The sequence below is a fragment of the Engystomops pustulosus genome, chromosome 5, assembly GCF_040894005.1.
Source record: "Engystomops pustulosus chromosome 5, aEngPut4.maternal, whole genome shotgun sequence".
Classification (NCBI taxonomy): domain Eukaryota; kingdom Metazoa; phylum Chordata; class Amphibia; order Anura; family Leptodactylidae; genus Engystomops; species Engystomops pustulosus.
The window spans coordinates 36,970,292-37,042,380 of NC_092415.1; the positions used below are offsets into that span (position 1 = coordinate 36,970,292).

The following is a 72,089-nucleotide window of genomic DNA, read 5'->3' on the forward strand; positions in this document are numbered from 1 at the left end:
GGCCTGGGGTGGGCTTTAAAGAAACCCATATACTTACCTTTTCCGGCATCCATTCAGAGGGTTCTGACAACTGGCTGTGCAAATACCATCAATCTAATCTGAAACTATCTCTTATGGAAACCCTTACCCTAGAAACATGTCTCCTCCAATGTCCACAACTTGGAAATTAGAAGAAGTGACTTGTACAGATCCAAAGGAGGTGAATATAGCAGCAGAATCACCCAAAGCAGAACAGTGGGTACCAGCTATTCATATAGAGGGGACTATACCTAGGTATATGTGAATACTTAATTAATAACATTCGAAAGGGGAACTTTTTATGTGATTTAATGCTATATTAAGGTGAAGAAATGAAATTAAGGATATTACTATGGTCGTCTGCCTACTATTTTTATGCACCTTAAAGCAATGTGTACTGCTACACAGCTTCTCTCCTTTGCTGCAGTAGCTTCTGTTTGCTTACTCAGATAGGAGGGGCTGTGCAGCAGAACATTGAAGATATCTCACACACCAATGCTCCAGAGTGCTCTAAATTTAGCTACAATCTAGATGCAATTCTCAAATCTAGCTGTAGTCTAGCATGAATCCTCAAATCTAGCTTTAGTCTAGCCACCGTGCTCAAATCTAGCTACAATCTAGCTACAAACTAACAACACACACAATGGTATGTGCAACATCCCCCACCGGGGCCTAGCTTTTTCTTGGGGCCTGGAGTCAGCCGGGGCCCGCAGTACCTGAGTGTCTGGCGGTTGCGGCCTAGGCACGCTAGTGTCACGGTGCCTGGTATGGGGAACCGGAGGGCTGTCCTACAGCCTGGCAGGTCTCCAGCAGGGTGGTGTTGGCAAGAAATGATGAGGGAGAGGCTGCTATAGCGGATCTCCCTGGGGCAACCCTTTGGTGTCTAGAGTATGAGTCTCTGGGTGGTGGACAGGGTGCCCGTGATGGTGACAGCCGTAGTAGCAGGGACCAGACGGAGGCAGACGTTGAACAAAAATAACTTACAGTTCTTTATTGGAACCGACAGGAATAGAAGCAACGTGCCTTGACAGAATGGTAGAATGCTGGAGATGCAGTTGGAGGGAGCCACAGGATGGATCATCAGCCTGGATGCAAAGGGCAGGCTGGGAGGTAGCTGTGTCCTAGTAGGATGCTTCAGCTTTATCCTGGATTGCTTCAGGTATCACCCTTGAAGGTAGGATGATACCCCTTTCCTCACTATACTAGCTATTAGCTCCACTCTTCAGGCAGGGAGCTGGGCTCACCTGCTCTTGGTCTGGTGTGCTAACTGCACAGACCCCTCTGAGTTTCTAATCTGAGAGAGTGAACTCTCTCCTCACACTGCACTCTCTTCTGAGAGAGAACTGACTTCTAGAAGTTTCCTGAACAGGGGTTTTGTTACTCCCACTGGTCAGGTGGTGGCTACTCCTCCAATTACATCTCATCTCACAGGCATAAGGTGTAACACATGTGATTGGCTGACACATATGACATCACACAAAACACTTAACTCCTGCCTTACCAGGCAGGTTCTACCACTGCAGTGTTCCCCTGTGTTATCTAGGGACTATGTAGTGACATGCTGTGGGGCCGATCAGACCCTACACAGGCTGCAAGCTACATGGTGGGACGTATTCGCAAACACAGCTCTGCCTTGCATCGGCGAGGGTGTTGCATATGTTTACAGGGTCGGTTTCAGTAGTCCCCTGGGCAACAGATCCTCAGTGGGCCCCTTTGCAGTAAACTTACATGGTGGCCAAAAACGAAATCCGTCTCCTGTTACCTAAAATATATGTACAGGGCCAATACCTAACATTATCTGCAGCTTTAAATAGTCAAAACTGCCCATAGACTCCCTTTAAACGATTTTGTTGAAACATTTACATAAAACTGTCTTTTCACTTCTAAACATGATGCAAAAAAAGAAGTTTCTAGAAGTGCATATTGTGCACTTAAGTGCACATAAGTGCATATATAAGTGCATTTATGAGTGCATATATAAGAGCCTATCCCAGCTTGCCTTACTACATTTTCTAACGCTACATTTCATGTTATGTTGAAACAAACTACTAAAAGTGACAACATGTCAGTGACTACATCCAAGGACTCCAATCGGGTCAGCGAGTATCCAAGCAAGCTGCAAATTTGTCTCCACCTTATTGTGATAACTGATAGAGAAGAAACTAGTTTGTGGCATCTGAGAGGGTGATTGATTGTAAGTGTACCGGGCTGTGGCACCCGTTGGGGGATGCACTGGCCTCACACATGGGAGACAGAGACTTATTTGGAACCCAGACAAAAGATGATTTCATGTTCATTGTAATTATTGTCTTTTCAGACTGAATTATAATATTGGATAAGGTCTTTAGCACTGCAGCAGATGGATTAACATGGGTTACTGTGTAATTAAGTGCTTGTTATATAAAAATCTAATAACAATAAACTGTATATTTACATGAATGGGGGAAATATCCAGGATTATTCATAGTCTAATGAAAAAATGTTCGTTTAAAGACGCTCAAAAGCTTATGTTTCCGGAATTCCCTCTTTTATGTCAAAACTTACCTGTTTTAATAAAACTTTTATTAAAATAAAATGATAGGAGTCACTTTTTGTCTTAGGTGAGTTACTTTTTGAGGCTGGAGGGGGAGTGGTACTTCAGAATCCCATATCTTAGGCTCCATGGTACCACGAGCCATAATTTTGGTAATATATTAAAAATAAGAATCTTAACTTTAAAATGGCTGTTGAAGTGTGCTACAGATATAGAGATGCAGGCAGTTACAGACATTGTTGGGAATGTGAACTGCAGATAAACATTCATAATCCTGCATTTTTCAGCCTGTATCTTTAGTTTTGCAGCTCACACAATCACAAGACTGAATTTTAAAGCTGAGATTCATATATTTAATATGACACCTATAGAATTGTTCCAAAGGGCATCTGAAGAGCCAAGATAAAGGCATCTGTAGAGCCAAGATAAGGGCATCTTCAGTCTACAGGGGACTAGTAATTTAGTGGGGTAAAATGTGGTGAAAGTTTCCATAGAAAAAACACATGTTCATATATTTCCAGGATATCCACAACTTCATAATGAAGATAAATAGCATATGTTAATACATGAAAAGTAAGGACATACTAAATGCTGCACTCCGGGCAATATGTATTCGTGTTTCTGATTTCCATTGGTATCTGTCATAGCTGTAGCAAATCTATTTCCGGTTTAATTCACATTATTCACAATGTTATTTTAAAGAGCATGGCTAGTAAGTTCTTCCATAGACATCAATGACTGTCTCCAAACATGCTGATCAATGGGGGTCCAAATCACAGCAGGTTTATGTACCCTATATGCATAGAGTAGTAGGCTACCACTTCATTCCCCGTCTATGGGACTGCTATCATCTATGGACTAGAAGTAAGATTTCTCTTTATGGAGACTTTGCCAATTAAGGTACCTTGCAGGCGTATGGAGACTTAGAACCATTGTTGCTCCACTGGGGGATTCTGGGAAATATTCTAATATGTTTTCCAGAATGGAATAAAAAAAAAAAAACATTGCCTCTTAGCTACCCCCTTAACATGAAGTATTCAGGAAGCCTAATGACATGATGTGGGATTAAAGCCAAACCAGCAGAAGGAACAGATTCCTAACTGTAGACAGAGCTGTTTCGATGTGGTTGCGTCTCTTCAGTACAGTGTAGGGAATTGGTTTGGCTGATTGAGAGGCTTGTGACTAGGGTTAGCTGGGATGTATAGAATAAATACTATTCACTTCCTATTTTGGGGCTAGGCTACCCACTAGTCCCAATCACACAACAAATATGCAGATTTTATACAAAATCTTACAATAACACCCTGTTATATGCCACTGCTTGTTGTTGTGAAGCTACATTTATGAGAGGAGGACTCAGCAGGGAGGTTACTGCCTCAGGCGGAGGAATAGACAAGACAATCCATGCTGGCAGATCATTTCGGTATAGTCCATGAGCTGACAAAATCTTACCCTCCTGATGAAACTGATATATGTTGGTGCCTAGATCCTTACAAAGAAGGAAAGACCAAAACTGTCCATCATCCAAATGAACACTGAGAGCAGCATTTGGCAGCACAGTCAGGAGGAGAAAATCTACAGTGAAACCCCAGAGAGCTCTGCATAAGAAAAGAAGACTCAAAGTGTCAAACATAAAAAAATCCGAAATCAAAAGTGGCACAGATTTATCCAAAGTGAGGCAAACCGCACCAGATTATATTGAACACTGGCGCACAGTCTTCAATTATCAGGCGCCCCCTGCACTGCTCGGGAAGTGTGCACCAATTCGGTTGAGTCGCTGTGTTAAATGTGTCACCAACTCCAAATAAGCACTTACCTGCCACTGTAGGTGCACATTTTTTCTGTCTTGTCGGCACAAAACTGTCACAGACACTTCTTAAAGGAAATCTACCACTTTGTATACCTCAATTGTAACCAGACATAACTGCAGATGATGTTGTCCTTTACGGGTTTTTTTTCGCAGAATTGTTGCAGATCATTTATAATGAGATTGCTCCAGAAATTACAGATGTTTCCGACTATCCCAACTCCTCCCTCTTTTTTTGGTGCAAGTGGGCGTGGTCTAACGTTTCCACATTATCTGTCACATTTATGTGTAGTTTTAGGCGCAAATTTTGTCGCACAATAGACCAGGAAAAAATGGTCAGAGAGCAAAATTAAGGCGCAGTCCATGTAAGCTTTTGGCGCACATCTAATTGATGTCTGCATTTTTATGGCGCACAACTGATTAGTTCCGTCTACCTATTAATTACTAAGAGCACCCACTTTTATACATCCGGCTGTGCTTTCCAGAGACTGATCTCCGATACTGACAGTTGTGCTTGCGCCATAATTAGTAAATCCCCCCCCATAGTATCATAGTATATAAGGCTGGAAAAGACACAAGTCCATCAAGTTCAACCTTTAAGAATTAAATAAATGTTTTTTCCCCATAACTTGCTGGAGGCGTGCATAATAAGGAGAGAGGGGAGTTCACAGTGCGACATGCATAGGAGTGCCCGAGCCTCATTACCATAACTGTAAAAGTGGATTTTTGTCTAAATTTGCTTGGTTTTATGCCTACAATAGAGAAGATCCTGTGTCCGCAGCTTTACATCATTCTGCAGGTATGTCTGGTTTAAAATGATGTCTACAAAGTGGTAGATTTCCTAAATACATGTATATGTTCTTTAAATACATGTACAAGCTCCAAAGACCTTCTTTTCAGTGCAAAGCAGGACAGAAAACTGGTGCGGCCAGAATAATAGATCTGGCCCGGTATCTGTGCAGAGTAATTAGGACAGCTTTTTGGGATAAGGCTGTTTTTTGTATTTGTACAACATAAATACCTTTATGAATAGACCTGTACCGTGAGATGACTGTGTGTAATAAGAGAGTGCCCCCTAGTGGTCAACATAATAATAGCATTTCAGTCTGTAATATTTTGTGTAATGTGGAAACTACATGATAAGTTCTTTTTCCAGCTAAATTATACTCAATTCCTCCAGGGGATAAATCCACCCAATATGAACCTAATTTCACATCTCTGTTAAAGTGCGATCACCCTATTACCATCAGGTGTTACACTCCATCGAGCTTTCTTAATATTGCGTCATGTGAAAGAATCTGTTTTTTTCTGTTTGTTTCCGGTGCAAGAAAATGAAAAAATCAATAAAAATTTGAAAACAAAACAAATCCACCCATTTAATTTATCTCATTTACATTTTTATCTTGTGCTTTAGAATAAATAAGCTTATTTTACTCATGTTAGGATAGATTCACATAAGACTATAAAATTACCTTGACATTTAGGAAATAGTGTGTGGTTCTCTAATTTTGATCTCCAGTGACTCCATGAATTTGGTGGCTCCATGAACCAGACCCATTGACCAGATGCATCTTTTGCAATAAACCAGGATCTAGTTTTTGACCCATATTTACTTTGCACGTTCTTTTAGGTGTAAACTGTTTGCACGGGTATTTAAGAAGTGTCGGCACCACAGTTGTGTTACATGTGACCCTTTTGTGGCACGACTGCACTAGGCATCATGCAACACAAATTAGGGGGCGTTCTGGTGCTCAGTCGGACCGTGCGCTAGATTGTGTCACACTCCCCATGTTAAAGGTGCATCCAAAAAAATTTGGCGCACTCAGTCAAGGCAGTGCAGAGGGCGCCAGATTCATGAAGAATGGGCACAAGAAATCCTGAATGTGGCGCCCCCTGCACACTACACCGGTAACTGAATTTAGTGCAGTTTGCACTACTCTTAGTAAATGTGCCCCAATGTTCTTTTCACCGTTACTAGAGGTTAGAGGGGTTTTGTGGGAAAACATGTTACTGTGTGGGGGTTATAAGCTACAGGAACCTGTCATTGGGTCCCTAGGTGAAACCTGATGACAGGTTCCCTTTAATTGCCAGACATACAGAAACCTTGAGTATTGTAGAAAGGCTTCATAATGAGATGGAAAGAGGGAGCTGAGATCATCTGCTCAATATATGTGATTGTTAGATCACCATCATTAGTGTTATTGTATTTTCCGCTGATGCCTGACACTAGGAATCAATACTGGTTCTCAAGACTTTCTTTTACTGAAAGAGCACAGGGCACCAGGGACCAGGGTGACATCACATAATGGTCTAATATCCACCTGCACAGAGCTGATGAATTGACAGATCGTTCCACACTCCTTGTGCTGGGGGCTCTTAATTAAGAAGCCTCCAGGATCTGAAACACTCTTGTTTCCAAGCCATTAGAATGAATGGTATTTACCGATAACGGCAGCACTGAAGGGGATTTCTGGTTTGGTTGTTTGGTATCTGGAAATGCAGAAGAACTCAACTTGTGACACATTGGTCCAGATTTATTAAAGTGTTTGCGCCAGTTTTTGTCTGACTTTGAACTGTAAAGAACCTGCAAACTGCTGCACATGTATTTATGAAGTGTCCATGACACATTTGTGTCGCACAGGACTCATTATAATTATAATAATAATAACTTTTTATTCATATAGCGCACACAAATTATGCAGCGCTGCACACAATGGGGCTCACAATCTATTTAACCTTCAAGTATATTCTGGAGTGTGGGAGGAAACCGGTGGACCCGGAGGAAACCCACACAAACACGGAGAGAACACATAAACTCTTTGCAGATGTTGACTCATTTGTGTTGCTGCACAATTCCCGACGTGACTCAAAATTCTGCACATAAAGGAGTGTGGCGATGCACGACTCAGACTACGACACATCTATCATGCAGTGTCCGACTAAATTGTGTTGCACGCCCAATGTTAAAGGTGCACCAAAAAAAAAGTTGGTGCATTCTGTCGGTGCAGTGCAGAGGGCACCATATTCATACAGACCGTGCAACATTTCATGAATCTGGCGCCCTCTGAACACTACACAGGCAAACTGCACCCTCTACAGGAAAACTGCACATAGTGCAGATAACACTGGGGAAACAACTTCATGTTCATGTCCTTTGGAATAACATTTTGATTAAAGTAAACTTTACAAAGGTGTTTTCAATATGGATTAAATGTATAATTGTGGTCCACTGTGTGTGGCAACCAAAAAAAAGCTGTGCTCGGGACCTCTGGCGCTGGTAGAAAGATCCAATGGGGCACATTTACTTACCCGTCTGGAGGAGTTCCCCGAAAGTGCATTGTCCGCCAATTATGCCCACTGCCGCGATTCACTAAGATTGTGCGCCCTATATCCTGCATGTGTCGCTTCCCCGCTCTGGTCCGCCGGAGTTCACCTTCTTCTTCCTGGTGTATGTAAGGGCATTGTCTTGCGACACAATTTGGATCCGCATTGTCCGAATCAGTCGGATTGTCCGACGGCCATCCCCCAATTTATGCCGCATGGAAGCAGCGCAGCTGCGCCAAAATCCGATCGCTTGTGACACAATCCCAGCGCAAACCCGTTAAATACCTGTCAAAGCTGCACAAATCCCAAAAACCGTGAACAGACCGACAAAAGTGCGATCTGCAACCCTTAGTAAATAAGCCCCATTCACTCACTTAGGCCAATGACCATGGGGCACCATTTCAACTGCCCATGGGATATCCAGGAATAGCAGAATTCATTACATTCACTGTAAAAATGTAAACAAAAGCAGAACGTAGGGTCATTCCTATTCTCATAGACACTTTTAATAAATCCAAGGGAAGAAATTTGCTCCTCCAGCACACAAAAACATGGTAAAAAATCTTGGTTCCTTTATTTAATCCATACTGGTACAATAATGGCATAAAATGTAGGCAAACTTACGCGTCTCAGGTCTTTACATGTGACATACTCATGGTCTTACTCCTGACCATGACTAAGGGTCACATGTAAAGGCCTGAAACGCGTAGGTACCAATATGAATAAATAAAGGAACCAAGGAACCATATTTTTTTGTGTGCTGGAGGAGCAAATTTCTTCCCGTGGATCATATTCACAATGCTGGCTGATGCGGTTTCCTCCCTCCTTCTCCTTTCCTCCATGCATCGGTTTCAAGGACTTCATAGGTGGTTTTCAGTACATCATAAGCATAAGGTGAGCCGACATATATATTTGACCCTATTTTTGGTTGCACTTCTAATGAATCTTCCTCATTGTTTATAATGGCAAGCTAAAAATAAAAAAAACTGAAATAATTAGTCAAATAATTAGTGGTACCTCTGTAATGGGCTTACTTGTGGCACATTACATAAGATGAAACTAGGTCTAAGGGTCTAGGTCTAATTAAAAGGGCCAGCGCACCATTAATTGGCGCTGGCCATTCTCCCAGAAGGCTATTTAAACCTGCCTCTCCCATCACACCCTGCCGGATCTTTGTGCCTCACAGCTCTGTAGCGATTATCCTGTGTTCCTGTGTCATCTGCGTTCCTGTGTCTCCTGCGTTCCTGCTCCCATGTGTTTCTGTGTCCTGTGTCCCATGTGCCTGTGTTCCCCTTCCCATCTGCCTGGACCTCCCGTTGCTGACCCCGGATTTGGACATGACGTTGCATCTTTACCGCCTGCCCTGCCCTTGTGCCCGGACCTGACCAGGAGACTGTCTCCTGCTAAGGTACCTCGACCTCAGATGCCATCGCGGGCTAGTCGCACCTGTGGAACGACCTGGTGGTATCCTGCCGCCACTTAGATTCCGGTCCCAGGTGTCGGCTAGTACCACTTCCCACGGTGGTCCAGGGGATTCACTCAATCCGAATCCTGACAACTAGCACACAGTATAATTTACCCCTTAGTGCCCTCCAGCTCCCCCTCACATTTTGTCATCCCAGCTCCTTGTCAAATTGCAGCCCCCCTAATATTGTCCCCAGCTCCCCTTATGTTAAAGTCTTATTGTGCCCCACCCAGCAGCTGCCTCTTATATTGTGCTTCCCAGCAGCTCACAATTTTATTGTGCTCCCAGCAACTTCCCCTCTTATTGTACCCCCTCTTACTGTGCCCCCAAGCAATGCCCCCTCATATTGTGGCCCCTAGCAGCTCCCCCTCATATTGGGCCCTCAGCAGCTCCCATTTATATTGTGCTCCCCCCTCCCCCGAGAAGCTCCCCCTCTAATCCGGGACAGTTGGGAGTTATGCTGTAATGTAAAAAAAAACATCCAAATGTCCATTTCACAAAATATTATTGATAAAAAGTGATAAAAGGGTCACACGGTCCCCAAAATAATATGAATGAAAATGTCAGCTCGTCCCACAAAAAATATACCTTAGATTTGTACTCCAAAGTATGAAAAATTTCTGAGCCTCAGGAAGGAAGTGAAATCATGGAGCCAGAGTTGTCGTATACATGGTCCCTCCTAGCAATTATATTCAAACAACTCTGGAACTACAAGTGACTATTTTGGGAAGCACCCCATCATGCCGGTCATGCGCAGTAGCAATTTGCACACGCCAGCTGCATGTCCAGACTTCAGTAAGCCGGATCTTTTAGAGAAAATGGAGCACCATTTGGAGCACCATTTGGAACAACATTATCCCCTGATTAATCTGTTTCATTTCAGATGAAACGCGTTTGAATTTTTTTCATTTTTTTTTTATATCTGCTCAAGGTGATACAGTGACGGAAAGGTTTTATACAGGGACAGCTGTGGACCGTCCTTGTACAGACAGGAGTTTGGGATCGTATAAGGATTTATTCTAGCATGTGAGGGACATATAGTTCTCTTCAAAAGGTATCTGCTTGTATCCTCTTGCTTGGTCACCACGCGCTGGACTGGTAAGAATTTTCCATTACTATTGTTCCCACATGCTTATATGTTTTCAGTATTGAGTTCATTATACTGGCGTGTTTCAAGCCAAACAGGTTGTTGGAGCAGCACTGTGGCTAACTGGATTCAATCCAACGTGGCTGCAGGCTTCAGAAGAACCGACTCAAAGATTTTCCAAATGCAAACTCCAAAGAAGGGAAGCAGCACTTCAAAATAAATAGAAAAGGTTTATTTCACCAGTGGTGAATACTATGTTTCGGCTAGCTCTATGTAGCCATTCTCAAGAACTTTTTTATTGCAGCCAATCTTACCAATTGAGGCATGGCCTCGAAAAGTATTGAGGTTTACCAAAAAGTTGCCATGGCCTAAATTTTGCTTCAAATGGGCCAAAATTAAGCTAACAAACAGGGGGTGCAAAGTTAGACTAGACATTGATTAGCTACACCAGGTTTATTATTTAAAAGATAACTTTCTAACTTTTAGACACTATTAATAAAACTTCCCCTCTACATGCAATTCAATTATCAGCATGAAGCAATGCTGCGTCCATGATGAGGGCTACTGAAAAGCTCTGTAATTATTGATTTCTTTTTTATGTACGGCAGCTCAGAAAACTGTTTGCATCATAAAGAAAAAAATCGAAATCGGGGAAGTGAAATTAAAGTCTCCTTCAGCCAGTTAGTTTAACACAAAATGAATGTATTGTACGGCTGGTTATTTTGTGCTCTTAGAGACTGCACAGCAGTGCGCCATTGTGTGTCTGAGGGGGTTGGTACACAGTTTTCTTCTCACCCAGGTGAAAAAAGAAGCTACCTGATTGTCCAAATAATAACCAGCCAACTGTTACTTAATTGCCAGTGTGACACAATATAACATAGACTTTCCAGCTTACTTCATTGTCAGACCATACAGCAGGTTCTTTATTATCAAAGGATCAAGCAGAAAATCTTCTCTGTGTGACGCCGACTGCGCAAAACAAGGCGATTTCAATAGAAAAGCTGCAGGGAAAAATGAAGCATAAATGTAGTCACCATCAGCACTTATGCTAGCCATGTTATTAAGCGGACCTCCCATATACAGCCTGTTTAAATATAATACAAGGGATACATGTTGTCAGCAATTCACCCATATATTGTAAGATCCGATTTTATGTTTAGGGGTTACTTTATTCCACATAATCACATTCCATAAGTTATATAAGATTGTACAAATATCAAAGAGCGGAAAAGCCAAGCTGTGCAGATTGCATGTTATACATGTATGCTGCTATTCACCCACATTAAGTGTTTGCACCAGTTTTCTGTCTGAGTTTTTACTGAAAAGAAGGTGCAAACTGCTTGTACATGTAGTTATAGAGTGTCTGCGCCAATTTTATGTTGCGGCTGCTCTGGGTCCACCGCACCACAACGTTCTGCACATAAAGGGGCATTTCAGTGCAGATTTGGGTCGTGCGCCACATTTATTACTGTGACTCGACAGAAATGTATTTCATGCTCTATGTTTAAGTTGCACCATAAAATGGTTGCACACTTCCTGATCAGTGCAGGGTGCACCAGATTAATGAAAACAGTGACCCAGTATTCCCATTAAACTGAGTGCACCAGAAAAAAAACTGTTTAATAATGTGCGCAGGATGTGCAAGATTAATTACCATGTGCAAACTGCACGTAATTTGCACAGTAATTTGTGCAGTTTGTACATTACGTGCAGTTTGCACATGGTAATTAATCTTGTGCATCCTGCGCACACCCAAAATTATTAAACAGTTTTTTTCTACCTTTCTACCTGATTCAACTAATGCTGACAGGAAATCTACCATCAAAATCAAGCATGGATAAACCAGGGACACTTACTCATAGATCCAGACAATAGACAATGTGACTGTAGTAATCTTATAATTGTTATCCATTACCACCTTCTTTCTAATATCAACTTTTAAAATTATGGTAAGGGCTCCTGAGGGTGTGACCAGAGCCCCGCCTTGCTGTAGATCACCCTGCCTCTCTGATCCTGCATGGCATTGCCTCTCCCCATGCCTGATATAATATCACTGCAGCAGAGAAAGTTTTAGCACATAGAAGCCCATTTACTAAGGGCCACGCACTGCACTTTTGTCAGAATTTAAGATGTGTGTGCACTACGATTGTGTCACACTCAACCCTTTTGTGGCGGCTTCCATGCGACAGAAATTAGTGGGCGTGCCGTCAGACAGCCCAACGGATTCGGACGGAGTGCTATATTTAACTTTCAAATTGTGTCACACGCCCTATGTTACAGATGCACCACAAAAAAGTGGTGAACTCTGTCGGGCCAGTGCAGGGAAGAGACACATTCATGATTTCTGGCGCACGATTTTAGTGAATTGCCGCACACAGCATCATAGGCGGACAATGCACTTTTAGTGAACTACAGTGACTTTGTAAGTAAATGTGCCCCAAAGTGTGAAGGGGGAGGTGCTCCTACACTGTGTAAAAGCTGGAGTATCTTGATTTTAGATGGATGGAGGCAATGGATAATAGATATAAGATTACCACAGACACGGTACCTGGATCTACACCTTATCATGCTTGATTTTGATGGATCTTGTCTGAACAGTTCCACTAGGTTTTCTGCTAAGAATTTTGTTCAATCCATCTTTTACCATTCTGTTGGCTATAATGTCCTCTCCACAGTGTGACTACAACTCCTCACTGCTACCACTGTATCTTGGGAACCACTTTCTAGCAGTAGGGTCACAACTTTAGGTGTAGAAGTCCCTGTGAGATAGTCCACATCTTGAGTGGGTTCTAAGTGAAAAACGTAGAATCATCATTAGTCTCACCCCCTCATTGTGGTTGCAAGTCGAGAGTAGAATATTGTAACAATTTTATTTAGTTGCAAACTAAATATTAATAAAATAACATGCCATTTTTTTGGAAAAAAGACCAGCCGGTTGTAAGTTCTCAGAACCCCAGTTCTTTATTAACCACAGCTTGCTCACAATAACATACAGGAAATAGCACTAATGAAGAGTAGAATATGCAGGCAGCAACTTCCATGGGGCAGGAACAATTTCAAAATCGCAACTATGTTTGACACTTGGTGGCTGTTAGGCAATTCCACACTTGGCACGTGCACCCTGTCTAATGATCCCTGTAGATATACTGATTACATAACCAGAAATTTGCGGCTATTAAAGTTTGATAATAATCTTACAGGCTCCATACAGAATTACGTTGTATAAAATAGTCCTCATTGACCATTGAGGTATAGCAGAGAGAGTACAGGGAGCTCATGCTGGGAGATCTAGGACCACCTTTGCTTACGATAGGGTCCCTGTGCAAATCAGTTGCGTAGTTGTCTTACTCTATCACTACAAGATCCTATGTGCCTCTCAAATGTAGTGAAATTCACCCCAAAAACAGTGACATCTATTCCCCAGGTGTTACAAACTACCAAACTAATGGAATAGCAGTTTAGCCTACGCCATAAATCACTGTAAACGTCTTACCATGACACACAAGGAAAGGAGCATTTTCGCTTTTCGGACATTAAGATTCTCTCTGGACACCGACATGTAATAACATCATTGTACTTGGGTTATAAAGACTGAATTAACAAATTGGAAAGCTTACAAAATATCCAATATGGCTCAGTGATGGCAGGTCTGACCACCACCAGCCCGGTGATTACTTGTATGTTATGCACCAAAAGAAAGGAGGTTGGGGGGGGGGGGGGGGGGATGAAGGGATTCAACAGGTATTTTGGAAAGTTTCTGCAAATTTGCTTTAGAAGAAACAGACGACACCTAAAGCCTGTTACAGGACATGTAAGATTATGAAATAACTTGCATAATGCAATACTTGTAATTTTTTAACAAAAATGTAAGTATTTACAAAATAAGACCCACATTTTTTTTTATTTTTTTTTTTAAACATGAAGCAAATCATTCTGCAAAGAGACCACATTTTTTTTTAGTTTTTTTTTCATTGATTTTTTTTCTTTTGTTCGTCATGAGTTCTTGTTGTTGTTTTTTTTTCTTTGTGTTAATTTTTGTGATGTCATACATATTCCGTATTGTTATCGCATGATCCGTAAATATAGGCAAATAAGTAACTATTGTTGGTAGATTTTTCAGCCTGAAAGCTCTTCCTGGAGCTCCTTGTTCCTACGGACCTCGGCAGCATGCCTCTCCTGTAAGACAAAAGTAACATATCTTAGGACATGGAGTTCATTTGATAAAGTCAAAATTAAGGCACTGAAAGCTTTTCAGCTTGAGTATAAATTTGTAAAATCAAAATCTAGATGGACTCCATTCAGGGGGGCATTTTTGCAGATGTGATCTGGCAACAACTATTGTGGTCACATCACAGCCACCATTGACTTCTATTACACCTGAACCAGGGGCGTAACTACAGCCATAGCAGCTGCTATGGGGCCCACAGTGTCAGAGGGCCCTCGCAATTTGGGTATTGAGACTGTATTGGGCATTTATATGCTGTATGTGTTTATATGCTGTATGTCTGTATATGGTATGGTATTGTATGTATGTGTGAATTTGCTGTATTTTTGTGCATATGTGATGTGTATATGCTGTGTATGTGTATTGGGTGTACATGGCATTGTATTTATGTGTGTATATGCTGTATGTATTAATGGGGTGCATATACTGTATATGTGTTTATGCTGTATGTGTGTATGTGGTGTTTACATGCTATATGTGTACGTATATAAGTATATAAATGTGTGTTTATATGACTGTATAAATGTGTGTGATTGTAACTCACATGTACAAGTATACCAATATGTATATTTTTTAAAGGGGGCCCCTTTCAGAAGTCGGCTATGAAGCCCTGCCTCTCCTAGTTACGCCCCTGACCTGAACCATGACCAGTTGGGTGACTGTGCCACAAAATATAGGTTAGGACTTATTCCAGGCCGGTTTGTGGTACAGCCACTTATTTTCCATCGAGCTGATCGTTTTTTTTGCACGTGGTCATGAGCATTCAGATTTATTCTGATTGTGGTAAATTAGTGTCTATGTATAACCTCAAACCCTGTCCCTTTATCATCCAGCAGCCAATGCATATCAGTTTTACTTTCTATTTAAATTGCCCGTTTTTCATGTTCAAAGGGACTAAACAAAAGGACTAGGATCATCTGTACTTATACACAAGGCTCATAGGGTCATATAGGGCCACGACCCTTTTGTTCTACCTCATAGCAGCGATCTGATCACTGGAAGCCATTGTGACTATGCTATCATACAAGCATGATGGCCACCCTTGTAAAGTTCTATAAATACAACGGGAAGCCTTATCTTCAGTCCACGCAGCACCGGTGATGAAACACCACCAATGATGAAAATAGGGTTCCTCTGCCCCAAGGTGCTGTTCTTGGTTATCTACATCAGTGTCAGTCCTATAGGTATTAAATAAAGCGGCAGCACATATACATGACTTGTGCTCCACTCAATGGAGAGAGGGTATTACTTGTAATAATGAATATTTTTTTGAATATACAGTCCAGTACACTGACTCTTCTAGGATACATATTTATAATGTTCTCCAGGAGATCAAGTCCTGTCAGCTGTGAACAAACTATTTAATTTCACCCGTACAGTCTTATGTTCCTTACCTTCTCCTGAAGACGTTCCAAAAGAGAAGCTAAATAGGCTTCACGGTTCTCTTTAATCTGTTCCATTTTAAGTATCAGTTTTTCCTCCGCCATTCGGCTAAAGTTATTGTTTTCCTCCAGAGCCTTTTGGAGAACTTCCCTTTCATGCTCACGTTTCTCTGCCAGTTGCTTCAGGATCTGGGCTTCCTGAGTCTGTAGAAGAAAACAGAATGTGGCACTGAGTAACAGAAGCTCTCCATTGTCCATTCTCAGTGTTGACTGCAACCGAAATAAAATTCTCACTTGAAGGAGACTGGGGAGATAAAGGAATCTACCAGCTCCCAATTCCCACTAGTAGAAACAGCACGGTGTAGGCAACGTTATGATCTAAACTTGTTCATGTTTCTTGGTAGTCTGTCATCCAGTTGTTATCTTTATGTGAATAAGCTTCTTTGTGCATCAGGGTTGGAGTCATGTCTACTGGTGCACATGTTTTAGTCTGTCTATGTCTAGCTACAAAGTATAACCTCATTGTGTAATACTATGGTGTATGGTGTAGAAAGCAGTTATATCGTCAAACACAGCCATGTCCATGGTACTCAGAGAAGCTCATTTGCATCATGAATAATAGACAATAATGACATTTTCTCCAAAATTACAGGCAAATTCTTTCTAGATAGTTATTGAAGTTCACTACAGAATGCTGTTATTACTGTATACTGGAGTTGGTGTACTCTCTCGTCAAGACTTGTCTATGTATGAAAGTAAAGGTTGTTAGAATAAAACGTGGAAAATGTGTTAATCTTCTTGAGACCATGCCCATTACTATTGAACCTTGCCTACTTCTCTTTAAAACTTCTTTACAGGCACATTTCTAAACATTTACTCTATCTTTGATCTGTCACCGTATATATATTTTTACCCCTGAGAACCTGTCATCATGAAGGGCATTTTTCAGGGATGACAGGTTCTAAAAGGCATCTAATGCTCAATATATAATATATATTATAATATAACAACATACTGGGGGAGGTTTATCACCAGTGAATAGAGCAGTGCATAGCTAGACTACACAGTCGTATTCTCAACCAGATTGATAAACATGTACAGTATGATAAATATCACGTAGATTGTTCTTTACTCTTCTTTCTCTTACACTTTACTCCTGTGCCACAAATTTTGTGCTGCAAAGCTATGCCCCCATTCCTGGGGCCACACTCATTTTACAAGTAGGTAAAGTTCCTAAAAATGATTTAAAACCCTTTAAGGGAACCTGTCATCAGCAATTGGTCTAATAAACCAATGGCGGTTTGTTGCAAGGCCACGTAACACCTTTGAGGTCATGTTTCTTTCGTCGTCCAGTGTGGTGGCATCATCCAGAAAATCATTTTTGAACTGAGATGTAACTTGGTTGAATGAAGTCATGGAGATGGAGAGTTTAGTCCTGAAATCAAGATCTCTCCACCTCAGAAGGCCTTCTACGATGTGATTGACATCATGCATCAGACTTCAGAAGATCTGGTTAGTGATGTCTCTGGATGCAGGACCACAATTACAGTGAAGGAGGCATTCTGAGGAAGAGAGAGCTTGACTTCAGAGTTAAACTATCCGCCTCCTAGACTTTATACAACCATTTCACATCTCACTTCAAAGTTGATTTTTGTGATAATGCCAGCACACCAGGTCATGAAAGCGATACATTGTCAAAGTTTTCCAGCTGCTTGACAACCTACTGGTAGTGGTATATTAGGTATATTTCTGCTGGTAGGTTCCTATTAATAAATGTGGCTGAAAGCATTTCAGGTGCCATTGCTCCAGAGTTATGTTTGGTAAATCTCCCCCACTCCATACATCTCCAAGTGAAGGCGTACCTTTCTTCTGTCTTCTGCAGCTTCCAGTTTTGCTTGTATCTCTTCTAGAGAAAGATCCTTCTTCTTTGGAGAGGCCAAGGTTCGTGGAGCCTCAGAGACTGGAGATGGTGGCTTCAGTATCAGCTCAAAGGCCTGGCCAGATGCCCTCTTATTAATCTGTTTCACTTCCATATCTAATCAGAAAAATAGAATTACAGAATCTTAGTTCAGTAATAGCTGAAGATGTCAGATACTTTTAAGTAAAAAGGCCCAAAAATTTGGCAAAATGATACCAGGACAACTGTAGGACCTGCAGCACAGGAATGCTGGGTAAATAAATGCCAAGGAGAGTTTTATGTTATATATCATATCATCTGGGAAATGTTTTGTCAACTTTTTCAAGATGGTAATCCAGAGAATAAAACTTTATTTTTTCTGCATGGAAAATTATTTGTATATCTCTGCTCCAGGCTAGTCTTATCTTTATCCATCAACAACTAGATTTATTTAGTCTGGAAAAGAGAAGACTAAGACTAACATGATTAATTTATATAAATATATTATCTATACAAAAAATATTGTGAAAGTTGTTTCACATTTAATCAAATCAAAAGACGAGGGGGCACTGTCTCCGTCTGGAGAAAACAAGGTTTAATCACCAGAGGCGACAGGGCTCTTTTACTATGAGAACTGTCAATCTGTGGAATAGCCTGCCTCAGGCACTGGTCACAGCAGGGACAGCAGAGAGCTTCAAGAAGGGTCTAGATGCCTCTTTACACCTAAATAACATTGGCGGTTATGTTATATAGAATTATTTCCCCTAAATCCCTCATCCAATCCCTTCCTTGGTAAAATTGATGTCTTTTTTTCAACCGTATAAACTATAATGCTATGATTACTAAATGCAAATAAATGATCTATTCCATCCAGACTATTTATACTAAAGTCCGGAAATCATAATACCACTCATTTTCAGATATTTTTTTATTCAAACTTTTTTAAAATCCACAAGTCCCTTTGGGTTCCTCCCCACATTCATCCCCTTCCACCTCTTCTCAGCTATAATGCTATGGTACTATAGAGCCTCTGCTCCTTCCCTGACAAGCAGGACAAAGAGCCATTTTTATAGGCTGGATCACTTTGTACTCATCAAACGTCAGGTCATGATATGCATAAACTCTGTAAGTAAATAGCATCATTCTTTATTGGATGCTTTTTTAAATAAAGTGTAAATGATACATTTTATATAGATTGTAAAAAGTTAACATATCTGCATATCATATTTCTTATATTAATATACAATAAGGAAATTTGTATTCAGTGAAACTCAGTGTGAAAGGGGTCTGGAATGAAAGTGGACCCCCCATTTCCTGTCACCATCAAAAGTTTTTTCTTTAGCTGCAACTAGGGGGAGCGCTATAGTTGCTGTGTACATTTCTATGTACTGAGCTCCCCCTAGTGGTGGATGCAAGCAGATTATGATTTAATATGTAAAAGCCCCCTGATACTTTCATCTAATGTGGAACCTTGTAACAAACAATGACGTATAAAGACTATACTTACTACAATTAAATACTATAAATAAATATATATTTTATAACTGTGTGTACAGTTGGGTCCATTCTAAATGTGGCTATGGGATGCTGTGTATTCTTTCTTAGCTATTCATACAACATGCAAGAATTACACGTTACTGTATTGCTTGATAAGAAGTGAAGCTATACATCTATGGTTGTGCTGTCACAAGTATAGGTACATATATAAGAAGCGGCGGGGGGGGTCACTTACTTACCATCAAATGTGTATGCATTGATGTTTCGAGGCTCAGAATGGAAGCATGAGCAGATTAGAGAGAGCATAGACAGCTCCTTCATTTTTTCCTTGTAGGCTGAAAAAAAGCGAAAAAAAAAAAATCAGTCCTGTTAAGTCTACAAAAATCAAAACTGGTTTAATTTTTGTAAAATATCACATTTTTTTTATTAGTGCAGAAAGGAGGGGCTGTTGAGCAGCTCAATTCTGAGAGCAAAGGGCACAGCAGTGTGAGGAAACTCCCCCAGTGCATTGGGTCCAGCTACAATCATGGAATATAAACGTATTTTTCACAGTCCTGCTGCTACTCACAACACACAAAAATGTACTGTGCAGTGCAACTCTGGTCTGTGGGCCACAGCAGGTCACAAAGGACAAGTATTACCATTAAAATTATACCAACACGTTCTATATCGGGTATCCTTATCTGCTAAATGTGAAACGGCTCAACTTTGTCATTCCTAGTCCTTAGTACTTTGTGAAATGTGCAATAACTACCTGTCCCTTAGTCTCTACCATTGCTCATTAAAGCTGCATCAAGTTCTGCTAATATCAACAAATGATCAGGCATATTAAAATCCAGCATGTGCCTCCATTTTTACCCAATTACAGCCTGTAGATGTATATTTATTACTAATGAAACCCTAATTGCTGGAATCTATAGCTGATAATAAAGAGTCATTGCACTTTAATGAAGTTTCTTCAGTTTTATAACAGCTGGAAATCGTGACATTAGTACAAGTTTTACAGAGACTAATGAAGCCAATTATACCTTCTCTTATGTGAAGCTTCTGGCGTATCTGACATCTTCTGCAATTATGTCTTTAAAGGACATTATTCCATGTATTCATGTAGAAACCTGTTATCTTTGGGGTTTGTTTAATTGGATATACTACAAAATATATCTACTTTTAATAATATCCATACGGTTATTGAACCAACATCATTGCTAATATGTCTGAAAAATATTTTTCAATAACTAATTTTTTAGCTCCATATTAATAAAACTCGAAACTATAACAGTTTTTTTTCCTGTCAAATCAGCTGCTATTGACATCTCATATTGTTCTAGATATAAGTATATTGTAGGCTAGTGGTAGGTTCCTATAGAGCCCTATTAACTAACTGCTCCCCTTCTTTTAGCTAAAAATTGTTTCCCTCAGATCCCCATATAATCAGCCTTATAATTTTGTCTGGTATCCAGAGATATCTATAGCAAGTTGAGGGTGTGTGTGTCCTCCTCGGGCTAAATCCAGCAACGCATTGCCATGCTTTCTCAGCATGCCACGGTAATGTCATGTTACCATGGTGACATAATCTCAGGTCCTTTAACCTCTTAACATTAGCAAACTGTACACCATGCATACATATGATAAAATGAAATCAAAGCATGCCTGCATGGACTTCTACTCCTCTCCATGCGGGGGGGGGGTTCATTTTCAAGTTGTGTCTCAGGCAGCAAAAAGGCTAGAATCAGCCCTTAGTCAAGATATGATAAGTTCTACTAAAATCAGACAACATGGAAAACCAACTCAAGTCCCTCTATTTGCCCGATTTTGGATGTAAACCAATGAACTTTTTCTAGAAGAAAACATTCTCCCTTCTGGTTTACTTAAATCCCAAGTCATGTACCAAGACTTCTTAAAAGTCGGCCATTGACATATAGGAGGCCACCATACAAAGGTGATAGTGGAGTAACAGTTTACCTTATTGCATGTTTTTTTACCAGACTCCTTAGTAGATTACTTTTGGTGTATTGTATAAGACTTTGTCCTATGTGAGGTCCAACTTTTGTAGGGTTATTTTTATGACCTTTGAGTTCAAGAATGAGGCCTAGATTTTGCCTATTATTGAACAGCTCATTCACCCAAGCCCTTTCCTGATCTGATTGGTTGACTTTCCATGGTCAAAAAGCGAGCTGTAAAACTTGAACTTTTTGGTTTTTTTTGCAGCTTTGGTTGAGCTCTCATCTATAAGGCACATGGAAAGAAAAATAGGAAATAGTACGTATTTTAAGACGAAACTTCCAAAAAATAATACAAATATAAAATGTGTAAACTCTCTAATTAGCAGAAACCAGCAGAAATATGTGTTGCTCCAAATATAATCCTATTATTGGCTAGGCAGGGAAACAGAAAAAGACTGCATATTGATGACAGCCCGGATTACTTGTTATGATGGAAGCTGCTAGCGGTAGACAGATGGAGTACATATTAGTGCAGCATTTGGCAGAGAGCCGCCTTTCCCATAATTATCAGTCCAAAAACTCCACTTCTCTGCATCTCCATCTGCATGGCCAAGTTTTACAGATTACATACTGACAGATTGTTTCATCACTAATTAATCAATTCCCATGAGTCTTTGCCTCATCTTTTGTACTATTTCATTTTAGGGGCATTAGAAATACAAAAATGATAACTGGGCCCATAGATGTCTTAACGTAGCAGCACTAGAGATTACAGCTGCAATCCTGGAATGTAAATGCATTTTTTCACAGTCCTGCTGCTACTAACATATACACACAATAGTATGATTACACAGATCTCCTGGATTGGCTGCCATTAAAAAAACAAAACGAAAATGCAGAGATTAAAGAACACAGCAGTGTGAGAGATGTTAGGTGTTCTCTTTACATATACTAATGTGTCTTTGTGTTCTATCGTGTATAATGTCATTATTTATTCACCGGTCGTCCTGGAACCTGAAGGATGAAAAAATATGTGACCGGCTGCCAGGTTTTATACTACATATATGAATATCAGTGCGGTCCTTGCACCATAACCTGCAAATGTTCAGCCAGGGTATAGCAAGTGCACAGGAGGGAGACAGGAACGCTCCACTACTCCGCTATAGTAGATGAAGTGACAGCATGGACTATCTGGTGTGGTACCTGTCAATGAATGAGAGATATAAGGCAGCAAGTGAAGTTGATATGTTAGAAGCAGCTTAGTCCACACCTGCATTCAGCATATCCTTCAATAATTAATAGTGGAAAAAAAATTGTGCGGCAGCCCCCATATTTTTTTGAGCTATAAGTAATGGAAGCATAATAAGGAGGTTGAAGAAAGTCCATTGAAGTCCATTTGCTTTCATTATTTTCTCCAAAAACAGGGAGTGTAATGGAAACCCCTGGATAAAGGGTCATAAACAACCAAGGCTCGTTGATGTTCCTGACAACCAAAAGTTATCCATTCCAATCTCACGCAAGAGCAACAAAGTATCTCAAACTGCTGGAACAGATAAAGCTTGCTGAGTATTGTGAAGAAGACTTGAGGAGTATGGGAAGAAGACAATCTGGCTGAGTTGACATGATGATGCCGTGAAAGATGTTCCTTCATAGACTCTAAAGTGCACGTGACCATGTTAACAGGGTAGTGCTCCTTGCTGCTCCACAAAATTGTTCAGGAATAGTTTTGGGAAGTTATCATGGGGGATTCTAAATTCCTCATATCTCAATCCAATCAAGCATCCAATGGAGACCCCACCAGAACATGACTACTTATTGAAATATACCACAGGATATGTCCAAAGGTCTTAAGGAGTCCCTGTTTCTTGAGATCAGAGGTGCTTTGGCAGCAGTAGGGGCATTCAGACAATATGAGGCTATTATGGAGGATTGCTGTACATTACACAATAGGGCACATTTACTTACCCGGTCCAGTCGCGATCCCGCGGTGCGTTGTCCGACAAGGATTCGGGTCTGCCGGGATTCACTAAGGTCGTGCGCCCGATTTCCACCAGGTGTCACTGCTGCGCCGAGGTCCGCCAGAGTTCACCTTCTTCTTCCTGGTGCATGTAAGTGCTTGATCTTGCGACACAAATCGTTCTTTTTCGAATCCGTCGGGTTGTCCGACGGCCATGCCCCCGATTTCTGCCGCATGAAAGCCAGCGCCGATGCACCAGAATCCGACCGCGTGCGTCAAAATTCCAGGGCAATTCGCCACAAAACGGAAATATTCAGGAAACCCAACGAAAGTGCGGCGTTCGGACCCTTAGTAAATGAGCCCCAATGTTTAGATGGTGATTATATCCATTGCAGCGTGGAAATCATCAATGCTTTAAGCGAATGTCTGATACTTTATACTAAATATATACATGTTGTTTACAAGTGTTATAGGAAGAGTGAAATCTGATGCTAAATAAAGCAACCTCAAGCTTGGGGCTATGTCATGCACCTATAAAGCAGATGTATTGCCAACTTTCTTTATTGAAAGCAGATATTGAATCATTATTTTTTTTATAGTCTACTTTTATCTGGTTTTATTTAGTGACCAGAAAGAAAATTACAGGATATTGTCCCTATCATTAAATACGGTCGGATAATGATATAAAAAAAAAAATCTGAAAATTGAATCACAGGAGCCCATCAGGAATTGTGTTCCCGAAATATGGTGTAAATCTTGGCACAATTTCTTGCACACAGTTTCGTCTATTTAACCTTGTTTCGCCACCTCCATTTTTGGGCACTCCTGCACCATGTGTGTGCCGTGGGCGGGGATGGCATCATATGCTTGTGCACTATGCATGTAGGTTCAACATGGGTCTTTGTCCAAATTCAGTGGCATAATCACAAAAAAAGGATCTCAGCAGGACAGTTAGGAGAGATTTGTGGGGCATTCACAGAATATTTAAAAATCTGCAGCAGATACAATGGGGGCATTCATTATTGGCTTTCCTCCAGTTTTTTGTCTTTTTCCCTTTCTTGCTGCGCCTTGTGCGCCATATTTGTGAATTGTCAATGTCATAATATTTGTCCTTTTCTGACATGCATGCCTCCGTTTTTTTGGTTAACCCAATGTGACACTTTTTTGGTGTAAATTTTGGCGCACAAATAGAGGAGCTAAAAACCGGTCTACCAAGTTCTATTTCACCTTCATGATTGTGGAGAGCGTTTAGAACCCTTCTGGTCGTGCGCCAATTCATTTAGCCCTTGCACCACAGTCCTACATCCAAGTCTAAAATACCACACAATTTGTGTGCCAAAAACATGGCCACAATTGATGAATGCCCCCAAATGTTTCTACACAACAATATTTTGCAACATACACACAATGGAGGAGATTTATCATACAATGACACTCGTGCGGCAGCGTACAATGATATCCCAGCCACTCACTTCAAGAGGCTTAGGCTTCCTGATGCACAATGTATCTCCATGCCAGCTCCTACTTGGTGAAGAAACATACTGCAGCCTGTGAACTTTCTCTTGTGAAAGTTTGCTGGGTGCAGTGAGTCCACAGCTGAGGGGTAAGAACACCCCATGTCGGCACTCTGTCCCTGGCCATGCCCCCCCTCCACACCCAGTTGGTATGGAGCTGGTTTATTCAGGATTATTCACCAGTTTTCTAGCGTAAAAGCCCTGATAATTGTCCCCATTGTGACAGAGTTATCAATCTGTTTGAAGTTCTGATGTAATTTGCGCCAAAAAGCATGAAATTTCATGAGCCGAATTTCTGAAGAGGTTTGGACAGTTTTTAGACACATTCCCGATTTCAACAACAATGAGGATGTTATCTCAAAAAAGTGGGCGTGGCTTCTTTGACCAACTACTGGATCGTGCAGAGTACAACTAAAGTCTCTGCGCTGTCCTACCGTGTGACATCTCTGATACATCTACCCAATTATCTTTATAATCCTGATGGGTCTTCATTCCCCCTAAGGGTATCATTCTGGAAACAAAATACTTTAAATAAAAAAAATCCCGCGCTATGTCCCTTATTGCTTCTGCTCAGCCCCTTCCACCAGGGATTGATGGTATTAAGCTCTTCTGTCTGCAGTGCTGGATTCATTCATTACAGGCTGTCAATAAATGGAGACCTCCAACCACCGGAGCGCATCATGGCTGACAGGTATCTGATATTGAAGGTCACCTGTCACGCTCTGAACATTGCTAATGATAATGGTGCAACACAGTATTGCATGACTGCATTACCAGCACTTGCCTCTAAGGAGCGCTATACTACTTTTCATATCTATTTACAGCTTTTTACTTCATTTACTGTTCTCCGGCAAGTACTGAAGATACTGTAATGGATGCCAGATATGATTACTAAGACGATTACTCTGGATACCAGACTCATTCCAGACAGGTTATTACCCTTTACTGAAATTGTATGGCATTTGCTGCAATGAATAACTCTGAAAGTCAATGAAAATTATATTAACAAATTCCATGTCCAAGTCTGCTGAGGATAGAAGCAACAAGGATGGGGCCTGAAGGATGGTCAGGCCAAGGGCTATATTTTGCGATATTTTAGCTCTCATAATGTTCCATGTGACAGAGTGGAGTTAAGGGACACTGTCATTAGATACGCAGCATAATTCAGCAGTGTAGTCCTTGGATAAAATAGAAAAAGTGTGCTATCCTATATCTCTCACCATAAGAGCTCAGATAATAGAACCAAAAAAACAGCAGCACTCCAAGATGGTGAAAAACGTGGTGTTTTTTCTACCTCTAGCAGCAGAAGAGGTTAAAAAGTCGAAGTATGGGCTACATTTTTCTTGGAGTGCTGCCCTTTTTGTATATATATATATTTCTCAGATCCGTGTTCCAATACAAGCCCACTATGGGGCTGTTAGCTCTCCACTTTACCACACAGGCAGATTGCACTGCCAAACTGCAGGTCCAGTACCGTGCTGCCTGCAGCTGCTGAGGCTGGTGGTGAGGAGAGAGCAGGGAGTTCATCTGACCCCGCCCCCACATCAGAGTCTGGGTGAGCAGGGGAAGAACTGACAAGTGGGAATTACAACCCTGGAGGAGCAGTCGCGAACTGGAAATAATGGGTGGAGCTAAAAAGGGAAGAAGAAAAAGCCTGCGGATGAGTGAGACCTGGCCAGGTGAAACCAGACTGGGGTCAGGTAGTGTCAGTAGGTCTGAGCCTGGGTCAGGAGGTGTAAAAAGGAATAATGTGCAGTCAGGAGATGTGAGCAGGGGCCTGGTGGTGTCAGGATGTGTGTGGAGGGATCAGGAGGTGTGAGCAGAGGTCAGGATATAGGAGCAGGAGGTTCATACTCTTATAGATTTTTACCTGGGGCTCAAACCCCTAATCATTGTAAGGTGACTTTCAAATTAAATGAGTCTGTGTCCAGCGCTGGAATTTGACTAACTTGAAAGAAAAGACAAGACCTGTCCTTGCAGGAAGTTAGCAAACAAGACTGATAAGTTTATTGAGGGACGGACATTTATAGAAAACCATAAGGCACTTTACATAAGGCGTGTAATTAGGAAAGCAGCAACTATAATTGGGTGTTCTCACCCAGGAAATGTAACACTATTGGATGTAAGTACACAAAGGAGTCTAATACTATTATATATTATATATATATATATGTATATTATGTTTGGTTTCTGTTGTGTTTTATACTATATATTTTAATAAAAGATCTACAGAATTATGCTCTAAGATCATCTTATTTTCAGGGAACTTTTTTGGCAAAACGTAGTTTCAATATTGTGTACTTGGTGAAAGGTCTTCTTTAAATGAGTGCAAAATATGGACAAAAAAAGTTAGTATTACCGCCATAGTAAAGATAGCGGCCTCCATGTCACAGATACCACAGAATGGGGGCAATAAGTATGACAGAAGGCTCATACTAATCTCTTGAAGTACTTATCACAGTATGTAGGAACACCTGCAGATGTCCATATGCTTCCATCCACTGACAAGGTGATCATGATCTGGTAACATTTTCCATTGTCAGTTAATACTTGTTTATAATCAAATTCGATTATAAGACATAAGAAATTCATAAGTCAAATATAAGTCACTTGTAGTTTTCTCATCTTCCCTCAGTTTTTTATGGATTACCATCTACAGTATAAATCCAAGGATTGTAAATCTCTACACACGTTAATAATAATGTAATGATTTTATCACAAAATTAGGTAATTAGTAAATAAAAATAGTAATTCTACACAGAGGCTAAGCACAGAGGTCTTGAAGCATAATCTGTCAAAGGGGCCAAAAATTATGAAACTAAAGCTTCACCACTCAAAGGCTTTCATCACTGTAAAGCTGCCATAAATATCCGTTTTTGGTTGTATAGACTGGACAAAAAGATGCGCATGACTCAAAATATAAAGGAACTAAAGCTCAAGTTGTGTGATACGGGGCCAGTGATACGGCTGTACAATTTGCGGCCAGATCATGGCCACCATAAAAGTCTATGGCACCCAGTTACAATGTGGTGAATGTGCTGGGTGGAATTCATTATGACTGGTGTTTTGAACGTCAATCTCGAAGTTGAGGCTTCGGCCTTTTAGTGGATACGGGCGCAATATACACCAGTTACGACCTGTAGACCAGGCCTGAACTAGCAGAGTTTTTTTCTATGGTTTTTACCAGAAAATGTAGTGGGATGGTATTCATACCCTTACCTGCCCACCCCTCCCCATCCGCTCTCTACCCCGACACATCCAAAGTGGCTTGTGGGTCAGGTAGGGCCGGTCCCCCACTGTGTGACCGAGCTGGGCAAGCCACACAACTTTCTATGGAGAGAGAAGGGGCAAGGAGTGCTTACCCCTCTTCTCTTCTGCACCCAGCCATGTGCTCGCTCAGGTTATGGCCTAGGTGAGCAAACGTCCGTGTGCAAGGAGCCTAAAAAAGTTCTGTTCCGTAAATAGGACTATTCACCACCTTAGCTAACCCAAGCTGTTGGCATCCTTTAGTAGGAATTCTTTCACTAATTCCCATTGTAACCAAACAATTAATGCCAATCAAAATATTTCTACTGTCAGGTGGGTGGTGCGAGACTGTTAGCCCCACCCCAGGGCCGTCCATCTAACAGTAGAGAGTCTGATTAGCATAATTCCATGGTAGCTTTATTAGCCAATATGCTAAGTAGACTTTTTACTGTCGAAAAATCATGACATTGTGCTGGGATTTCGGTGCACATGGTCATTTTTTGGCACAGCTGCGCTGTTCTTCATGTAACACAAATTAAATTAGGGGGCATGCCGTCAGAAGATCCAACTGATTCGGATTTAACATTCGAATTGTGTCACATGCCCAAGCACTTACATGCAACACGTAAAAGTTTGTGTAGGTGTAGGACCGGAGTGGGGAAGCTACACATGCAGGATATCGGGCGCACAATCTTAGTGAATCGCGGCACAGTGCATTGTTGCCAGACAATGCACTTTCGGTGAACTCCAGCGACCAGGTAAGTAAATGAGCCCCGTTATTCTGCCTTTTTAAGGAGTAAACAGTAATGAAGGCACTTGAAACAACAAGAAAAGGGAAGAAAATATTGTGGCGGTAGTCAATCATACTTCAGATGAAAAAACATCAAAGTATAAAGCTTATGTTTTTGTAATGATAATGAATTAGGGAATAAGATTAGAGGCTATAGCTGTTACTAATACATCTGAAACACTTTCTGAATTATAGAACATCTATCTTTCCCTATTAGCAGGAAGGTCCTTGCTGCGCCCTAGCTCATTATTACCCAGGGAATCAATTTTAGGGCAAACACAGAGAGAGAAAGCTGCTCTGCAATCCCTCAGATTGACCTAGATCTGTCATTTATCAGGAATCATGTTCTCTAAGATCTCAAGAAAGGAGTTTAGATAGAATTGCAGAATCTCATTATTCTCACAAAGTGCTCTCGGTGATACAACATGAATCTGATTATAAACCTACATCAGGCAGTAAGAGGCGGATATTATTTCATTGTGAGCTCGGCGCTTCTGACCCAACTAGAATCGAATGAACTGACTGCCAAAAAAATGGATGAAGTTAAATTCAACCAATGACTACATGAAAAGGAACCTGAGACAGAATTATACTGGAGGACATGATGTGGTTTAATACTGTATGTCGGTAACAGGACGAACAGTCAGAGCATTATACATAAAAAGTCCTATATAATATGTTAGTAGGGACAGTAGATGTAATATATACTTCATATCCACTCATCATAATTGAAGGGGTTTTCCAGATTACTGGGGTCGTAAGAAAAAAAACCCACATACTTAAACCGCTCCAGCTCTTTTGTTCCAATGTTGATCCTGTTTTTGGGATTGGGATCATGGGACTTTCTTCAGCCAATGAGTATCCTCTTCTGACCAGGGGATGTCACTTCCTTTGAGGTGCCCTGGTCCAAAGAGGCCACTCAAGACCCCCAGGGCAGGCAAGCTATAATAACCAAAATGTCTTGGGAACTAGGAGTTTGAGAGGGATAAGTATGAGTTCTTTTTACTTCCCAACCGGCCCCCTAGGGCTTTTCTAGATTTGTGGAAAAACTGTAACTCCTCTCATCTATAAATTCTGTACAGATGATTCCTCCCTTGCCTCTACACTTGGCTGGGCATGTATCATAGGATGACTCACTATTTTAGGTTCTGATTTAGCAATGTTTGGAAAGTAGTATGCCAGAAGGCTTAAAGGACATCTACCACCAGGATGAAGGATTGTAAACCAAGCACACTGACATACTGGTGTGTGCCCACTCTGGCAGGATCCGCTCTTAACTGAGCTTCCTTTGTCCTTGTTTTTAAGAAATAAAGGCTTTAAAATTATGCACATGAGACTGAAGGGCTCCAGGATCCATAGATGTTAAAGGAGCCTGGAGCCCCTCAGGTTAATTTGCATAATTTTAAAAACTAGGGCATTAGAAGTTAAAAGAAGAGTGGATCCTGACAGAGGGGACACACATCAGTATATCACTGTGCTTGGTTTACAATTCTTCATCCTGGTGGTAGATGTCCTTTGAGATATGACACTGACAAGTGATGAGCATATGCTTCAAAATTCAGATTGAACATGAATTTTAAAACCCAATAGCGGGTGTTAACCATTTAAATGCTGCTGGCAAATGCTAGTGCTGGCACATGGGGTTAAGCCGCACCAAAAGTGGGCATTAATGATCACTAATTGTAGTCCAAAAAGTGCCAAAATAATGCAAAACCTTAGTATATTGGTGACTTATAATTACATAAAACAGGTATTCATCTGATCCACATTTATTACAGTGTCTGATGCTGGATGAGGAATCTGGCATGGTTGTAGTCTACCTAGTTGTATGCTGTTCTACATTTAGACAGTATTAGTAAATCTGCCCCATTATGTCACAATGTGATTTCCTATGTCTGCTTATATGCTCCCTGTGATCATATCATGATATTGTATTGGTTTCAACTTTTCCATGAATATGCACCATATATATGATTATAGGCAGTCCTTGTGTTACATACAAGATAGGTTCCATAGGTTTGTTCTTAAGTTGAATTTGTATCTAAATCAAAACTGTATATTTTATAATTGTAGTTCCAGACAAAATGTATTTTTGCCCAAGTAAATGGGAACAAGGATCATTAATAAAGCTTCATTACAGACACCTTACAGCTGATCCTTGCAGTCTGGGACTATAGTAAAGCATCCAGAGAGCTTCATCAGAGGTCACAGTAGGCTGAGAGGTCCGTCTTTAACTAGGGGTCGTCTGTAAGTCGGGTGTCCTTAAGTAAGGGACCGCCTGTACAATTAAATATGTGATATTTCTTACCCCTAATATCTGACACTGGGGGTAAAGTCAAAGGTTCTCCAATTATATTAGAACTTATGTTGAATCAGTGGTTTGATATGTAGAAGCAACTTACAGTATATAGATATATTATTACATAATAAGGATGACTCAAATGATAAAAATAAAATCACCCAGGGGAATGTAAAATGAACTTACAACAACAAAGACACGAACAAACACTTTTAATACAGTATTATCATTAGTGATTAAATGAGCTATGCAGCATGTGTGAATGACAAAGAAAATATCATATCTTTATCAGGTCAGGTGCATCAAGTATAAGTTGCTCTATAAAATTACAAAGTTACAATACAACAAAATAAACTCATATAAGGACATAAAGTATTGAATGATGTCAAAACATAATATGGTCAAATACAATTCAAAATATGACACGGATTGCTCTTTCCTCATGTGGTTCTACTGAATTATACTTACATCTTCATGTGAGTACAATTGATAAGGTAACACAGCCATTGACTGTCTTAATTTATCGGTGAAGTGGATTGTATGGAAATTGAACTTTTGGGGGTTACTGGCATAGAAGCCTTAATAAAGTTGAAGTTGCTGGTGCATAGCCAGGAGTTGAGACTATTGCCCCTCTTTTGCCGCTTTCAGACTATATATATATACGTCCCTGTAGATGGCTATAGGTGCCCGGCAGGGGTACAGTGCCACACACGTCTGCCACGGTTCCGGCCAGATACTGACAGTGCTTGATAAATCTAACCCATTGGGGCATATTTAATTACCCAGTCCTGTCGCAATTCCCAATCCAGATGGTCCGGCGAAGAAATCTGGCGCTATTAACCAACATCGTGCGCCCGAGATCCTGCATCTGTCGCTTCCCCGCTAAGGTCCACAGGAGTTCACCTTCTTCTTCCCGGTGTATGTGAGTGCATGTCTTGCGACACAATTTGCGGTGTTAAATCCCGCACGTTGTCCGAATCCGTCGGATTGCCCCCCCGATTTGTGTTGCGTGAAAGCAGGCACCGATGCCCCAAAATCCAATCCTGTGCGCCAAAAACCCATGTTAAATGCGGCGCAACACGGAAATCGTCGGGAAACCTGACAAAAATGCGGTCCGCTGACCCTTAGTAAATGAGCCCCATTGTGTCTGCTGTAACTTAGAATACATTATTAGCTGTCTACACAGGTTAGACCAGTGATGGTGAACCTTTTGGAGACAGAGTGCCCAAATTACAACCAAAATCCACTTATTTTCCTGTGTAGTGCCAACATGGCATTTTAAGCAGTAACTTATTGCTTCCTGTTCTTCCACATCTCTCAATTGTATCGCCCCCCTGAGGCCACCAATACAGTTTAAAGAAGGAGAGCAAATTCAGACTCTCATTGTAGCTTTTTTCCAGGGTCTCTCTGTAGAGGAAAAATGGTTGGTCCAGCAGGAGGACCTCCAAAGATATTGCAGTTCATTTCAACACCTTCTCACTTTTCCCGCAGTTCCTAACAGCCAATGAAGTGTTGCTTTAAAATAGCGCTGAGAGCAGCATCTCATAAGTTGCATGGGACTTGATGGATTTGGTCCTATTTGGTGAACTCTGTCCTGGGGTGATGGTCTGAGTGCCCACAGAAATTGCTCCAAGTGCCACCTCTGGCACCCGTGCCATAGGTTCGCCACCACTGGGTTAGACCATTGTTTAGCCAGCTGGTATTCCTCATGACTTCCACCTACATATGCATGACCAGCTTGGTTGAGCACGAGCAAAGCAAGTGGATTTTATGTAATGTACACTTCAACTTTACTAGTCACCTCACCCCTCCAATAACTTCCGGGCAGACTTCAGGCTCAAAAGGGTCAGGTGGCTGCTGTAAAGTGTGTTTGTAAATACCGTTTAAGAAACATTATCGCTGCTCCCATAATCATAAACACAAAATGGAATAATAAAGCGAATGAAATAAACAATAACTATATAAAACAAATATGTATCAGCATCTGGTGTTTTATCTATTATTCAAAAATAGGAGCACAAAATGAATGTCCCATCTCCATGACTCATACATTCAAAGACTGAAACATTGATTTTCTGTATTTATTTTTGATTATATAAAAATTGCAAAAATGACTTGATACCTGATAATTAAATGTCACAATCATTGTCATGTGTTGTTTGACTTTTAATAAAGAACCAGTGGTATCAGTCATATTATACTCCCGGAAGGTCATACATCATGTATTAGAACATTAAAGCTCTCTATTATATTGTCACAGTCCATGAGCATCTATGGAACAGTGTCTTTAATAACTTATTATATTTCATTATGTTAGGCTGTTTGTGTGTTTTACACTGATTTATGATCTAGCACATGCTTTTGAAAGGTCAGAAAACATACATTGTTATAATAGCAAACTGCAGCTGTTATTATATTCCTTTATAAATGAAACCATTGTTTCAAAGCCATGTAAAAGAAATGGATGGACTCTATGTACTGTATTTTTCGGACTATAAGGCGCATCGGATTATAAGGCGCACCATCAATAAATGCCTGCTAAAACGTCTAGGTCAGTGATGGTGAACCTTTTAGAGACCGAGTGCCCAAACTACAACAAAGACCCGCTTATTTATCACAAAGTGCCAACACAGAAATTTAATTTGTGATTTATACTCCCTCCTCTGTCACAGTTTTCATTGATACCAGCCCCTGAGGACATCAATAAAGCAGAAAATAGTCCCAGGTACAGCTGTCACTTTAATATAGCTCTGTGCACAGCAAGCCCTGGGCTGTCTGGGACTGCAGGAAGATACCTGGAGTCATCTCTGGTGATGGCCTGAGTGCCCACAGAAAGGGCTCCGAGTGCCACCTCTGGCACCAGTGCCATAGGTTAACCATCACTGGTCTAGGTTCATATATAAGGCGCACTGGATTATAAGGCGCACCTGGTTATAAGGATGAATGAACATCAGGTGGCAGACCTGTGCACAGTTCAAGGCAGCTGTTGTCTGTAAATATGGTTCATATATAAGGCACACTGGACTATAAGGATTTTTTGTGCACCTTATAGACCGGAAAAAACGGTTATATCCACTTCTTTGTTCATTAATTGCCCCTGGAGCCCCAGGCAATTTACGTGCACTGGATGATACCCCACAAGCTGTGATACCTTTGGTGCATCTAGTCTAGTGACTTGTGTTGTGTTGGAAGTTGCTTATCTATTTTTCTATGGTTATCCATTCATTTGAATGTTTATCTGGCTTTGCTACATTTCCCCTACAGGTGACCCTTCCCCCCAAAAAATACCTGCTCATTAATGGGAATTAGGGTTGAGGGGTTCATGCAGAGTGGTTGTCTTCTCTATACATATGGGACCACCTCCATGTCACCAGCAGCTGCGAGCCAGAGGGATATGGAGTAGACCCATGTCCTGACCACTATTCAGTAACATCTCTACACAAAACTTTGAAGTGTTGTAAGTTGCATTATTGGCCTCTATCTTATGATCCTCTTTTCTATGAAATTATTTTGCATCTATTTAGCAATATTAATTCTCTTCTTTGTAGAAATTGCCTGGGAAGAAGAACGGAACGGCTAATTAATCTGTTGATGACATTGGAGGCCGAGCTGTCACGGAGGGCATGAAAATATTGATCCTCTGGCGGTGATTTACAAAGAGAGGTGCACATAAGCCTTAACCCAAGGCAGCTCACACAACATTTGCTTTCATTAGTCTAATTGGCGCCGGCTCAGTCATACAAATCACCGGCTGGGGTTTATGGGTTGCTGCACACATGAACTGCTGCACCTGTTTTCATGAGCAGAACCATCAGATCGGAAGACAGAGATGACCTATTAACGTGTCTCTGTCATTAACACTTCACTGCTTGCTCAACGACACAATGGGGCACAATTACTACAGACGCATTTCCGTCGGGTTTTTCTGAATATTTCCCTGAAATTTGCTTTGAATCGCACAGGGGTTTTTGGCGCATGCGATCGGATTTTGGCGCATTAGCGCTGGCATTCCTGCAACACAAATCGGGGGGCACTCTGTAAGTTAATCGTGGCAGCTCCGAATCCTTGTTGGACATTCCGGATCGGCGGAGGCAACGGGATGGGTAAGTAAATGTGCCCCAATATGAGTGAAATAATACCTGAAAATGATGACTTCTGCCATTCCTTTGACCAACTAGATCCATCTGTGCAACTTAATCCAAAGGTTCATGTCAATTGCTGTATTAGTAGTGTACATTTTTATATACAGTGAGAAGCCAATATATACCGCTGTACGGCTTTGATTCCAGAGTGAAATTTGTGTCATATTCCAGAAGATGCTTTATTATTACAGTATTATACTCTAACAGCAACAGTTCTAAGATAGATAATATGGTACCAAATAAGAGAACCATACTGTAACATAGGCACAGGAGTACATACAGCTACTTGTTGGCTGCTTACATAAAGGGGTTGGCCACTTTACCTCATGTGTTTTGTAATGTGTGTAAGTGTTGGGGGGGGGAGGATATTAGGTAATTCACCAATATACATCTATTACTAGTTCTGCACCACTTTCTTGATAAGTAAAGTGAAGCCTCCTGTCTTTTACCTCATCAGCCGGACATTCCTGACCATAAAATGGCCGCAAATGGAGGGTCGTGTGATCGCCATAATTTCTGCCTTTAATCTTTTCTGCAATTTTCTTAGTCTTATTTGTGGCATGGTCCAGAAAATTATTGTACATAATCTAACATTGGAATTTTTTATATAAATAAGACAATGGATTTATCAGGGTTTAAATGCTAGTTTTCTGTCATACAAGCCCGGAAATAGTTTCAATAACTGGCGCTCGGTAGGAAATTCTATTATTTTACCATTTATACCCCCTCCACAACAAGAGAGTTTAGAGCGGCCCTAAAGGGGCCATGGCCAGTGGTGTTCATGCCCAATGCCCATGTATTTCCTATAGCCTTGTGCAGACTATAGCATAATTCTACATCAGGCAGGTTACTATTATGTTCATGTGTGTGCATTTTTTCTCTCCTTTCAAAGGACTCCTTATCCTATCAAACTACTAGCCCCCTCAGATAAGGTATGAAATGTCATTTTTCTAGAATTCCTTCTTATATGTGAAATCTCGCCCATTTACCTTAAAAAGCCTCCAATCATGTGAAAATGAGCAGAGAAGAGTCATATTTTGCCTGAGATTAATCAAGTTTAGAGGGAAGAGTTCTGGAGTGCCAAGAAACAAGCTAAAGATTAGAATCACTGAAAATGATGTTTTTGCGTTCTACAGAACTGAAGATACACTCCACTGCTACATCTAAACTTGACTCATCTCAGGCACAATTTTACTTCTCTGCTCATTTCCATTTGACTTTGGAGGATTTAAAAAAAAATGTCAATGGGTGAGAGTCCAGATAAAAGAGGGAGTTGTAGAAAGAACATTTCATACCTGGTGACCTGATAAAAAAGGAGATATTTTTGGAGAACCACAGGTTTTCCACTATTATATGACTTCTAATGCTTGTGAATTGACCTGCGACATTAAATACTAAAGGTGGCAGTCATTATTTATTCAGTAAAATGGCCAGATATGCAATTACCCGGGGCTGAAGCAGTAAATGTAGGCCAGGTTTTTATAAGTGGACATTAAGGAACTTATGTCTTACACTGCAGTAATAATTAGTTGTAATTACTTTAAGTAATTCACTGTGAGACTCTTACTTGACTAATGGACCTATTAACCGGGCCAATAATGGGGTGTATCAGCGTTCCAAGGAATGATCACTCCTCAGCCTGTGCGAAGGTCGTTCACGTCACTAATCTCTATGGATTTTGAGCTCCGTAAATATTAATACTGGTGTTCCTGGGCCTCAAGGACATATATGAAGCATCTAGTACACATATACTGTATTTTTCGGACTATAAGGTGCTCAAAAAATCCTTAGATTTTTTCAGAAATCAAAGGTGCGTCTTATAGTCCAGTGCGCCTTTTATATGAACCGTACTTACAGACAACATCTGCCTTTAACTGTGCACAGGTCTGCCACCTGCTGGTCATTCATCCTTATAATCAGGTGCGTCTTATAGTCCAGTGCGCCTTATATATGAACCTAGACATTTTAGCAGGCATTTATTGATGGTGCGCCTTATAATCCGGTGCGCCTTTTAGTCCGAAAAATACAGTATATGATTGCAGATTCTAGATTAGACAATATATTGGACTGTTCAAGTGGCTGCAATAAAATAAATGCAGTCAGGTTTTGGTGTAACAGACTTCTAGGTTAAAAGAAAATAATAGAGAAGGTCCCCCTGTGCCTACTGGTTACCGTAATGGCTAATGGCTACCATATCATGCTACATTACATCAAGACACAACTGAACATAGCACTGGCTTTATATGAAAAATGACAATACATACTCATGCTACTATTTAATTTTTCTCTACAATGAAGAAAACATTAGTCTAAAGTCTTAAGTTTAGTATTTCCTTGTTGTTATATGATGTTTTCCCCCAACAATAGGTTGAACACAATGAAAACATTATTGTAGAAGTAAATTATAATCTCCAAAGGAAAGCCAGCAGCAAGTGTTTAGTTTCCCTGCAGTGCCCCTAATGGAGAAAAGAGGCATTACACAGTCCTTATTGAAATCAATAGATAGTTCATAGAATGCATGAGTCCTCAAGAACAAAAGAGACTTTTTCTAGCCAGCCTTCATTCTATCTATTATTAAATGACAATCCCATAATGTGATAAAATTCTCACTTTTTTAGATAGGGAAAAGTGATCACTGAGAAGCTAATTCAGAGGTGACATCCAACATAAGTAACATAATTTGCAACCATTGGCTCAGGATCTCTCTTCTTATTTTCTTTACATGGATATATAAAGTTTTGGTTGAAAATCCATAGATCCAAATATAAAAAAAATATGTCTTGCTTTTCCATGTTATGTCCCACCTTGAATTTCTTAAGAGAGTAAATGCATCTTGACACAAATTTGATGGAAGTTGATGTTACAGCGGAGATAAGTAGTGGATCATAATTAAGGGCACCACCCACCACATACTGAGAAGGGTCTTGGCCATGGAATCCTCATACATCTGTTCTTTCTACACGAAAGCCATTTCAGGACCTTTGAAGGTCCTCTAAAGGTCCTAAAACCACAGATTAAAAGCAGGCGGAAGGGACACATCCTCCATTCCCCAAGAAGCCTGATTCTAGTACCATATGTAGAAAGTGATTCCAGACTTGTAGAGTTATAATGTGCATACAGCCCAGGGCCCATGGCAGTCTTAATGCGGCCATGGTGGCGATCCTGGCTTATTCCTTGAGTATCTTGTGTCTCAGTGTTTGTGGCTAAATTTATCAATCTGATTTCTTTCTGTTAAAATGTTACAGAATCCAATTATATGAAGATCATGTGAAATTGGCATGAAATCCCTCCTGGATTCCCAGGCATCTTCAGGCAGGCCACGTAGACCACGTGGGGACTCAATTGATCTTGACATCTGAAAATCGAGTTTCTTAAAGATGCTCATGAGAGGCAGCAATATTGTATTATCACTGATGACAAATGTGAAAAATACCTGACTGCACCAGTCACCTCAGGAACGGATAATGTAATTGTACATTGTGTTTGACATGGTGTGAATGCACATTTTAATAAATGTTGTGATATAGCCAGGGGTTTTATATGCCTAGGGCTAGGTTCACATCTGCCATCCTGTATTGCTCCACATACATATACAGGCGGTCCCCTACTTAAGGACACCCGACTTACAGACAACCCATAGTTACAGACGGACCCCTCTGCCCACTGTGACCTCTGGTGAAGCTCTCTGGATGCTTTACTATAGTCCCAGACTGCAATGATCAGCTGTAAGATGCCTGTAATGAAGCTTTATTGATAATTCTTGGTCCAATTACACCAAAATTTTGAAACTCCAAATGTCACTGGGGCAAAAGAAAAAAAATTGTCTAGAACTTCCATTATAAAATATACAGTTTCGACTTACATACAAATTCAACTTAAGAACAAACCTCCAGACCCTATCTTGTATGTAACCCGGGGACTGCCTGTATATCAGATGCTTTAAAGGATGAGCCTTGATGAAGACCAAAAAAAAATCCAATTGACTATTACAGGGTTTATTGCGTTTCCTTTGGGCATTTCATTTTTTTGGATGAAAAAGTCCTATCTGCTGGACATATTTGTACAGGATTTTTGTAACAGAAACTCCTAACTGAGCTTCCAACTCAGATGGGAACATCCAGTAGCTTTTAAGGAAATATACCATCTCTGAGGGCTCTGGAAACACCCATAGAGCCATTCAAGATCATTAGCATATTTTAAAAGTTGATTTTTAGAAAGACAGAGGCCATGGATAACATATATAAGAAGATAACCACAGTCACGTGCCTGGATCTATGAGTAAGTGTCTGTGGTTGTCATGTGTGATTTTGATGGTAAATTTCCTTTAAAGGGGTTGTCTAGGATGAAGGGTTTATAAATATAGGATTGGGGGGGTGGGCATAAAAATAACAAACATTCGCTCTGGCTCTCATTGTCACTGTGCACTGATTATATAAAGAGGCCCAGCGGTGATGTGACAGCGACAGCCACTTGCCCGCTAGAGCAGCAGTTGCAGACTTTATCCAGTCATTTTACAGAAATGTTCTTACACTACAAGTAACAACTTAAAGGGGCCTCAATGTAAAACATAATGGGGCTCATTTACTAAGCGTCCAGCGGGTTTCCTGAATATTTCCTTTGTGCGCCGAATTGCCCTGGGATTTTGACGCACGCGATCGGATTTTGGCACATCAGTGCCGGCTTGCACGCAACAGAAATTGGGGGGCGGTCTGTCGGACAACTCGACAGATTCGGACAAACCGCAGAATTTTAAAAAGGATTTGTGTCGCAAGATCAGCACTCACATGCACCGGGAAGGTGAACTCCGGTGGACCTCGGCGCAGCAGCGACACAGGAAGGAACTCTGACGCACAATGTTAGTGAATCACGCCGGACCCGAATGCTCGAGCGCACCACAGGATCACGATGGGACCGGGTAAGTAAATCTGCCCCATTGGGCTTGTTCCCCACAAGATACACTAAGCCTGAATTTATTACATTTCATTAACAAATGTGAAACAAACTTTAGCTATATAGTCTTTCAGTGTGCCACTCTATTATATCTCTTTACTATTTCTATTCTTTTTTTCATCATCCATCCATTTTTTTCTCTACTCTAGTGGAAATATTTGGCCACTGTCCTTCCCCTTTAAATCACTAATGCTGAAGGTGATGGGTTTGCCAGCTGGGTGATACCATAAATGCAATTCTATGCAACTTTTTTTAAAGTAATATTTATTTGCAAAGGAAAAGCAAAGCAGATTCATATGACATATATTTGTTTTATGGAAAAAAAAGTTATAACCTTTAATTAATATTATCTCTAATATTTCAGCATTTCAGAGTCTAGTGGGTGGTCTGCCTAAATTATTAACATCCCTCCCTACAGCCATTTGCATACAGCTCTGACAGTTATTGAGTAGGACCGCCCACTGGACTCCTAGGCATTGAAATTATCTGATCTCAGTTGTCAAATCATATAATATGCAAGTGATTTAGGCTGAAAGAGTGATATCTCTTAAAGCAATAAGTACACATAACAGTACAGAAGGTCCTCGACTTAAGGCCACCCGACTTACAGACGGACCCCTCTGCCCACTGTGACCTCTGGTGAAGCGCTCTGGATGTTACTTTTCTCCCAGGCTGCAATGATCAGCTGTAAGGTGTCTGTAATAAAGCTTTATTGATAATTCTTGTTCCAATGACAGCACAAAATAGTAAAAATTCACAATTATAATGATATTATATATATTTACAATTATAAAATATACTTGTTCTGACTTACATACTTATTAAACTTAAGTACAAACTTAAAGAACCCATCTTGTACATAACCTGGGGACTGTCTGTACATCCAGTATTGTAATGCATTCTATAAAAATGAAATCCTTGTATATAGTCAGCATAAAGGCCATATAGTAGTATTGTTGTGTTCTTCTTAGAGGGAGTGGCCAAATACTAAGTCCCGCCCATTTTTTTCTATAACTAAAATGACTCCTTAATGAAAGTGCATTGAAACAAATCAACCACGACTAAGAATAGCCATTACAAAGACCTTATATTTACAAAGTGCAGTTGTTTGCTGTGTTTGAGGCCGCAGAAGACTGACACCCCCTAACTCCAGTTCATTTCACCTAAAACAGCTGTCCTTGACTTGGCAAAGCAATGAATGTCCATCTATGGGGTATATAGTGGTATAGGTTACAAATGTCCATGTCCATAAATTGTCTTATGAATCCGTCTATAGGCCCATGCTGCAGTCTGATCCTCCCTGACTCTGGGATCAGATGTGGCATTGTGGTTGTAATGTGATCCAGGCGTTACACGACCGCCGCAGGGATTTGTCTTCTAGCAGACACTGGATTTCACTTTATTTTCAGCTCAGAGTCATTGGGGAAGATGCCGACTAGTGATGTCACCTTCACCTGTCCCAGCAGTATTACCAGACGTCGCCTTGTCATCCTCCAGGGATATACTCAGGAAGGTGTCAGAGCAGGGAACAATTCAAAGGGATAAAAAGTCTTATTGAGATTTCTATTGTATAGGGTTTATAAATGGAGACTGTATAATCATTTTGGCAGGGCTCCCCCTAATTATATTGCTAGTAAATGAAAACCTACAAATCTGTTATATGTTATTATAAATGTAGCCATTCTGAACCAACACTAGTCCCACATTTATATGTTTCAGTGCTACAAAATATCTTTCTATAATTATGTAGGATAGGTAGGTATCCAAGATAGATGGACAGATAGATAGCAGACATTGCAACCAATCTTCTCTAAAGTCAATTTTACTGTGTTGCATTGCACTTTACATTGTATAGACATATAGATATCCAAGGAATATAGATACCACTGCGCTACCGTGGGCTTTTTTCTCTATCTATCTATCTATCTATCTATCTATCTATCTATCTATCTATCTATCTATCTTATATCTATCTATCTATGTATGTATCTATCTATCTATGTATCTATCTATGTATCTATCTATCCATCTATCTATCGAAATGATAGATAGATGGATAGATAGATAGATAGATAGATAGATAGATAGATAGATAGATAGATAGATAGATAGATAGATAGATAGATAGATAGATAGTGAAAATAGCACCCCTTCTTCTTTGGAATAAATTCCAATGTGCTGCTTTAGACTTTTTATTGCATAGAGCGATAGATATATACCGTAGATAGATAGATATTCATAATATGCACTTTTATAGGAATTGGCCTATAAAAAATGGCTATATATATATATTTATAAAACAAGCCTTTTTGCAATGATAAAAGAACAACCCAAATCTATACAAGGCACGGCCCATACACTCTCAAATAAAATATGTTATTGCTTTTCAATACCAATTCAAATTTTAAAATTTAAGAAATAAATAAAAGTAAAAGGTTTTATATAAATATATAAATCTAATAAAAAATTATATTATATATTCAAATGTGCAAGAACTTAACCCCCCTGCCAAACAGCGAGATCTATTTTCTAAATATCTTGCTGTGCCTCTCCCACACAGCAGGGGGCAGTAGTTTACTCGCAGTTCTTCCTATGTCATGCTGAGAATGATCACACAGAAACACTCCCAAGAGGAAGAAGGCAAAGCCCATTGTTTCTTCTTAGTTTTTAAAGAATCAATACAATGAAATTTAGCTAGGTCAGATTTCTCCACTGAATTTCCACCCTAAAATCTTTTATCGATACTGATGTACAGTGAGATAGCATTTTCTGTCATATTTCATATAAAGTCTTTACACATTTTTGAACTTATGGGTTATTAGAACCTTTCTATGTCATAATACTAGAGACACGAATACAAAAATGTGCATGTTTCTGTCCATGCCCATTGAGTTATAATATTGTAATGTAAGAATTTACAGCCTGCCAGACGCCATCCAATTAGAAGTCATACTTTTGGAAGCGAATCATTAAGCCTGATGGACAATTTTAATGATCTGAGACATCTCCTCGCTGCTCAGAGACACGTTTATGATTGACAAGATGTGAAGCCATATATCACACAATGACGGCTATAGACATCCATAGAATCCATAAAACAGTGGCCTCCTGCAGCCGTCACTCTCCAAGTGACTGCAAATTATCAATACTGATTACTATATTGCTGCAATAGGGAGGGGTGGCATGTTCCCTACTGCAGGGCTGGCCAGACTCCCATAGATCCAGGTTAACCAAATTTACATAGAAATCTGTCAATATGGCCTCACCCCTCTTTCGGAAATCTCTGTAAGAGGGGGTTGAGGGTCAAAATGACTTGTTAATTGGCACAAATTTCCAATGATACACTGGGACTTAGAGGATTTTCCCATTGACCTTTACAAAATGCAATGATGATGCAAAATTCACTAAGAGACGGAACTATATCAAACCTATTAGTTTCATTTATATATGGAACAGCTAAATACATGCAACATAAAATAGATCAGCAAAGAGGAACATAAAATGATGATTTTTAGCCTTTGATATGCAACATTTAACCTTTGCTATGCAAGATCTGTAATAGCAGATATAAAGGAGAGGATATAATAGAACATATATAGTCCTACAAAAGCTAAATAATTGGAATGTTATAGTGAATCAATTAGAATTACAGGTGAGACAAATGAATGGTCTGACAGAGGATTCCATGTCTTTTACAATAGCAAGAGGGCAGCAGTAACACATTTAGATATTGCAAAGTGCTTCCACATTGAACAAGACAGGAGGCAGATGGGTGGGGTCTGTCTGCATTGTGCTATAGAGCTAGCTGTATAGAAGTGCAGGTGCCTTATATCCTTTGTATAGCATTGTCTCACCCTACACACCGCCCGAATCAAAGCTATAACAACGTGCATGTGTTATAGAAGCAACAAGATAATAAAAGCAACCGAAAAGTATAAAAGAACATTTTCTCTTTGATCACATCTCATCCGTATAAGAAACATTGTATTGGGCGTGTCTGGCTCCAAGGTCTGAGAATAATTCTTTCTACAATAAATAATGCAATAAATCTATCTACAAAGCCAAGAAAACTGATATATAGTATCCAGTATATTCACACTTGTACAATGCTTGCAGGACAGATGTAACAATCTAAAAGCACAAATGTTACAATGTAACAATATCTAAGAAATACAATAATATAAACAAGTTTCCTGCTTAGGATCTTAGATAGAGGGAATATGGAGCTGCTCCTGTCCTTACCTATTGCTGTTTTGGCCATGGTGATGTATACAGATGCTGAGAGGTTGTGATTGCAAGAGATCCAGCTACAGCAGTGGAGCAGGGAGAAAAGACTGAATAAGGCACTGAGTCAGCACTGTGGGGCTGTGCAAAAGAAAGAGCAAGAGGCAGGAGCCCATGAATAATTAGCAGTCCTAGGCTCGAGCAGATTGGCTCCCGGGGTCCCCTGATATGACTCATTTCAACCTTCAATCTCTAAGCATTAAATATTGATCCACCAATAGGACCGAGAGATAGAATAGAATGATGCGGCTTGACTTCAGCATCTCCCAGACACCCCCCTATAATCTTAATAGTACATTCCGTATAAATGAATTACATTAAAAAAAAATTGAAATGGAAATCAGACGCTACCGGCATGTCTACCCTATGGATAACGAAATATCAGTGATGATAGTATATGAAGTCTATACCAGTATATTCACCATACATATATATATATATATATATATATATATATATATATAATATATATATATATATTGTTTATGTGTATAGATATACGTGCGTATAATCAAGAATCACATACTGTATCCCAGATTTAATCTGTATTATTAAATTAGAATAATTTCATGTCTTGTCTCACTGTAAAGATTGACCTTAGGCTCTGATTCTGTACTGAACTGTCCTTGGTGCTGAAAGGCTACAGGGAATCCTGTTCTTCACTCCCTCCAGCAAGGCCACAAGTGAATGAATGCTGCCTCATTGTATAGGAGAAGCAATTCTGAACCACACTGCGACACAGGGACTCGATATTAAGACTTATATACTAAAGGACTATGCTGATGGTTGTTATATAGATGCATATATGATGTATATATTGTGTATACAGCAAGCAATGCAGGTGATACTACAGGTCTTCTATTTCCACCTTTCACTTTGCAGTCCTGCCACCACACATTCCCAGCAGGAGACCAATTTACAGTGCATTTGGCAATGCCCAGTAGCTGGTGTGGAAAGACGTGATTAACCCTTCCTCCACTGTCTCAGGAGAAAAGGCAGTAATCAGACTAAAAGGCCCAGTCTTGTAAAGCGCAGATAACAGGCACATGGCTCTGCAAAGACAAAAGGCTCAGGCTTTTCCCTGTAACGTGTAGCATTGTGTGACTGTCATCTCTCAGCATTGGGCTGCTGACCCCACCCAGCACACGCTCAGATCCCTGTCAGTAAATCATTATTCATTATATATATTAGTAGGGGATGATGGATGTCGTGCATTTGGATTTTTTTTTTTCCCCCAAAATGCCAACAAGCCTAATCTGAATGTCTTTGGCAGAAGATGCCCTGAACAAGTTTAATTCTGCAGGTTCAATGTGGAGCTTGATTTATTTAGGAGATTACAGTGAAAGACATCCAAGATTAGATACATAGAAGCTTCGTCAAATTTAAAAAAAAAATAAATTCAGGTCCGAATCAATGTTGCTACAATTATCCTGGCAACTGATATATAACCTGCTCTTGCCCTCTAAGTGCCAGTTCACATCTCTGTTAGGTCTTCATTATTGTTGGGCAGACCCAAACCGCAGAGTGGCACCAATTGAAGGTGTTTACACTTCAAATGCTGCTTGAAAGGCACGAGTGGCATTTAAATGGTCCCATGCCGGCATTAACCTGCCCGTGGTGTTTGGAGCCAGCATTTAGGGGAGGGTGATCACTCCCAAATGATGTCATCAGGAGTGTCAACCATGACCAAAATGGTGCGCAACACAGACGTAGTGGTTTAAATGCCAACTTTGCCAGCATCAGTTCTGGATGTTACCTGTTGGGGTCTGGGTTCAGTACCTGAACCCACCCCCAAACAGGATTTTAAAACTCGGGTTCGGTGGAACTTGGTAAAACCTGAATTTTAATGGGTCCAAAAGGCAAAATCAGATGAGGTAACTACAGTTAAAATGGAAATGCGTGTGTCTGACCTCTCCAGGTTTTTGGCTCACAATAACTGATGCAAATAACTGAAGACCTTACAGAGATGTGTTTCTGGCCTGACAGTATTAGCTATCCCCCAACATGAAACATTTGGTCAAAGCGAATCCGTAAATATTCCGATTTTGATTCAATTGGATGCCTGAAAATTGCCAGATTTGCACCGAATCTTCGAACAAGTAGATTCACTTATCTCTAGAGAAAAGTTTAGATGGAACTCCTCTACACACCTTGCTAAGTATCACATCAGGAATCTGGGAATCTGCATAGATCTTTATGCTCAAGCACTGCGCTCCTAAATATTTACACTCTAACTCTCAACGCTAACTTTATACTAACATTTTTACAAAAAAATATCAAATAGAATAACATTATATGTGTCTATGCTCCATTTGTGATGCAGTGCATATGATCCAGACTTTTATTCCAGGATGTATGGTTTCTATAATGGCTTCTTACTGCTAATTGCATTATCTGTTGTCTTCCTCTGCTCCTACAGGATTAGGAGTAGGAAGCAATTTGTCACTAGCCCCTACTGCTTATTACAACACCCCCAGCACACTCTGCTGCAGTTTTGTATATTGATTTATGTAAATTATAGGGGATGTTGTTGCTTCAAATTACATGTTTTCCTGTCTAAATAGTTTTTGCCTGATACAAAGGGAACAAGGAAATAGCAGAAATAAAGGGGACTTCAGTGCAGAGCTTTAGCTTACTAAAGGAAACAGATAGGGGTCATTGAAATGGAGAGATTATAGGTCCACATTAGCAACAATAATAGGCCCATATATAGTAAATGGGATTAAAATATGGTGAAAATATAAAGGGATTACAGGCAAATCCTGTTGATGCTTTACGGAGGCTTATGGATATCATATATGGGGTGAACAATGTAAAGCTCCTCCTTATTACATTGGGTTTAGGGCCCTACTGTCACAGACAAATGGTTAAATGTATTTTATGTGCTGCCATGTAATATTATAAAGTACATGGACACTGCAGTATGGATACGATTCCCCTATTACCAAATATTAATGTGAATTCACAGATTGAACCTGGATGCTTTTAGATACATAGGGGCTCGTTTACTAAGGGCCCGAATTGCTCATTTTCGTTGGGTTTCCTGAAAATTACAGTTTTGCGCTGTTTTGCGACGAATTGCCCCTGGTTTTTGGCGGATTGTCTTGCATCAGCGCTGGGTTTGCAGGCAACGGAAATAGGGGGCAGTATTATAGTAGTTATATTCCTGTACATAGGGGGCAGTATTATAGTAGATATATTCCTGTACATAGGGGCAGTATTATAGTAGTTATATTCTTGTACATAGGGGCAGTATTATAGTAGTTATATTCTTGTACATAGGGGGCAGTATTATAGTAGTTATATTCTTGTACATAGGGGGCAGTATTATAGTAGTTATATTCCTGTACATAGGGGGCAGTATTATAGTAGTTATATTCCTGTACGTAGGGGACAGTATTATAGTAGTTATATTCCTGTACATAGGAGGCAGTATTATAGTAGTTATATTCCTGTACATAGAGGGCAGTATTATAGTAGTTATATTCTTGTACATAGGGGGCAGTATTATAGTAGTTATATTCCTGTACATAGAGGGCAGTATTATAGTAGTTATATTCTTGTACATAGGGGGCAGTATTATAGTAGTTATATTCCTGTACGTAGGGGACAGTATTATAGTAGTTATATTCCTGTACATAGGAGGCAGTATTATAGTAGTTATATTCCTGTACATAGGGGGCAGTATTATAGTAGTTATATTCCTGTACATAGGGGGCAGTATTATAGTAGTTATATTCCTGTACATAGGGGGCAGTATTATAGTAGATATATTCCTGTACACAGGGGGCAGTATTATAGTAGTTATATTCTTGTACATAGAGGGCAGTATTATAGTAGTTATATTCCTGTACATAGGGGGCAGTATTATAGTAGTTATATTCTTGTACATAGGGGGCAGCATTATAGTAGTTATATTCTTGTACATAGGGGGCAGTATTATAGTAGTTATATTCTTGTACATAGGGGGCAGTATTATAGTAGTTATATTCCTGTACATAGGGGACAGTATTATAGTAGTTATATTCCTGTACATAGGAGGCAGTATTATAGTAGTTATATTCCTTTACATAGGGGGCAGTATTATAGTAGATATATTCCTGTACATAGGGGGCAGTATTATAGTAGTTATATTCTTGTACATAGGGGGCAGTATTATAGTAGTTATATTCTTGTACATAGGGGGCAGTATTATAGTAGTTATATTCTTGTACATAGGGGGCAGTATTATAGTAGTTATATTCCTGTACATAGGGGGCAGTATTATAGTAGTTATATTCTTGTACATAGGGGGCAGTATTATAGTAGTTATATTCCTGTACATGGGGGGCGGTATTTTAGTAGTTATATTCTTGTACATAGGGGGCAGTATTATAGTAGTTATATTCTTGTACATAGGAGGCAGTATTATAGTAGTTATATTCTTGTACATAGGGGGCAGTATTATAGTAGTTATATTCTTGTACATAGGGGCGGTATTATAGTAGTTATATTCTGAATGTATTTTTTTTCCAGAGCTACTTTAATTTCTCAATCCTCTCCTGTAAATTTTTTCAAAACCAAACCTATGTGGAATTAATTTTGTAAATGTTGTAAATTTGTAAAACAGTATGAATAGTGTTATGAAGATAAAAACTATTTAAAATTCATATTCATATGCCATACATTGTTAATTAAAACATTTTAAGGAAAGGTTGGATAATCTGCTGGAAATGCAGAAAAGAGACAAGCTCCAGAGGAAATGACAGGACATTATTATAACAAGACGCACATGGTGTACTGAATGCATGGAAACCAGTGCACGACTTGCATTAATCCACAGTGATGATTGCGCTGAACCATCCATATCCGCATGTCATTATCTGCACAAGGAATGTATTACATGAATTCCTTTGTATTGTAACCTGACAGTAATTAGAGATTGAGGTGGGAACATGGCAGTACCAGGCTGGCATGGTCATGGTTCACAGACAAATTATATGTTGGTGTAATAAAAAAATGTCATTAGGAAATATGAAAAGGATTCTTCTAACCTTTCGGAAACCCAGTAGGACATCATTTCCATAAGTTGTCAGTACTAGTACATACAAGCTGTGTACTGCCGGCTAAAAATAAACATCATTTACATAAGGGAATATACAATTATGCATCTATTACCTGGTGCCATACGAGAAGTTATTTTAGTGGTTTAGTCATAATCTTGTTTACATGTTCCAGAATGACAATTGGGGAGCTATTCTTCCCGTTCTGGAGGAATGTTTCTTAAAACTCGGTATTCTGCTGTGCTGTGACTTTTTCAACAATTTCAAAATTGACAAATGGGTTTTACCATTTCAATGCTAATCTACACATGTCAGCTCTGATAGGACACTGTCAGACTATGTAGGAACACAACCCACTTGACAATTTATTTTCAAATTCCCTAATTCCCCTTTCAATTACATTGACAAAAGAAATGCACAACATAGAATTATAAAATGAGATTCTATAGATAAATAGGAAGAGAATTGTCGCAGAAATCATTTGGCAAAATCATATCTGTAATATCTTTTGTGGTTCAAAAGTTATCAACAACTGGAATGTTCTCACGTGATGCTGAACACTTGTTATGAACCTGCATGAAAACCTAGACCTTACTTCCCTGGAGCTACCATCAACCCGATTACCATCTTAAACCATATTAAATATAAAGGAAGGCTTAAGGGCTCTTTCACATTGGTGTTGTTTTTCATGTCTGTGGTTCAGTGATTTCCAAAAGACATTGGGGGTCATTTACTAAAGGCCCGATTCGCGTTTTCCCGACGTGTTACCCGAATATTTCCGATTTGCGCCGATTGTACCTGAATTGCCCCGGGATTGTGGCGCACGCGATCGGATTGTGGCGCATCGGCGCCGGCATGCACGCGACGGAAATCGGGGGGCGTGGCCGAACGAAAACCCGACGTATTCGGAAAAACCGCCGCATTTAAAAACCGAAAAAGTGTCGCTTGGGGAGCGCTTACCTTCACCTGGTCCGAGGTGGTGCATTCCGGCGCGATGAGATGACTTTCAGCGCAGCAGCGCCACCTGGTGGACGGCGGAGGAACTACATTCATAAATCCCGGCTGGACCCGAATGCAGAGCAGAGAACGCGCCGCTGGATCGCGACTGGACCGGGTAAGTAAATGTGCCCCATTGATTTGTATAGGTGTTTTCACATTGGGGCTCATTTACTAAGGGTCCAGATTGCGCAGTTTCCCAATGATTTCCGATTTGCCCTGAATTTGGCGCACGCGATCAGATTTTGGCGCATCGGCGCCGGCTTCCATGCAACAGAAATGGGGGGGCGAGGCCATTATACAACCCGATGGATTCAGAAAAGACACGGAATTTAAAAAATAATTTGTGTCGCAAGATCAGCACTTACATGCATCGGGAAGAAGCAGGTGAACTCGGCGGACCTCGCGGCAGCAGCGACATCTTCAGGATATCGGGCGCACGGACCTTAGTGAATCCCGGCAGACCCGAATCCTCATCGGACAAAGCACCGCTGGATCGCAACTGGACCGGGTAAGTAAATCTGCCCCATTGGCTTATATTTTCAATAATCCGTTGTTCTTGGAAAAATTTATGAAACATGTCATATTTTTTGTCGTAAGTCTAGGGGTCTGCAAAAAAGTGGATGCAACATCCGATTTTTATTCTGATGAGGCTGGAAAATCAGGTATGATGTTTTCAAAGCAACGTTACACCTTCAGTTTTGTTTGCAGACACGGAGACAAAACAGATGCATCACAGACATAAAACGGAAGAAGAAAAAAACGGGTTTTCAGCATCATCATTTAAAAAAAAATTTTTTTTTGCAGATCAATAGACTATTGCCTTCCGTGATCCGCATCCGTGAAAACATGGTTCTTCATTTTATCCACGGACAACAGATCAGTGAAATTACAAGCCAAAGTGAAAACACTCATTGAAAACAATGGGGCTCATTTAGTAAGGGCTCAATGGCCGCACTTTCGTCGGGTTTCCCGAATTTTCCGTTTTGTGTCGAATTCTGCCGGGATTTTGGCGCACGTGATTGGATTTTGGCATAATCGAGATGGTTTTCACGCAACAGAAATGGAGGGGGCGTGGCCTTCGGACAACCTGACGGATTCGGAAAAACCGTGGAATTTAAAAAACGAAATGTGTCTCTAGATCAAGCGCTCACATGCACCGAGAAGAAGCAGGTGAACTGCGGCGGAGCTCAGCGCAGAAGCGACACTTTCTGGATATCGGGCGCACGACCTTAGTGAATTCCGGCAGAACCCGAATCTACGTTGGAAAGTGCACCGCAGGATCGCGACTGGACCGGGTAAGTAAATGAGCCCCTATGGCTTTGTGTGGCATCCGTGGAAATCACTCAGCCATGGACCTGGAAAACGACGCCAAACGTGAATGAGCCCTTACCTTGTTTTATATCGGTGTCAGCTTCTCATTCTGACTTGATTATTTGTATTCCAGGTATCACCGCGGCCTCCCTTATCCTTGCTGGACTCATGATCGTGTGTATTGAACCACTTTCTTTAGTCAATATATACCATCACAAGCAATTATGTATCACATTTGGACACTTTGATAGTTATATTTAATTATATGTTTAGTGAATAGGGCTTGCATATGGCTCATTGTCTCATTCGATTTGTAGGTATAGAATTTCCCATCACTAATAAATGGACCTAAACTTTATCATCCAATATAATTTAACAGATGGCCACAGTTTATTGGGAGTGACAATTATAGATAACAGGCGCAGATGGGGGATGGTAGATGGTAGATGTTAGTTTTTCACCCTACACCCTACACAAACATCCATTCATTCTTAACATAAATATGCTGCTAATTTTAATTATTAGATACATGTGCTACAGTATATATATGTATTGTTATATATTAATAGTTGTGCAAAAAAAAAGATGAAAAGGGACCAATGAAAAACAATATGAAGCTGAGGTTGTACAGGTTCATACCTTGAAGGTCATTTGGTTTCATTGACTTGAAGAAGACATTGGGGGTTATTTACTAAGGTCCTGCGGCCGCATCTCCGCTGGGTTGTCCGACTTTTTGGGGGGATTGCGCCGGGGATTGTGCCGCACGTAAACGGATTTTGCCACAATGCGACACAAATTGGGAGGCGGCCCATCAGACGATCCGACAGATTCGGACAACGCGCGGGACATAACATGTCAAAGTGTGTCGCAAGACAAGCACATACGCCGGGAAAAGGAAGGTGAACTCTAGAGATGAGCGAGTATACTCGTCCGAGCTTGATGCTCGTTCGAGTATTAAGGTACTCGAAACGGCTCGTTGCTCGGACGAGTATTTCCCCTGCTCGAGTTTGAGCATTTAATTTAAAAAACACAGTGAAGAACAATGAAGAATAGAATAAAAACAGTGAACACAGTGAACACAGGATCATTTAAGTGAAAAACACAGTGAAGAACACAGTGAAGAATAGATTACAGATGTTCGGCACATCTGCTTACTTGTCGGAAGATACGCGCGGAACGGCAGCAGGGAGACATCAAGCAGCAGGGAGACATCAAGCAGCACGGGGAGACATCGGGCAGCACGGGGGAGACATCGGGCAGCGGGGAGACATCGGGCAGCGGGGAGACATCGGGCAGCACGGGGAGACATTGGGCAGCACGGGGGAGACATCGGGCAGCACGGGGGAGACATCGGGCAGCACGGGGGAGACATCGGGCAGCACGGGGGAGACATCGGGCAGCGCGGGGAGACATCGGGCAGCGCGGGGAGACATCGGGCAGCACGGGGGAGACATCGGGCAGCACGGGGAGACTTCATCCTCGTCGGACAGTCCGGATCGGGGATCACGACAGGACCGGGTAAGTAAATGTGCCCCATTATTCCAATGTCAATAAAAGCCCCTTATTTGTGTCCTGATTGCACCGAGGAAGTGGCAATGTGAACCCCCAGCTTTCCCAAATTCTTCTTCAACCCTCATTCCTCTTCCTCATATATGTCCAACAGTCACTTTGCTGTCATAGAAAAAAGCTCCCACAATTTTTTTTTTAATATAATCACATTATGAGTGAAAAAATAACAGCAAATACACCCCAAAGGGAGTGGAGTGACTATGCGATTTTTTTTTAAAGGCAGCCCTCTATCTAATACTGGACCACCCTATGAAGAAGAAGGGTACTGGACCCCTCAAAGATCTCATTGCAGTTCATTCCTCATTGGAAAAAAAATCCCATTGCTGTTGGATCAGATAACGGCCGGCACACAGGGAAGGCTGGAGCTCATCACATTGAACAGATGACTTGCCAAAGAGCATTTTTATTGAAGACTTCATTCCCAGAAATATTGATTCTAATGCATTGTGTAAGCATGAAGGAAGCAATGCTAAGTAATCCTGTAAGAAAAGCTAATTCACCTAATAGTTCCAGTGGGGGTGTTTTCACCAGGCCAAGAGTTTACCTTAGTCTGAGAAATCATAAATCTACATGGATAATATTATCTATTTAGTGTCCTGAATAATAGCTTGAAGCCATGGAAACGCTGTTGGGCAGATTAAGGCTATAAAGTAATAGGTGTCAGCTTTTACTTTAGGATACTGTTGAAACATCTAAATTATTAGTTTGCCTATTGTCCAGAATGTTTGCCCTTCCCGATTCATTTCATTTGTTTTATTGACAAAATATTGAAATGATGACAATGTATGATATGATAATACTAGGTGTAATTAAGTTGTGACATCATCTGTTGTACAGGGAGGAGGAGGAGATAACCTATGACATCATCTATTGTCAGCAGTGATGTAATGATGGGTCAGTGTTGTCTATATAGAGGTCATTGTACAGGGAGGAGGAGGAGATAAGCTGTGACATCATCTATTGTCAGTAGTGATGTAATGATGGGTCAGTGTTATCTATATAGAGGTCATTGTACAGGGAGGGGGAGGAGATAAGCTGTGACATCATCTATTGTCAGTAGTGATGTAATGATGGGTCAGTGTTATCTATATAGAGGTCATTGTACAGGGAGGGGGAGGAGATAACCTGTGACATCATCTATTGTCAACAGTGATGTAATGATGGGTCAGTGTTATCTATATAGAGGTCATTGTACAGGGAGGAGGAGGAGATAAGCTGTGACATCATCTATTGTCAGTAGTGATGTAATGAGGGGTCAGTGTTATCTATATAGAGGTCATTGCACAGGGAGGGGGAGGAGATAAGCTGTGACATCATCTATTGTCAGTAGTGATGTAATGAGGGGTCAGTGTTATCTATATAGAGGTCATTGTACAGGGAGGGGGAGGAGATAAGCTGTGACATCATCTATTGTCAGTAGTGATGTAATGATGGGTCAGTGTTATCTATATAAAGGTTATTGTACAGGGAGGAGGAGGAGGAGATAAGCTGTGACATCATCTATTGTCAGTAGTGATGTAATGATGGGTCAGTGTTATCTATATAGAGGACATTGTACAGGGAGGGGGAGGAGATAAGCTGTGACATCATCTATTGTCAGCAGTGATATAATGATGGGTCAGTGTTATCTATATAGAGGTCATTGTACAGGGAGGGGAGGAGATAAGCTGTGACATCATCTATTGTCAGCAGTGATGTAATGATGGGTCAGTGTTATCTATATAGAGGTCATTGTACAGGGAGGGGGAGGAGATAATCTGTGACATCATCTATTGTCAGTAGTGATGTAATGATGGGTCAGTGTTATCTATATAGAGATCATTGTACAGGGAGGAGGAGATAAGCTGTGACATCATCTGTTGTCAGTAGTGATGTAATGAGGGGTCAGTGTTATCTATATAGAGGTCATTGTACAAGGAGGGAGAGGAGATAAGCGGTGACATCATCTATTGTCAGTAGTGATGTAATGATGGATCAGTGTTATCTATATGGAGGTCATTGTACATGGAGGAGGAGATAAGCTGTGACATCATCTATTGTCAGTAGTGATGTAATGATGGATTGATTTTATCTATACAGGCGGTTCCCTACTTAAGAACACCTGACTTACAGATGACCCCTAGTTACAACGGACCTCTGGATGTTTGGAATTTACTGTACTTTATCCTTAGGCTACAATGATCAGCTGTAACAGTTATCACAGGTGTCTGTAATGAAGCTTTAGTGTTATTCCAGGTTCTTATGACAATCCAACATTTTTAAAATCCACTTGTCACAGAGACCAAACAATTCTGGCTTGGGTTACAATGATAAAATATACAGTTCCGACTTACATACAAATTCAACTTAAGAACAAACCTACAGAACCCATTCTGTAAGTAACCCAGGGACTGCTTGTATAGAGGTCATTGTGCAGGGAGGAGGAGATACGCTGTGACATCATCTATTGTCAGTAGTGATGTAATGATGGGTCAGTGTTATCTATATAGAGGTCATTGTACAGGAAGGGAGAGGAGATAAGCTGTGACATCATCTATTGTCAATAATGATGTAATGATGGCTCAGTGTTATCTATATAGAGGTCATTGTACAGGGAGGGGAGGAGATAAGCTGTGACATCATCTATTGTCAGTAGTGATGTAATGATGGGTCAGTGTTATCTATATAGAGGTCATTGTACAGGAGGGGGAGGAGATAAGCTGTGACATCATCTATTGTCAATAATGATGTAATGATGGCTCAGTGTTATCTATATAGAGGTCATTGTACAGGGAGGGGAGGAGATAAGCTGTGACATCATCTATTGTCAGTAGTGATGTAATGATGGGTCAGTGTTATCTGTATAGAGGTCATTGTACAGGGAGGGGGAGGAGATAAGCTGTGACATCATCTATTGTCAGTAGTGATGTAATGATGGGTCAGTGTTATCTATATAGAGGTCATTGTACAGGGAGGGGGAGGAGATAACCTGTGACATCATCTATTGTCAGTAGTGATGTAATGATGGGTCAGTGTTATCTGTATAGAGGTCATTGTACAGGGAGGGGGAGGAGATAAGCTGTGACATCATCTATTGTCAGTAGTGATGTAATGATGGGTCAGTGTTATCTGTATAGAGGTCATTGTACAGGGAGGGGGAGGAGATAAGATGTGACATCATCTATTGTCCATAGTGTAACTGTGGTGTTTTTGTTTTCTGGAACTTGCTAGCATAGTCCTTATTGCCTTATTTTTTATATTTGCTCACCTACATAGCTTCGATTTGACACTTTTCCTATTCTGATTATTCTTCCCGGTTTGCACACATATTTGTGTTTATTTTCTCCCATATTTTGTTTTGCCCTGTTTTTATCACTTTGTTTCCCCTTTCTAGTTAATACAAAGAAAAGTCATCAAAATATGATAAACATAAAAATTTGGTAACAAATAGGTCACAAATTGCCTTTAACATAAAAGCTTTAGTGCTATAAAAGATATGTCGCCTAAAACTGCTGGTTTTCTTCTTGGAACTCAGTATCCATCCCAGAAATGACCATGTATAGATGAGAAACCTGCGGGAATCCTATCAGCTCTCCAGGGATGACCTTCTATGTGGACAATAAATTCTTATGTCATCCCAACATTTACTAAAATCTATGGTTCTAGCAGCTGGTGTGTGACTCACTGACTAGTTATGGGAATCGTGCATCACCTACAGCCCAGACATATGATGTATCACACGTAGCAGTTGCCTTCTCTATAGCTATACTTAGGGAGATCATTTCTGAGAGTATAGGAATAGCTTGAAGTAGCAGCTCCTTCCATTAAAGATGATGGCAGATTGTAGAGCCATCATGTCCCTCGTATGTGTTTTCCATATGACATATATCATCTGTGATGAGAGGAATATTCTGGGAATGGATGTATCAGGGTAATAATATCTGCTTCACATAATATACAGTACAGCATTCATGCAATCAGAAGGAAAGCAAAACATAAAATGCCAATTGCTTAAGGTGAGCAAAACTAGTTCTATGATTACGACAGTACAGAATGGCTACTTACCTCTTCTATAATCACGGTATAGAACACATTTACTGTACATAATTGAAGTTTTCAATCATGCCTCTTACTAAGAATGTATAATCAAACACTTTCTGTAATTTCTTCTTAAATTCTGATTGTAGTTGTATTTTCCATGGTCTCTGCATGAGTATGGGGGCCACCGTCTCTTCTGCACTCCAGTAACAGCATTTAGTGATATGCTTTACAGCAGCCATGTAGCCATTGACAATTTTCTGAAGCCAATTAAGGTCTAGACAAGTATTTTCTAGAAATGTGGGGGGGGGGGGAGGTATTTGTAAATAACCAGTGACATCATCTTACTTGTAACACCCAGTTGTCAAGTTATACATAAACTTCTAGAAGAAATAACAGAGGAACAGCACATAGTTAAAGGAAATTAACCCCAACATACTTACACGCTGGCATGTGCGCCAGGATCCATTCTTCATTTAGCTATTAATGGCTTCTTTTTCATGAAAATAGACTTTTTCATGAAAAATATGCAGATAAACCTCAGGGGATTCCTGTGTACAACACAGAAGCCCCTCTGGCTCTGTCAGCTGCTAATTATTCATGGCTTCCTTTGGTGTTTATTCCCACCTTCTCCATTCCTATCACAGCCCGGGAGTTGGTGACAGGTGCAGGAAGGGGCTTCTGTGACTGCAACAGGAGCCCCTGAGGCTCATTTGCATATCTTTTAAAAGTCCTTTTTCACAAAAAAAAAATCCACTAACATTTAAGTGAAGAAAGAATCCTGTTTCACACACCAGCATGTAAGTATACTTCAGACCACTAAATCCATGTGGTTGATTTCCTGTAAAGTAGGGATGGGCAATTAACTTTCCCATGGGGCCACATGAGAAATTGGAATTTTAGAGGGCCGAACTAATATACTTAATTCAGTTATCCAATACTTATATACCGTATTCAGTATCTACACAAACTTATAAAGTGATCACTATATGGTGAAAATAATTGATCATGTAACATAAATAGAAATATGTAGCAGATGAGCAAATAAAAGCCTCTCAAATATATCGTAAAAGACTGAAAAAAGAGAACAAAGAGGGAAAACGCAAAATGGCCATAGAGAAATAATGAATATAAGAATAACCTTTATTATATGTAGAAAGACAACAATAAAAAAAGATTTCATATAATAGATACATCTCAGAAAAAGAAAACAGAAGAATAATCAAGGCAAAAAGTAAAAAATTCATGTAGAAGTAAGAAATACATAAAGGCAATGGGGCTCATTTACTTACATTGCCCCTGTAGTTCACAGAAAGTGCATTGTCCGACCAGAATGCACTCTGCCACGATTCACGAAGATCGCCCGATATCCTGTATGTGACGAGTCTCCGCTCAGGTCCACTGGAGTTTACCTTCTTCTTCCTGGTGCATGTAATTGCTTGGGCTTGCGATAAAATTTAAAATTTAAAAACAATAGCGTGCAACACAATCCCAGCAAAGACACCTGCTAAATACCTGTACAAGCCGGGCAATCCCCGAAAAAGGTCAGACGAAAATGAGCAGTGCAACCCTTAGTAAATGAGCCCCAATGTTGCCAAATCCTGTATTGTATAGTCTCCACAAACAATAATAATTTTTTTCCGATTTGCGCCGATTTTCCCTGTATTGCCTCTGGTTTTTGGCGCACGCGATCAGATTGTGGCGTATTGGCGCCGGCATGCACGCGACGGAAATCGGGGGGGCCTGGCCGAGCGATAACCCGACGGATTCGGAGAAACCGCCGCATTTAAAAAAAAAAGTGTCGCGTGACACACGCTTACCTTTACCAGGAATAGGATGGTGCACTCCGGCGGACCTCGGGGAACTTCAGCGCAGCAGCGACATCTGGTGGACGTTGGAGGAACTGCCTTAGTGAATCGCCGGAAGACCCGAATCCACCGCACAGAATGCGCCGCTCGATCGCGAATGGACCGGGTAAGTAAATCGGCTCCAATGTCCTCCTTTTGCCCCTACATTACATGTTTTCGCAATTCTGGCTTATACTGCTGGGGCTTATACTGCTGGGAGCTCATTTACTAATGGGCGCGTGCACACTTATGTCTGCGCTGGGATTGTGGTGCATGCAACCCTTTTGTGGCGCAGCTGCGCCGGCTTCCAAATTAGGGGGCGCACCATCGTACAGTTTGACTGATTCTGACTGAGCGCGGCATTTAACTTTTAAATTGTGTCGCAAGCCCTAGCCCTATGATGCCCCACTAAAAAGATGGTGAACTCTGTCAGACGAGTGCGGGGAAGCGACACATTCATGATTTCGGTTGCACGATCTTAGTGAATCGCCGCACACAGCATTGTCAGTGAACTCCAGTGACCGGGTAAGTAAATGAGCCCCATTGTCTTTATACATTTCTTACTTATACATGAATTTATTACTTTGGACTTATTGCCTGGCTTGTTCTTCTGGTTTCTTTTTCTGAGGGATCTATTTTATTAAATAATTTTTTTATTGTTGTCTTTCTACATATAATAAAGATGATTCTTGTATTCAGTATATAACCTATCCCTACATAAACATGAAATAAAAGATTACAGTGATTCCATGAATATATGGAGGACCTAATTGCTTTATTATTTAATGATGACCCGACTGGATGAGCTTCCATCTACAGTAGGACTGCTAAGAGATTTAGCAACCTTGTTATCTTATTACAGCAAAAATACAATCCCTGTAGAGGTGTTAAAGAGTGAAAAAAACAATGGGGTCTTTGGGATAACAACCCTGGGAGTAGTCCAAATCCAAATTGGTGAGGAGGTATGGTGGGTCCCCATCCTTATAAACCATTTTGTTACACTCAAATAATAGTCTCAGTTTATGTTTGCAGATCCATCACAATACACTTTTTGTGTCCAAAAATCATAACCATGCCCGCATGACGAGGCTAGAGAATACAAAACATTATCGAGAGCTACAACACATTCTCTTTCCTAGACTTTAACCTCAAGGTACAAAACAATGATATAGCTGTCAGTCAATGTCGGTGCAATGCTCTCCACAGGTGCACAGGTCACGGCTGCTTATGAAATCCCTGCGCTGACAGCTATAAACCACAGCTACACACAGTGATGTAAAGGTCTGCATGCAAAATTGTGTTACCATCATAAGCCATGAAACTATTAGTATAATAATGTATAATAATGTTAATGGATTAAGAAATACAAGGTCAGTCATGTGCAGGAGACCAACTATCTGTGAGAGAAATTCAGCGCCTTTCACTTTCCTTTTTAACCCCTTGACGCTCCGTGCCGTAGCTGTACAGTGCAGAGGTGCGGGGGGCCTAGGAAGAGGGCTCACGGGCTGGTGGGGTTTGTTGCATATTGCAGCAGACCCTCACCGCTGATAACTCCTTCCCACCAATCCAAATCCAAAACTTTTTTAATTTTCTGTGTAATGGTTTATTTTCTGAGTAACAAATTGTACTTCCTAGTGGCCATATTTAATGTTCTATGTTGTGTACTGGGAAGCAGGAAAACAAATCCAAATGCAGGGAAAAAACACTTATTTTTCATTACGGGGTTCCACTCCAGGATTAACCATATTGATTGGAAATTTGGGTTAAATCTACCATATGCTGCCATACTACAGAATAATAGTACATGGGGATTTTGCACATTATCTGTTAGAATGTGCCATAGGGTCTTATCAGGAGATTGTAGGGAACGATGATGAGAGCCAAGATGGTGGCACCCATGGCACCGGCACAGTTACATCTGCTTAACAAAGTTTACATCTGCAATTGGTGCTGGGTGTTAACACTGGGTGTTTGAACTGGGTAATACATTCACTACCACCTAGCTTCTGATAAATGTAATCATATAGTCTTTTAAAAACATGATTGTTATCCTTGGACACAACCACCGATGCTGGAATGATTGCTCAAAGAAACAAATAGTTTTTACATATGAAATGTCTGGTACTTGTCCCACAGCCATCCTGAGGTAATGAACACTTAATCCAGGTGTTCAGGCAGAACTAAATAGCTCATGTGTGGTCACCGTTGCCAAAGTGTGGAGGTGGTCATATCCAAGGACAACTATCTCTTTTCTAAGGGACAATATGGCTACATTTCGGGGAAATTATCTTTGCACAGCAACAAGGTTTAAGTAAAATCCAAATGAAGAAATGTTTATGCATGGCATATGTACTAGATTAAATAATGAAAATAATCCCCTAATTTAACCCCTTAAAGACCAGGTCCTTTTTAGTTATTTGTTTCCATTTTTTCACTCCCACCTTCAAAACTCTTTAATTTTTATTTTCCCATGTAGTGACAGTATTTAATATTCCATGCTGTGTACTGGTAAAAAAAAAACATTCCAAATGCAATGAAATTGATGAAAAATGTATTGGTTCCAGTTTCTTGTGGGCTTGGATTTTACAGCTTTCACTATGTGATCCAAATGACACATCTCCTTTATTCCCTGGGAGGTAGGATCACGGGGATACTAAATTTATATAAGCATAATTGTGTATTCATTTAAGTAAGTTAAAGCCTTCTGTACAAAAAAAATGTCTTTGTTTCGCCATCTTCTGGCACTAATAATGTTCAGAGCTGTGTGAGGGGTAAGTTATTTTGCAGGATGAGCTGTCGTTTCCTTGGCTACCATTTAGGGGACTATAGAAACTTTTGATCACTTTTTATTACTTTTTTTATATGTTGCAAAATGGCAAAAATGTGGCAAAAGTGACTTTTTTGTAACGGGGATCAATGCCGGGAATAACTGTTACCATATTTTGATAGATTGGACATTCTGGGATGGGGGGATACCTAACATGTTTATGATTTTTTATGTTCATTCTTATATCAGTTCTAGGGAAAGAAGGGTAATTTCATTTTTTTTTATTATTTCTTTTTTTTTTTTTTTTTTTTACTATTTTTCAGTCTGATGAATCCTACCATATTCTGCCATATTACAGTATGAAAGTATATTGGGAATTTACACATAATGCCACAATGTGCCACTAACATGTTGTAACAGATCTTCAGAAACCATACAGTCTCGGGTCTTATAAAGACCTAAGGCTGTTATGGTGACAGATCATCACTCCTGATTATGTCACAGGGAGAGACGATATCAACCAACATGGAGGCGCCCATACGCCACCGGCTTTTGACTGCTGTTGGAAAGATTCGCCGGCGTTAATCAAAGGGTTAATACCCCAGATAAGTGCATAATGCGGCAAACACTCAAACACTTACCTTGTATGCAGAGGGCTCACAAGCTGAGCCCTATTCATACAAGGTGAGTGTTTGCTTCATATACAGTACAGGCAGTTCCCGTGTTACGTACAAGATAGGTTCCATAGGTTTGTTCTTAAGTTGAATTTGTATGCAAAATAATATATTTTATAGTTGTAAATCCAGACAAAAATGTTTTTTGCCGCAGTGACACTTTCAGTTTCAAAATTTTTTGCTGTATTTAACCAAGGAATATCAATAAAGCTTCATTACAGAGACCTTACAGCTGATCATTGCAGTCTGGGAGTAAAGGAAACCATCCAGAGAGCTTCACCAGAGGTCACAGTGGGCAGAGGGGTCCGTCTTTAACTAGGGGTCGTCTGTAAGTCGGGTGTTCTTAAGTAGGGGACTATTTGTATATAAACCCGGAGCCAATGTGTCACGTACTAATACATCACACATTGATAAGGTGTTTAGGTTAAATTTAGAGATGAACACCTATTGTATGGCTCATAACCATTTGCTGACTGACTGAAAACTGATACATAACATAGCATTTAGTTCTTTTAGATAAAGTATGTTTTACAGATTCCCTACAGATTACTTTTATGATGGTAAAATAATCCTAAAAGCCCATTTTTGTCTTCGGGGAATTAAAAAAAAATACTTAAAATATTATACAAGAATAAAAGCTCTATGCCTTACTAAAAATAATGCAAATATATTACAGCAACCTAACTATAAAAGAAAAACAGGTTATCACTTTTAAAACCTCATGTATTATAAAATCTAAAATTTTTTGAACTAGTTACACATTGGGGCACATTTACTTCCCCGGATCTGTCGCGATCCTGGGTGCATTGTCCGACGAGGATTCGGGTCTGCCGCGATTCACTAACATCGTGCGCCCGAGTTCCTGCAGGTGTCGCTGCTGCACCGAGGTCCACCGGAGTTCACATTCTTCTTCCCGGTGCATGTAAGTGCTGATCTTGCGATACATTTCGTTTTTTTAAATTCCGCGTTTTTTCAGAATCTGTCGATTTGTCCAATGGCCACGCCCCTGGTTTCTGTCCTATGATTTTTGCTTGTGGTTTGTACATTTATGTTCATGGTGTGTCGGCAGTAGCTAAACTGGATTGGGCTGTGCTAGGTCATTCTTGCTTGTTAGAGGGAGCCCTCCACCCCCTCCACCTTCATTCCGTTATCTCACCCAGTGATCTTTTCTGCACCGACTGGGACACCATGGTTCCATGTGCAGCGTAATGTATCTAGGCCTCATGCAGGACCCATTTACCCTTGCATATCATGCACTTTAATTGTGTTTATCCTTTTGTCCATCATTGGGACTAGCTAGCACACAGTCAGGTGTTTACGAGTTATTTTTGGGAATACTATATTCAGTGTGTGAGGGGGTGTTGTTGGTGTATACTTACCTGTGTAACCAACGTGGCATTTTTTGTATGTACTTTGTACTTTTTAATTGATTTTAATCGTGAGTTTGTCTTGTATATTATCTGTGGTAACCCAATAAAGATTGTTTCTACTTTTTGGTACTTTGCCCTATGACACACTGATTTTTGCTTGTGGTTTGTACGCCCCTGGTTTCTGTGGCGTGAAAGCCTGCGCCAAAATCTGATTGCGTGTGCCAAAATCCTGCGGCAATTCGGCGCAAAACAGAAATATTCGGGAAACCCGATGAAAGTGTGGTGTTGGACCCTTAGTAAATGAGCGCCATTGAATCCAGTGCTCAGAGAGAACCTTATTAAGAGTCAGTTGTACATATTTTTATGCCTTTTATATCCTCTCTCCATGAAATCATGCACGGCCCTGTCTGCTGCAGCAGCGCTTCTATACTGTAATCTCACAAGAATCATAAAACTACATCCTGAATTTTTCATCTCATGTGTACGAGTGAGGTCAAACCCAGCAGCTGCTCTATCGACTTTACTGAAAGAGGTTGATTACACATGAAACAGGATTCCATTGCTTCTTGCTATTGCTGATCTACTTCTAGAAAAGTCATTAGCCTATTGTGCCTCATTATGTATTATTTATGATCGCGGAGGGAAATAATATACAATCAAGCTAATATACCTCCACACAGCTGGGGGCGCTGCTGCATGTTGGCCATACCCTATTATAGTTGGCCTTGAGGCACACATTAAAAATAATATGTACGGTAACATATTGGCAAAGAAATAGTGTGGCAGTATAAAAAATAATTTATTTGATTTCAGCATTATAGCACAAAGCAGTTGTTCAATGTAAGAAAGATGTATTGTAGGAAACTGCTCAGACGTATACTCCTATCTGAGGCTTTATCACCATGGAGTACGGGGTGAACAGATCCCTGTACTTAGTAAAGCTGTGGGTATGTGCTGAGGAGGAGCAATTTGGATATAACTATCTAGGAGTAAATCATTCAGACGTCTAAAGCCTCTTTTAAAGACATTGATTTAGTAGGAATCTTCCAATAATTTTGACTATACAAAGTTGCAGTATTAAGTAGCAGCCCTAGAGATCTGTGTAACTATGACTTTGTGAGTGTCTAAGTAGCAGCAGGACTGCGAAAAATGCATTTATAATCCAGGATTGTTGCTGGACTTGGAGCACTGGGGAAGACTATGATATCTTTTTTTGATATCTGCATTCAAACTTCTCCACAGTCCCTCCCGTCAGCTGTAATATCTAACCAGAACACTGCTACAGCTCTTACTCAGAGCATAGGAGAGAGGGCTTGCTATGTTTCATTTAAGAAACTTACAGGATTTTACCCGTGTGATCCAAGTCCAGCTACATCCGTGGAACATAAATGCATCTTTTTAATATCAGGATTTAAAATTCCCCACAGCCACTTCTGTCAGCTGTAATGTCTAACCAGAACACTGCTACAGCTCTTACTCTGAGCATAGAAGAGGAGGTGTTTCATTGAAGAAACTCACAATATTTTACCCCTGTGCTCAAAGTCCAGCTACAACCCTGGAATGTAAATGCATTTTTCACAGTAAATGAGATAATTTGTATAGTTGACCCTTTACAGAAAAAGTATGTATTATTTTGAAATACTTGTAGCTTATGTTCCTTTGCTCTACAAGTTGTATTCACGGCCTTTGTTGAATCTCATTGACAATGTTGCTACTTTACATCACAGTGGGTTAGCTGCCATCGAATTTCCAGCGGCTCACCCACTGTGATTGCTCCCTGCGTGTCCCCAGCCTTAATAACAAATCCATTTAATATTCATGGTGGACATCGAGCATTTTATTATTTCCAGGGTACTAAACGAAATGCTGAATTTATGGAGTATTGTCTGGAGAAGTCGGTTCTTCATTTACATGGTAATGAAATATATTCTGTATAATATGAATATTTATGATATAAAGCCACCACAAGTCATTGTAATAAAATTGTGCACATAACTTAGTTTAGGATAATCAAGTAGTTAGAACTTTGGGGATATAAATGATATAGGTGATCGGGAATCAGTTTCACTCAATTGGTGGCAACAGATGCAATGGACAGGCAACAGTAACTCAGCTCCCAAAAATTGAATGGCCACCCACTCCCCCCCCCCCCAAGCCCCATAGGGCTTAAAGCTTTTTTTCTACAAATTGGGGGCATCCCTGGATATAAAAAACACAGCACAGGACTCCACTTCATCGAACGCACATGGCGCCAGCCCCGTACTGGGGGAGTGAACAAATTTAAAGACTGTGAATGGGCTCAGTGAAGACCCCAGAGACCCTCAGGCGAATTTACATTATATATAATTTTATTATAAAAAAACACATTCCTCAATATAAAAAACACAGCACAGGACTCCACTTTATCAAAAGCACATGGAAGTGTTAGGGGTTTACTATTAGTGATTCTGATGGTAAAGTTCCATGAAAAAAACCTAGAGAAAAAAGTCTGTGGTGAACATGATGCTGCCTGAAATATCATCCAACATGGCTTGGGTGGTGGCTCAGTGATGGTCAGGGGAGGGTTTCCTCACAGTAGCCTTTAAGCAGACTAACATTGTTTTTGTTCTATCTTCCACACACAGTATCACCCCCCCCCAAGTGCCCACACACAGTATCATGCCCCCTAAGTGCCCACACACAGTATCATGCCCCCCAAGTGCCCACACACAGTATCATGCCCCCTAAGTGCCCACACACAGTATCATGCCCCCCAAGTGCCCACACACAGTATCATGCCCCCTAAGTGCCCACACACAGTATCATGCCCCCCAAGTGCCTACACACAGTATCATGCCCCCTAAGTGCCCACACACAGTATCATGCCCCCTAAGTGCCCACACACAGTATCATGCCCCCTAAGTGCCCACACACACAGTATCATGCCCCCTAAGTGCCCACACACACAGTATCATGCCCCCTAAGTGCCCACACACAGTATCATGCCCCCTAAGTGCCCAAACACAGTATCATGCGCCCTAAGTGCCCACACACACAGTATCATGCCCCCTAAGTGCCCACACACAGTATCATGCCCCCTAAGTGCCCACACACACAGTATCATGCCCCCTAAGTGCCCACACACACAGTATCATGCCCCCTAAGTGCCCACACACAGTATCATGCCCCCTAAGTGCCCACACACAGTATCATGCGCCCTAAGTGCCCACACACACAGTATCATGCGCCCTAAGTGCCCACACACACAGTATCATGCCCCCTAAGTGCCCACACACACAGTATCATGCCCCCCAAGTGCCCACACACAGTATCATGCCCCCTAAGTGCCCACACACAGTATCATGCCCCCTAAGTGCCCACACACACAGTATCATGCCCCCTAAGTGCCCACACACACAGTATCATGCCCCCTAAGTGCCCACACACAGTATCATGCCCCCTAAGTGCCCACACACAGTATCATGCGCCCTAAGTGCCCACACACACAGTATCATGCCCCCTAAGTGCCCACACACAGTATCATGCCCCCTAAGTGCCCACACACAGTATCATGCGCCCTAAGTGCCCACACACACAGTATCATGCCCCCTAAGTGCCCATACACAGTATCATGCCCCCTAAGTGCCCACACACAGTATCATGCCCCCAAAGTGCCAAAACAAACATTATCTTGCCCCCTTAGTGCCAGAACATACAGTTGTGCCCCCTCGGAGCCTGTACAAACAGTATAACACCACCTGATGCCCGGAGATACAGTATTTTATGAGTTTTGGCCCAATGTCCAATATTCTCAGGGGAGAAAGACGTTACACTATATTCTTGTCTAGGAAATCACTATAATAATATATAGAATATTTATTGTATGGTGTAAGCGGACTTATGAGTTAGTGTGCAGGGTGATTAAGCACATCTTTAGTACGTGACGAGACGCTGCTATGATCTACCACCTGGATGCAGTTGCATACTGCTGTGCATCCCCTAAAACAGGATCCGTTCTTCCTTTATCTTCCTAAAAAATTATGCAAATGAGCCTCAGAGGCTCTTGTCTATGTCACAGAAGCCCCTTCTGGCTCCATATGACTTCACTAGCTTACTCGGTGGGGAAGGGAGGGAGGAGGTGGTCAGTGACACCAGTCAGAGGTGTGCATAATTCGCCAAAGATGAAGCCCAAACTAGGCTTTTAGAGAATAAAGGAAGAATGGATCCTGTTTCAGGGGACACATAGGGGCACATATACTTACCTGGCCGACAGAGTGCACTCGAAGTGCATTGTCCGATGTCAATGCACTGTGGCGCGATTCACTAAGATCATGCGCCCGATTTCCTGCATGTGTTGTTTCCCGCTCAAGTCCGCCGGAGTTCACCTTCTTCTTCCTGGTGAATGTAAGTGCATTGGTTGCGACAAAATTTGAATATTAAATCCTACGCTCAGTACGAATCAGTCGGATCGTTTGACGGCCCGCCCCTCGCTTTCTGTCCGATTGCGTGCGACACAATCACCAGTTAAATACCTGTCCCAGCGGCGCAAATCCCGCCGTATATATATATATATATATATATATATATATATATATATATATATATATACAAGAGATGTTTAACAAGTCTCTGAGAGAAAAACTGTTCTAGTTGCTAATGCAAACCAATCAGAGCTCAGCTTTCATTTTCATAGCAGGTTATAAAATGAAAGCTGAGATCTGATTGGTTGCCATGAGCAGCTAGAGCAGTCACTTGTGATACAGCTCCTCTAATATAGAATATATCTATCTATCTATATATATATATATATATATATATATATATATATATATATATATATATAGGGATATTACAGACAAACACAATATACTGAGAAATCTGTAAATTCTGGCTGTTGCTTAGCAAATAGAGCAGCCACAAATGATTCATTGGGGAGTTTGAAACTATGTTTGATTTTTTTTCCTCTGAAAACATAAGTTATTTAGCAAATTACCCTTTCCGTATACCATAGTGGCTTATAATTTTGCTTTTACAGCGTACTATAAAATATGTCACGTTTTTAATATTTTCTTTATTATAATTTTTTACTATCGGTATTCTCATCCGCAGTTTATAATAAAATCCTGCTCTTGTTTTTATGATAACCTTAATATAGATTATTTAAAACCTATGAAGGATCCGTACACAGAGGAATCATTTATTCATGGGATGATAATTACACAGTATAAGGCGATTAAGTAACATCTCAGACGGTGTTGGTTGGACCCATTGAAGTGCCAAGAAGTGTTTTTCCATGATTAATTTTCTTAATTAATGAAAAAAACAACTGTTTGGTGTGCATCATTAAAAAAGTAGAGCAAAGACCTTTATTATTATATTTATATTATATTAATATATTTCTCTTCACTGTTGCTAGGTAGTTTACCATAGTTGACCATTGTTTCAAGATAAATGTTTTTTTTCAATTTTATTTTGTCATTGACTCCTAAGGAGGAATAACAAACATGAAATAACTTCTGATGCTACTTGTACTTGCTGTACATTTAGGTTTTAGACACTTTGGGGAAAATTTACTTACCCGGTCCTGTCGCGACCCTTGATTCGGATGGTCCAACAAAGATGAATTCTGGCGCGATTCAGGAAGCTCGTGTGCCCGAGTTCCTGCATCCGTCGTTTCCCCGACGAGGGCCGCCGGAGTTCGCCTTCTTCTTCCCGGTGCTTGTAAGTGAGTGTCTTGCGACACAATTCAAAATGTTAAAACCCGCGCATAGTCTGAATTCGTCGGGTTGTCCGATGGCCACGCCCCCAATTTGTGCCGCGTGCTAGCCGCCACTGATGCACCAAAATCTGATTGCGAGCGCCAAAATCCCATTAAATGCATTGCAAAACAGAAATCATTGGGAAACCCGACGAAAATGCGCTCCGCGGACCCTTAGTAAATGAGCCCTCATGTTGTCATCCTCTAACATGGGGACATGCTTAAGGGGGGAAAGGCCTTACTTGCTAGAAACTGATGACTACGAATCATCATCGAAGATGAGATGAATCTATTTGTCAATTTGTTGATTTACAGTTACCAAAGTGATTTTATGATTTTCTCAGAATCTTGTATATACAGTACGTTAATAATGAAAGTCTATCAGATCCATCAAAATCTCCTCTGATGGATGGAGATCGTTTGGATAGAATGGACTTTTAATGGTTTCTATTATTGTTAGTTTACACCATGTACATTAGTTTTCCATTATTGCCGTTTTCGTGAAAATTGAGAATGAGAAAGTTAGTAAAAAACTAACGAAAGGAGACAGGAGCTTTTTATAAAACAAAACCATGGGGCACATTTACTTACCTGGTCACTGGAGTTCACAGAAAGTGCATTGTCCGACGATAATGCTGCGTGCCGCAATTCACTAAGATCGTGCACCCGATATCACGGATGTGTCGCTTCCCCATTCACTGTGTTGTCCCTGACCTGCAGAAGCAATCGTGTGTAATGTGTTTATGCAGGCACCCAGCCTTCCCACGGTGCTGATTTTTATAATAATTTTTTCAGCAAAACCACTCAGGAATTAAACAAGATATGTTTCTGTATCAGTGTAGCTACAGCATCCTCAAGGTATGTTTGCTTCACAATGCATAAAAACAAATGGTAGATTTCCTTTCAAGTTGAGTAGTCTAAAAGTGCCGCACATATTATAAAATTATAAAAGATCTAAGTAATGTTTTTCTTTTTGTATTATATCAAATAAAATGGGGGTCATTGAAGAGGAGGTGTCTATGGATCTGATGTCCAGAACTGATATTCTAGATGGATGTGATGTTTCTCAGGCATTCATTCTAATGTCTCTCCTTTATCAGACGGTTGCAATAAATTATTATTGGTTGGCGATGAAATAGAATTGATTTTCCCATTGGCCGTAGAGTCAAAGCAACTGCTCTATTTATTTCCTGTCTGCTGCACTAATGCACTTTATCTCACTTGACCTCTTTTCGAGAACTCATGTTTTTTACATGTATAGTCTCCTTGTAGAATGCTGAATAATACTGTTGAGCACTTTCCTTGGTTAATGTGTGTGACAATTAGGAAGTTGTGGCACAAAAGTGAAGAAAATCCCTTCTAGTGTCTGGTGCACTCATGTGAACATTTTGATGAAGTAACTCTATTAGAGGCGGCGCTGACTTCCCCGGCATACTAGTGAGCACGCTTCCAATTAAACGGATGTAAGGGAGTGAATACTAATGGTAAATTACACTGAGTATTTTCATATGTATGAAGCAACTGAGGCTGGTATTGCTGATGACAAGCTCTTTTGAAATTGTACATGTGAATACTTACCTACTTCATGTCAAACAATCATGTTAGAAAGCTGAGTTTCTAATAAGTGATGTTGATGTTTAAATGGATTTTCCAATATAAGTTTGTAAATGCAAAATAAAGATTTAATTTTCTTAATTGGATCAATGGCTTGATCCTAGACCCTGCTGTGTGGTCCAGGAAGTAGAGTTTCTCTGTCAATGATGACTTCCCATGGCAGCAGAGAGCTTCCTCCTCTCTCTGCATTAGTGTAACGATGAAGGAGGTTGTCTGTCTTATTCTGATTATTAGCCAATCCACCACTCCCCCATCGTGACTGATAATGGGTTGGCTTAGCTGAGGAACAAAGCCAGAAAGAAGCCCCCAACATATCATCATCAACCCAGAAAGAAGGGAGAAGAAAATAGAGCGGATGGTGGAGGTTTAGAAATTAAAGTATATTATTCTATGTTTACATCTGCAGTTTTGGTTCCATTAGGAGATGCCATCATCAGTTACAAGGGTTCTATGCTATACTCAGCTTTTCCCCCGTCCTCTGGAAGTTGGTTTTCATTTACTAGTAGATCCTCTGGACCTGTTAAGCTTATCTTTAGAAAAGCTAGTTGAGTGTTAAATAGTGCAGCTACCCTTTCACTGTCCCTCTTAGGAGTTACAGTTAGACTAAGCTCAGTATAGTTTATTGTAAGGTGTAAGTAGGGGTTTTGTGTTGGGACGGTGCTTTAGTACCGCTCCTGCTGGAGACCCGGCTAACAATGCCCTATGGTTTAACTCTCTGAGGCTTATTTACTAAGGGTGCCGCGGCCGCATTTTTGTCTGATTTCCCGACTTTTTGGGGATCG

The 72,089-nt window shown here is 40.6% G+C and overlaps 1 protein-coding gene across 1 annotated transcript; it reads right to left on the minus strand.

Moving 5' to 3' along the window:
* Nucleotides 1-13,169: 13,169 nt before the first annotated feature.
* Nucleotides 13,170-44,477, minus strand: STMN2 (stathmin 2). Its single transcript, XM_072151658.1, has 5 exons — nucleotides 44,319-44,477; nucleotides 19,475-19,570; nucleotides 17,704-17,876; nucleotides 15,854-16,045; nucleotides 13,170-14,410 (listed from the first exon to the last, which is right to left on the minus strand). The coding sequence occupies exons 1-5, from the start codon at nucleotides 44,335-44,337 to the stop codon at nucleotides 14,351-14,353; spliced, it is 540 nt and encodes a 179-aa protein (XP_072007759.1). The 5' UTR covers nucleotides 44,338-44,477; the 3' UTR covers nucleotides 13,170-14,350.
* Between the last annotated feature and the right edge of the window lie 27,612 nt (nucleotides 44,478-72,089).

Coding starts and splice junctions, on each gene's coding strand:
- STMN2 (XM_072151658.1), bottom strand. Junction 17,877..19,474: donor CAATGCATACACATTTGATG/GTAAGTAAGTGA, acceptor TTTTCTGATTAG/ATATGGAAGTGAAACAGATT. Junction 14,411..15,853: donor TGGAACGTCTTCAGGAGAAG/GTAAGGAACATA, acceptor TTTGTCTTACAG/GAGAGGCATGCTGCCGAGGT.